Source organism: Xyrauchen texanus, chromosome 50 (assembly GCF_025860055.1).
Source record: "Xyrauchen texanus isolate HMW12.3.18 chromosome 50, RBS_HiC_50CHRs, whole genome shotgun sequence".
NCBI classification, from domain to species: Eukaryota; Metazoa; Chordata; class Actinopteri; order Cypriniformes; family Catostomidae; genus Xyrauchen; species Xyrauchen texanus.
Genome location: NC_068325.1, coordinates 14,068,008 through 14,140,096, shown reverse-complemented (window position 1 = coordinate 14,140,096; position 72,089 = coordinate 14,068,008). Strand labels below are relative to the sequence as shown.

Genomic DNA, 72,089 nt, shown 5'->3' with positions numbered 1-72,089 from the left:
AGTCCGAATTTTAATTTTTTTGTGAGAATTACTCCCTTTAAAGAGCAAAATAATGATCAGAACCTATTAAGCAACAATTATCTTGAAGGCAGATACAAATACAGTAAATCGGATATTTATACAGAATACATCCAGGCCTGCAGCATGAGGATTTCTGCCTAAGAAATCATAATTGGCAGATTTTCCCCATCAGGCTCTGTAAACTCAATTCCTTACCTTTAGGCTGAGACAATGTCAGGATCAAAGACTGTCCTTGGGCTGAGTTGTATTACACAGAGGGCAAAGCTTAATTCTGTCGCCTGAAACACACATACACACACTCATCTCATAGTGCTCTCATTGCAAGCAATCACACACATACAAATCATAGACATACAAATATAGGCCTACAGCTATTTGCAAGCAGCCACATAACCATGATAAAATCTCTCTTCCTTCATTACAATCTTTAGCTTGAGGGCTGAAATAAGCAAGGATGCCATATATTCTGTCTTTCAGACCAGAAATCTCTGTTTTCCCATAATCTACAAAAGAACATTAAATATAGACTCTTGTTATGTCTCCATGATGTAGACGTAACCAACTGTCCTTTTACTACCCACCGAAGGGGAAAACTGGTTATCTATAAAAAGCTGCAGATGCTGTTGATTACCATTATTAATAATTATGAAAAAGTGTTCACAGTGTTGCACATACAATAGAAGTCTTTGTGGCAAGTCATTCCGGGAAAATTATAGCCACAAGATATTAACATTATAAAGATAATTAAGTTATAAAGGTAATTAGTTAATAAAGATTATATTACATTATGTGTAAATATGAGACTATTGGAATAGAATAGCTTACTACAGTAGTGTTTGTGCAACGTTATATCCAATCTTTCAACTCTTGTTATGACTATGTAAAGACGATAAACACAGTAACTTTTGCAAGTTACACGTTAGGATACCAACAGAGGCCCTTAGAGGACAGGCAGTGAATTTATGTTAAAATTAGTCTACTGGTATAGAATAGCTTACTATAGTATATTGCCTGTGCAAGGTTATTTCCAATCTTCCAACTTCAAGTTACTGCATTTATCGTCTTTGCAGTTACGTGTAAGGATACCTACAGTGACCCTTAGAAGACAGGGAGGGAATTTATGTTAAAATGAGACTAGTGGGATAATAGCTTACTATAATGGGGCTTTTCCTACTGCACAGTACAGCTCAACTCCACTCTGCTTGCTTTTTGGGGGTTTTCCACTGTGGATAGTACCTGGTACTTTTTTTATAGTACCACATTGGTCGAGGTTCCAAGTGAGACTTTCAAATTGTAAAAAGAAATGGCTGTGCGCAAAACCACACCATGGTCAATAAACAAGGTGCAGACGTTCTTCTCGTTAGCAACGAATGAAATGACGAGAAACGATAAGTCTTTCAGTAAGTGTCTCAGCTGTAGGCTGCACACGGCCACCACTAGACTTACCAACAGTGTAGGGAAAAGTAAAAAATAAACTTAAGTGACTACAGAACCATCAAGGACCACAAAAGCCAGAGTGGTTCAAACAGAAGAAAGTGGAAGTGGTTTGACCAAATGGATGCTATCTATGGCAATGGGAGGGAGAGTGCCCTGGACTTGGCCACAGCGTTATTGGAGTCCACAATGGAGGATGGTACGTTTTGTTACGTTAACTCTATATTCTGCTTGAAAGCTTCACTTTATTTAGTTGACCAGCTACTGCTTGCTTCAAACACCAGGTCAATTTATCTGTTACACTTGTGTAAAATCACCATGCAACAACTGCTTTATGCAGCACAATGAGCTAGAAGCTAACAGCTAGCGGTCGTGTTATTGTTTATGGTCAGTAATATTTGTGTCGCGTTTAAGATGATGTCACGGCAGTAGAGGTGGTGCAACTATGACGATCAGCCTATAATCCCACCCACGTTGAGGCGGCACTAAACTGCAGTGGAAAAGCAAGCTCAGAAAAGTAAAGCGAGCAGAGTCAAGTCAAGTCAGGTCGAACCGTAACGTGCAGTGGAAAAGTGCCATAAGTGTCCGTGAAAAGATATATCTCAATCTTTCAACACTTGTCTTGACTATGTAAAGACAATAAACACAGTAACATTTGCATGATATGCATAAGGATATCTGCAGAGGCCCTTAGAGGACAGGGAGGTAATTTATGTTTCCAAAAGCTTTGCGATCCTTTGCATTAGTTTGAGTTCCCTTGAGTACCATAGTAACCACACATTTTACCATGGTTTTAAACAGTAACTATAGTTCAACAATGGTATTTTTAGTATAACCATAACCACACATTTTACCATGGATTTCCATATTATAACCATGATATTTATAATAAAAAGTAATAATACAGGAAAACCCAAACTATGGTAATAAAAATAATAGTTACTACAGGGTACTATGGTTTCATTATAGTTAAACTGCAGTAACCATAACTGTAGCTGTAAATATTTTGTGTGTGTGTTTAATCATGATTTTAAAAAGTAGCGTCACTTTACTGTACTGTATTGTTACTGTACTATCTTTCCTCTATTACTATGGTTTTACAACAAATATCATATTTAAAATATGGTTGCTGTAGTAAAAGCATGGTTAATTTTCACAAGGTATGGATAAAGCTGTTGCGATGGAACCCAAAATTCATTGTAAGGAAAAACTATTTCAGAAAACAAATTCCTTCCCTGTCCTCTAAGGAGCTGTGTGGATACTAGAAAGGGTCCTGCTTACATAGTGGTTTATGTAGAGGAACTGTATCCACCCAGAACTAGTCCCACTACTTAACACCTCACATAAAAATAAAAATAGAATAGCTTTAACAAAAATATGAACTGGACATTTCTACTGTTAAACCCAAGCCCCATTGAATCACTGTAAATGCATTTTTGTCTTTTACAAACTGTGGGTAGATTCTAAATTGGATGTGGTAATCGACAGCATGCCACAGATGCTGTAAATAGTGCTTAACGTGTTTTGAACTTGGAGTATTCCTTTAAGGGAAGCAAAGACCAGACAGATGCCTCGACATTTGAAATGACTGTGGTTTGGCAAATAAACAGGGATTGCAGTAAGCACTGATAGGACATCAGGATTACATTTCTGGAGGCAAAACACCATGTTGACAAGAGCGGCACCTGGGTGAAGGAGAATTTCAGTGTTGATGCTTTATCATAATGCACCTGTCTACTCCATTACTTATGGTGTGTCAATGTTTTTCTCTTGGTTTTGGACAGGCAATCCGATGACTGTGTGGCTGACATTTCACAAAAATTTTTAGGAAAAAAAAGCCTCTAAAAAGCCATTTTCACCAATTCACCCTATAATGTGTGAGTGAAAGCTCGGTGTTAATGAGAAACACTGTGTGACCATTACCTTTTCAGATGTGGAATGGACTTGGTAAGCCGTTTCCATGTGAGTGCTATTGCCAGTTAAGCCAGCGAGGCTAGAAACTGTGAAATCCAAGGGGATGGCCACAGCAATACATAATAGTCGTATCCGAGGAAACACTTCGGTCAGTTATGCTTGATCAGAGCTCAACAGAGAGACAAAAAACCCAAGTGCTCCATTCTCCAGGAGCCCCCTCCAATATATGGATATAATCATTAAGTCTGGCTTTTTTTGTGCAAATTTAAGACCTTGGAAATTATTCATGTCAAAGGCAACACTCATACTGCCACAACATCTTTGTTGTTGATAACAGCAAAATATTTATCACTACATTCATTCATTCATTCAACTCCATATGTTCTTGAAAGAATTTTAAAAACAAAGAAAGCACTCCAGGTATCAATGGCATAACAAAATAGCATATATAACATCATTTTATTTCTAATTACCATTAATGTTAAAGTCGCTGCCATATTGGTCACGATTTTCTAGATGAAGATTTCATAGAATTCTGATTTTACAACTTGTAATTTCAATTTCTACAAAATCGTGAACACTTTTTACAAGGCAGAATGTCATATTTAAGGAAATTCCGACATGACATGAATGCACCATTATATTGAAGGAGGGACCTGAGCCATGTCTAGGAACCAGGGGCCAGATTGTTTTTTCTTTCTAACTTAAGAAAAATCATTAGGAATACTTTGTTGAATACTTAATAATGTTCATGTCTTTTTTTCTTGAACCTTCAATGTTTATACAGTAGCTACTTCCAACAAACTTCCTATAATAGAACTTTTCCTGTAGAAGAAAAAATAAATTGTGAATCTAGCTCCAGAATATCATTAAGATTTGGGGGTTGGTCCTTTAGCCAGAAAACAACCACCTACAGCAGTAACCTCCCAGAACACCTTTGCATCATGTCTGTAAGTTTTGCAAGGGCAAGCACATATTTTTTTCATTAAAAGTAAAAGTCTAGTTTAATTTACATTATTATGTCAGACACAAGCTTTGGATGAGTCACTGTTGTGGTTGTTGTTCCCAAGTGCATCACACTGAAGTATTTTTCAAACATACATTTTGCTTCTATTTTTTGCTTTGAAAGTTGAAAGGCTAATGCTTAAGTACTCGTAAAGAGCATAAAAGGGCTGTTGTGGTTGGTTCCACTTCACACCAAGGTACTTTTGTCTTAAAGCATGTCCTTATGTGTTGAAATTATCTGAAAGGTTGAAGGTACCCCTGAGAGCACACACACTAGACAACTATTTGATGAGTGTGTTTACATTTGGAAGACATATTTAAGTTGTTTGCTCATCTGCAATATGTCTATAAGATGTATATCAATAAGTATGCCTCGGAGGTTAATAAGACGTTCAGCTGATGTCTTTTAGACTTTTCTGATTTAGAATGTTTGTAAATGTTATCTTTTTAAGATGTTTAGTAGATGTTAATTAGATTGCAATGCTTTCCAGATGAAAGATCTAAAACAGACATCTCATAGATGTAGATGTGCTATCTGGGACACAACTGTAAAACTTATCAGATTTCCTCATTTATATTAATAACATAGATTCATGTAATTCATATTCAATAGGCCCAATGGTCCTATCTAATTTGCTCAAGAGGTAGACGATGCTAAATAGGTGCTAGTCAGGGCTGGATTGGTGATTTGGGATACCGGGCATTTCCCCGTCGGGCCGACGCACTTTGGGGCAGATCAGGGGTGGACTGGCCATCAGGAAAACCAGGCCTGCTGCGAAAAGGGCCAGGATAATCTGAAATAAGCCACCGCGTTATGCAGAATGGGCCACAAAATGGCGCTGCAACATGCCGAAGGGGGCAGTGATATACAGAAAAGGACAGCACCACTGCCAGTTTTTGGGTCAGTTTCTATTTAAACTCCCAGGCAGATTTCTCTTCCCAGTCCACCCCTGGTGCTAGTCAAAATAGGATTGCTGACTTCCGCTTGCGCACAGCTGACGTAAACATTTAGCAGAGGCTTTGGATTGGTCTTAAAACTTGTTTTACGTGGCCGGCTACAAATTCTTTCTAGTTCTTCTTCTTCCATCCATCCAACCATCCATCCATCTTCGACAGCTTATCTGGGACTGGGTTGGAACAGACTAAGCAAAGTAGCCCATAAGTCATTTTTGCCAGCCACATCTTCCTGTGGGGTACCCGAGGCAACCCCACAGGAAGATGTCAGAGCCCCTCTCAGATGTCAGAGCTTCGCACCCTATCCCTTAAGATGAGCCCTGACACCCTATGAAGAAAGCACATTTCAGCCGCTTGTATTTGCAATCTTATTCTTTTGGTCACTACCCAAAGCTCATGACCATAGGTGAGGTTGGAACATTAACCGACTGGTAAATTGAGAGCTTTGCCTTCAGGCTCAGCTCCTACCACCACAGTCCAGTTCAGTGTACACATTACTGCAGATGCTACACCAATCCACCTGTCGATCTCATGCTTCAACTTTCCCTCACTCGTGAACAAGATCCCAAGATCCCAATATACTTGAACTCCTCCTTTTGGGGCAGCTCCTCGTTCCCTACCAGAAGAGAGCAATCTACCTTTTTCTGGCAGAGAACCATATTCTTACATCTGCTTAACAAAATAAAACTCAAAGCTATATTTCCGTTTTGGGCAAAGTGGCGAAGGTTCTTGTAACAGTATAAGGACGGGTGTGGCAGCGGAGGCGTTGTCAAGCGCCCGTCCGGGAGAGAAAAGCGGTAAGGGCGCTTACACCTGAGCTAAATTAAGCCTAACACCTGTGTTTAATTGCAGTAATGTGAGGAGAGCGGATTAAAAACAGCAGCCACAGAACATTGAGAGAGAGAGAATTACGGGCATATCTGCATGTGTGTTTGTTTATGTTGTGTGTTAAGTTTGTAAAATTATTATCTATATTGACAAGCCAGTTCTCTGATGTACCGTCGCGTGGTCCTCGAACACTCCTCCACACTCAGGCGGACGACAGCCGCTCCAACCCCGGGTGAACCGGAGTGAAACCTTCGACCCCCAGCTGGTAGAACACGCCTCCGCTTTTCTGGCGGCAAATGGGGACCCTCCTCCGCCCCTGGCAGCGGCTCTACCGCTCCGGGCGGTCGGAGAGTTTCTTTCCTCCTCCCCTCGTGGACGGCGGTCTTCCCTCGACCCCTCCGCGTCTCTGGGGACGGCAGGGCACTCCTCAGCCCCCGGCAGCGGCTCCCTCCCTCCAGGCAGTCGGGGTATCCCGTCCCCACTTGCCCCGCGGACGACGGCCGTACCCCGCATCCGGGCGGTCGGGCTACTCCGTCACCCGGCAGATGGCAGCGGCGCTCCCCTGGGTGGACGGCAGTGTCGAGGACTCTGCGACGGGCATCCCTCCTCCTTCCCAGGTTTCAGCACCAATGTAAAACAGTTAAAGGATGGGCAAGGAGGAGGCGAAAACCGGCTTGTCAATATAAATAATAATTTAATGAAAACTCAAAAACACATAAACAAACACACATGACGGATATGCCCGTAATTCTCTCTCTCTCAATGTTCTGTGGCTGCTGTTTTTATCCGCTCTCCTCACATTACTGCAATTAAACACAGGTGTTAGGCTTAATTTAGCTCAGGTGTAAGCGCCCTTACCGCTTTTCTCTCCCGGACGGGCGCTTGACCACGCCCCCGCTGCCACAACGGGCAAGGAGGAGGCGGGAACCGGCTGAACAATCAACATAAACTTTTAATGCATAAATTAACTTAAACAAACAGAAACAGAAATACATTCAACACGGCCATGTGCATCTCTCTCTCAAACAGGCATCTCCGGCTGCCCCTTATCTCGCTCTCTCACTGATCAGCTGATTCAGCGCTGGCCGTGCTCCATCACGGCCCGGCCACCCCCTCCTCCTCGTCACAGTTCTCTTTTCAAAATTTCTAAATGTTCCTACAGTATCTTGTGTTTTCATAGTTTACTTGGTAGAGCTTAGCATCATGGGTTCTATTCCCAGGTCATGCATGATAAAAAGCATACCTTGAATGCATGGTTAGTAGCTTTGGATAAAAGAATCTGCCAACTGCATGAAGGTAAAAAGTTAAAAAAAGAATAAATAAAAATAGGGCTGTGCCAAGACAATCAGAATTCAAAATATCTTGATTTATTACAATATTATATTAATACTCTAGGGCCCTGTATCAAACTTTGTATCTGCCCTCCAGATTGCCCCATATACTTCCATTGTAAGTGCATTACTGTAAATGCAGTTTTAGCTTTTACAAACTGAGAGTAGATTCGAAATTTTATGTGACGATCGACAGCTTGCCACAGATGCTGTGAATAATGCTGAATGTGTTTTGAAACTGGCATATTATTTTAAGGGAAACAAAGATCAGTCAGATGCATCTACAGCTGAAATGATTCACTCTAACACAATTTCGATAGGGATCTAATTATTATACAGTGCTGTATCGCAATATATTGAAACGTGACATGTGATGTGACATATATTGTATCGTGAGGTGGTTAAACAAAAAGGGTACCCAAAATTATGGCTTGGTACATCCCCTGAACTGTTCATGTTAAAGGAGACCTATTATGCCCCTTTTTACAAAATGTAATATTAGTCCCCAGATTGTGTCTGTGAAGTTTCAGCTCAAAATACCCCACTGATCATTTATTATACCATGTTGTAAATGCCTCTATTTGGGGGGAATCTAAACCACGCTGTTTTCATGTGTCTCTCTTTAAATGCAAATGAGCTGCTGCTCCCCGCCCCCGACATAGCTCTGGTCTCCATACAATCAGAGACAATGGTAACTTTAGCTGCATTAGCTGTGGAATCAGCTAACAAGCACATTCGGAAAGGCGATTTGTAAACATTCGCAAACTATAAAGTGCGATACTTACATCTTCAGGATATAAAGCTGGAACACGAACTGTTGGTACTGTCCATGCTTGAAATAAAACATTTTGAAAATCCTGCTTTACATTGACACTCATTCACAAAGCAGACCAGTGTAAAATTATTTGCTCAAACATATGCACATTTTTTTATGTTTTGGGGCACATTTCCTTCAAAAACAAAACTTGTCCACTGCGTCTTCAGTAGCTCTAATGCCGGGAGTACATGAAGACTCATATGTTCATTTTTTACAGCCAACAACAGAACTCTTATGACGCTGAGACATTATTCTTCTCACTGTATCTGCTCCAGCATGGAAAAAATGGTGGACTGTGTGTAGATCACTCAAGGGAGGATCTATGAAAATAGGGTGGAGTCCGTCACCAGTTGTGGGCGAGGCCTGCTCTAACGTGGCATCAATTTAGAGCAGAAATGAAAAACATTCATTTTGACACACTGTTTTTGATTAATAGAAATATAAGAAAGAGGAGTGGGTGGACTTTTAACATTGTAGGGTGGTTGTGTACACACACTGCAGACTCACATTTATGTGAATAATGTGAAAAGTGAATTTTGCATAATAGGTCCCCTTTAAGCAAAAACAAGGGAGCCATGTTTTGCAAAGCAAAAAGTGAGTGCTTTTCACAAGAAACAAAGCATAAACAGATGTATAACAGCCTGGTCAATATAGGCTCCAAGGATGCGTGAATGTTGTTATCTTCAGAGACAGAACCCTGACATCCAGAGGTACTCCAGGGCTGTTGATGGTGCAACAATAAGATCTGTCACGTCACATGCCCAAAAACGATTCTCTTTTCAAAGCAATGACAGTACGATTGTTCCTTCTCTTTCTGCTATTCATTTTGATGCCTTTGTTAACCTGACTGCTCATCTGAATCACCCTTTCATCAACAAAGCTGTAAGCTAATTGGCATTGTCCCTGCACACACCATTAGGACATTCATAAATTCATGTACAGAGTACAAAATTGATTGATAGACTAAGTCAGTCAGCATCATAGTTCAAAAAATGAACATGTAAAACTTTTTTACATATAAAAGAAAATATAAGTCGAAGGCTTAGGATATGGCCTAAAGCCTACACATTTGGAGAATTTTATATTAAGTGTAAACTACCCTACAATAAATGGCCCAGTGTATAACATGCAGTGGTAATTTAACCTTAGCTAACCTAGTAAATATTTTTGCAATAATCGTCAAGAATCTGTTGATAGTTGCCGATATTTTTTTTCATAATTGTATCATTTCAAAATAAGAGTTCCCATTGTGTTTCAGGCTTGTTAATACTTAAAAGTCCCACGTTATGCACTAAATATTAATTGTTTTTTCTTGTTATTATTGGGTTTTGGTTGAACAAAAAAACTGCATCTAGGATTTCATTCATTTTGGACTTCTCATCTTTTCCTGCCATAATGAAGAAGAATGAGACTTTTTTTTTACATTCTATGCATCAATTTTAAAAACTGTCATTCTTCGTTCCGGAGTAAAAAGAAGTTCGACACAGCTGAGCAACAGTATACTGTTTGCGAACATTCAAACACCGGCCACACCTGTGATTTGCCGCAAATGTTTCCCTGAAGTTCGCAACGCTTCACTGGCAGTGGTGAACCTGCAGCAAACCATTGGCAACAATGGACAATTTGCCACAAGTTTGCTGCAAAGATCATTTGTATGTGGAAATAATCAGTGGGGAATTTGTGGTAAATTTGCCATGAACTCTGCCATGACAACTTTTTGTAATGGTAATGTGACATTAAAATGTATTATCAATTCCTTTTTGCCTCGTTCTATTAGTAGAATTCACACTAGATCAGTTGTTTTAACCACTAGATGATGATTTACAGTTATATACACACACTATGTGGTAGATAATGTTTAATTTGTCTTGTTTACATTATTAATTTATGATGCTAATGCACTAACATGCTATACGTGGCCATACTATTCGCCCTTTACACTCTGTTATTGTAATATATGATGACACTGATACTACTGCAAAGATGGGTGTATAAAATTGTGTTAATGGGCAGAATACAGACAAAAGAATGATGACAGGCATATCTTACTATGGGCAGATGTGTGATTTGCTTTTGCTGCAGATAGCACATGAGTGAATGGGATCTTAAGAGTACTTGAGTTGATTTGATTATTTTTGTAGATTAATGAAACAAAACAAAAAAATGCATGACATGCTCTTTGAAAATGTCTCTACGTGAACGATAGTACAGATGTACGTAAGTTTGCATCAGCTCGCTAATAACTCTGCATGCCAGTGTGTTTATGTTGACAGGTCTTGACTGTCTGAACAACAGAAACAGAATTAGCTGTCGACCTCAAAGAAGGCAGAGCTTCAGGTCACACCTACTGATGATGTAGACCAATGGCAGTAAGGTGTTTAGCAGCCAGTAAAATGTTTTTCCTCAAAGTTTGCCCTTGCGAGCTTTAACGAACCACCAAAACAAACTCAAAAATGTTCGTCCAGATTTTGTTCTAAATGACGTCACATGACATATCGGGGCCTTAAGGTGCGTACACACTGCCAGCGACTTTATCGCTGCAGGTCGCCAGTGGCTGGCGGTGAAGTCGCTAGTGGGTGTTCCCACTACTGGTTGCCTAGTAACGTTTAAAAATGACATTCACGGATGCCATTCCATTGCTGTTGACAGCGAATCTCTTTTCTTGCCACTAAAAACAAACATTTTGGAGGGAAAAGACTAAATATAAATGGAATCAGTACATAAAATGCTTTATATCAAAGATGAATGAGAAACCAGGCGTGCTGTTTGCCAGAGCGGCTGTTTATCTGCGGCGAAAATGCAAATGCCGGTCTGTCTGGGTCCATAAAATCCCCGCGATCTCAGATACACCTTTCCACGCAGTATTTTTCTTAAAAAATGTCCTTGTACGTGGGAATATAATATGTCTCATATAGAGCACTGGAAAATTTCTAACAGCAAGAATTAGCCTTTCATCCATCTTTCCGTTACTGCAGGAGCTGAGAGAGAGAGAAAGGATCACGTGAGCTCTCCCGTCTTCTCTCCTATTGGCTGTCACTTCCGTTAGTCGCTCCAAAGTTGAACTTTTCTCAACTTTGTCGCGCCGCTGGACACGCCCACATCTAGCGCCAACGGTCGCGACAGCTCGTGTCGCCGGAAGTCGCTGTGCTCGCTTTGAAAATGAATGGCATTGAGTCGCTGTCGCGCGCGATGTCGCTGGCAGTGTGTACGCACCTTTAAGGCTGTGAAGTGTATTTAACTATAGAGGGGTGTTCACACTGACAGTAATTTTGATTCCTTACACACACAGTATCGTGGCAGTTCCGAGGTCAAATATTCACTAAGTGGCGCTAAAATTGAGCCCAAACAGGTAAGGTTTTTAAGGTTAATGATACTTTTGCCTAACATATCGACTCACATTCTCTTCAGGACTCATGGTGGTCCTTTGCATCGCAAGTGTAACACTCTAGCAACCACGCAAGTATTGCACTATAGTAAATGTATTTTGATGTCATAAGATAGCATTGTGTGCAGAACAAGGTGAAAAGTCTCCATTGAGACAAGGTGAAAAAATACCATTTTACTCATGGTTTGTGAAAGGGAATATAAGTCAGTGTTGTCGTAGTGCCTCTAGTGTTCATTTCACCCAGAAAGTGCCATGTTATGTACAATGAGCAACGTAAAAATTATTTTGCAAAAGTGTAGGTTCAGTACTGTGATTCTACAAGGCCAGGATGGACCCCCCCCCCCATCTCCCCTCTTTTTTTCTTCTCGATAACTTATAAAAAAAAATCAATATGTTTTGAAGTTGATTACTGTTAATTATTTATTATGTTGTGTATTTATTATAGTTTAATAATTAACCCCTTTTATGTTAACATCTCGCATGGCGCACGCTGCTTTGTTTGACGTTTCTGATGATGAGGTTTTAACATAGATGAGGCTATCTTCCACTCCTTAGCTAGTCAAGTGTGTAGTCTGCTTACACTTCTAATCAAATACATCCCTCTGAAAGTTTCCATGGCCTAAGGGGGGATTTATTTATTCTTTAATGGCTTCCGAGAGACATGCTCTGCATCTCAGTGGTTTGTTTGGGGTCTAAATTGTGTCTCTGAAGGACAACTCATTTCAAAGTCAAACAAATGAGTCTCATTCTTTAATGAGTACATGGGTTGAATCACTTTATCGCTATTCCAGTGGCAAGCGTATTTGTCCCATTCACTTAACAATTAAGCTTTCAACCCTGACCCACTCTCTTAGTAATAATTGAGTTAACCATAGAAGAAGCTTTTTCAGGTTTTACGTTAAAAAAATTTTTATTCTTAATTGCCACAAAAGCCCTTGAACATTTCTTTTTGAAACATTCCTACTTTTTGTGACTTTGGAATACCCAAATTCTATTACAGAGCTATTTATCCACTTTATCTCTACCTGCCTGATCCATGGACAATTACAGTATTCACATTGAACATTGCTGAGTCAGTTGGTTTGTCTGACTCAAAATCCTCCTCAAAAAGCTTGATTGAGGAGAAGTCGTTCAGTCAAAAGATAGCGGTTATGAAAAAAGCACACACACATAGAGAAATCCAATTTTCCTTCATAATCCAGTTCCAAGCCATCAGATTTGCAGAACCTGGATCATCACGCAGTAATCCTATTAAAATTCAGTCTGTCAAATTTAACGTAATTGGATGAAAATATTTTTACATAAACATAGCTACAATTTGATTCAGCGTCAGTTTCATGGATAATTCATGTCTCCTGTTATCTATTCATTAGAAAACATATTTCACACAAGTGTACTCTTGGGATCAGGGCCGTAGCAAGGTATTCTGGGCCCCCTGAATGTATACTGGTCAGGGCCCCTTTCCAATTAAAAAATTTAGTTTAGAATTTGTTGTGGGGCCCCCCTGGACCTGTGGGCCCTTAGAATCGTTACCATCTTTCACCCCACTAGCTACGGCCCTGCTTGGGATTCTGTATACATGGGATGCCACACTTGTCAGCATGCTGAAACCATCGATTTGGTCAAATGTGAAGCAAACACTCTTATAACTGCGCTTTAAAGTGTTTTCCTTTTTGTTAGCCATCTTGTATGAACATACAAGGAGCACTTAGACAAGCTAATTATACATCAACATTGGGATTTAATGTCTTTGTGCTTTGTAAATTAACCTGAAATGATGTTGACATATCTGCATGCAAAGACTTGATAGATGTTGAGTACGTTGCTAAGCTACAGGGAACAAATGGGCTGCACAGAGACACCACGAGGAAATCTGAAGCTTTCTTCTGGTCTTTGGTTGGACAGAAGGGGGTTGCCTTCCTATTGCCAAAACAACTCAGGATGACTCAGAAACTGAGAGTGTGAGACTCAGAGAATAACGGATGGACTTACTTATAATTTCTCCTGTCATAATACAGGCTTCCATCCAGTGACATTTTCAAAGCATTGATCCGTTGACTCTCCCCCAAATGCCAGGGCTACATTTAATGGCTGGGTTAACTCAGGGATGTGATATCAAAACCTGCAGTAAGACCAGTTGAATTCAACCATTCAACTCTTGCTGCATATGTTAACATGCATAATGATTCCATCTTGTGGCTATACATTCGAAACAGTGTGTAATATAAAAATGAGGGACGAGTCAAAATCATTTTGCTACAGTTATGCATTATCTTGCTATTGAAGTCAACATGACAGTTTACTTTCTTAATGCCTCAGGTCTTAGAGGCCATTTACACCAAACACATTCTTGCATTAAAAAAAGCTAGATGAAGCTCAACGAATGTTTGCATGTTTCTCGAGATGTGTTTTTAAAAGTTTTTTTTTTCATTTTTTATCCCCTTTTCGCCCCAATTTGACATGCCCAATTGCCACTACTTAATAGGCAATTGGGCATGCCAAAGTACTCAAGTTCCTGTAAATAACAACTTTTTCCCAATAATTATACTTTTATAAGTAATTTAAAAATGTTATACTTTTACTTTTAAATGTGTACATTTTAAGTGCTGTAACTGTCCTTTTACTGCTCTATTTTCCCACCGTCTGTGTTCGCTACTTCCCTGTCCTGAATTAATTTTATCCATCAACATGATTGGCTAGGAGAGTCGCCTGACTCCCGTCAAATCAAATCACACATAACAAATTTGAACAAAAGCTGCAGATTTGGTAGCATCTGTTATGGATGTGGAATGCCTCAAACACAGTTCAAAACCTGAACATCACGGCCGCACCCAAAATGGATTTTCGCAGTGAAAAAGACCAATTGCTTGACTGTGTCATGTGAGTTTATTTGAAGAATCATATTGGAGGTAAATTTCATATTTTTGCTTACTAAATTCTGTGTCTATAATGTAGCCTGTAATTTAACCATCACTGAGATTATTGGGCTGCTGTGAGAGATTAAAACGATCTAGATTTTTATCGGGAAAAAAGATAAATGTTCTCGATCAAACTTTTGAGTGGTGTTCTATATTTAGCCTATATGAAATATAGAAGATTGACTTTCTATTTCCTGACATCTGTTGCTGCACACTGTTTGATTGACAGGCAGTTAATGTTTGTACGCTGTACATGCACGTGCTCTCCGAGAGTGTGAATGCAGTTACATGCCTAAATGATCAAATACACTTTATAATTCCACCAATGCCTTTCTATCCCTAGGCAATGTATTCCATTAATTTCTATACTAGTGGACAGAGCTCTGAAAGCCCCAAAAATCGACATATGTGTCTCGTGGGGGTGTCCTCAGACAGTGTCCGGAGTTACGTGACCCTTTGATCTCTTTTGATACTAAACTTGACCCTTTAGGGAAGGTGACCAAAAACCAAGTACAAAAATTACATTGATTTTGTGGGACGTCTTGAAAACAGGGTAAAAATGTTGTAGAACCTTGAACATTAAGATCCTCGACCGTCAGGGGCCCCCAAATCACATCCTAGAATTTGGAGGCCCTGGGTGCTTGCTAAGTATTAAAGCCTGGTACAATCTTGTACACACAGGCCTACTGGGCTGGCTGTCTCATTGATTCCTATGGCAGACAGGGAGATCTAGGATCTATTGAAAATGAAAAATACTTTTTTTCATCCTTAGTCCCCATAGAATGTTGCTGAGGGGCACTGGACATGTCGCCGTGTGAAATTTGGGGTCTATTGGACCTACTGATGCGATGCCTTCGTCCACCTGCAATGTACACTATTCATTTCCATACTCATGGAAACCACTCCAAAACCTCCAAATGACTGCAATTTGAAATGTATATCTTCTCATGGGTTCCTTAGACAGAGTGAAAAGTTTGAAGTCTGAATGAGTTAGTGAAGCGCTAAATTGGCTGACTTTTGTGTGAAAAGTGAGTTATTTTTCCAAAATATTTTTCCAGAAGTACTTGCCCTGCACAGATCTAAATACATTTTCAATACGTTGTTCATGAGGGCTCAACGAATATGCAACCAAAGCCCTTATGTGTTTTCACCACATTTAAGGGTATTTTGACTCTGTCATGCAGAAAGGCCCAGCTGCAATGTTTGTAATGGCCACCAAATACATGCTTTATGGACAGCCATTTTTTAAGCAAATTATACAAAAATATGAAATGCTGGTTAGATTAATGGCTCTATGGAGCGCACTTAGTGCCATATACATGATATAATCAATCAAGTTTAATTTCAAGACTAATAAAGTGTATAAGTCAAATTTCCACCATCCATATATTTTTGACAATGTAAATACATTGTACGAGGGACCATCCAATTACAAATGTATTTACATTGACAAAAATACAATACAATTTTTACAAGATCCATACTCAATATTGACAAAAAACATATTTAAGTGACTATACGACTCCTTCTGAACAACATGCACCATTCAAAACATCAAAAATCTACTTTCAACCAACCATGTATATTTTTGTATTGCATAAATTATAGGCAGGATCCCCATATGTTGACACTGGGACCACTTGGAGAGCTGAAACCTGGACTCCTGTGCTTGTCTTGACCTTCTCTGTTCATGTTTTGAATATCAAGAAGATTGGAGAATATTGAAAAAGAAAATGAAACTGTCTGTGACTTTGCACTAAAAGAATATTTTAGCACATTTACACAGTGCTATTATCAATATGTGCACTATCTAACTATTTTGATTATTGTTCAAGCGAGACCGGAGGGTCCCACTCTATCCCGTCACTCACGGCTGCCCGGGAAAGCATGTCCGTCATTTCCGCGTCCGCCTGTGACTTGTGACCAAGAGCGCTCCATTAACGCTCCATCACGGGCAAAACACCTGTTAATGGACCTTAATGCAATAATTCACCACATGTTAAGCAGCGTTAAACACTATTGGAATGAAGGAAAAATGTAATTTCTGATATAACCAGAAAGAATGAGATAAAAATTAAATAATAATTAAAAATCTAGTGGCACTTGGTAATGTTCGACCTCCAGCACGGAGGTACTTTCGCTTAGTTTTCACGCTCACTATTATTGAGATAAGCTTGTGGTAAAGCTTGACTTAACTACATGCTTTTGTCTTGTCTTTTAATTCCTGCATCAACTGACGTTTATTGAAAACTAATCACGGGATGGAGAAGGAGAACACGAGTGGGGAGATCACTGCCATGATCAAAGGTTTGTTGTGAAATCCTAAAAGACGTGTCCAGAAAACACGATGATAATCCATTCATATGTGGAGAGAAAATCTAAACGTCATCAATGCATACATCTATATCTCTCCCCTATTAAATATTTTTAATAATCTGTAACACACCTCTCCACGGAGGGAAGGACGACACAGGAAACAGGGCTTCTACTTCAGCGGTAAGACTTTTTCATTAATAAACTTTTAGTCGTTACAGCTTCACAATCACAGTCGATTTTCAACTTCACAGTCAATAAATAGCTCACAGTCAATAATCATCCAGTACAGGCTTTCTTTGTCCCTGACTCTCACTCTCCACTGGAGGTTCTGTGGCTGCTTTTATACCACTCTCCCCATGCTCACTGAAATTAGAGACAGGTGTTAGACACAATTTAGCTCAGGTGCAAGCGCCCTTACTTCTCTCCCGGACGAGTGCTTGACCACGCCCCGCTGACACATAATCATATCATCATTCTAATCTAATGCATCACAATCTTAACTGTAGGCTATTATGTCCCGCATTAAATATAATTGAACTTTTAACGACGCAAAACACCAGCTGAACTAATCAACATGTTAATATTGCATAGTTTGACTAATCGTTTGCCATCTAAATTTATTTTAGTACCGTAGGCTCATTATATATTTGCAAATGAAGAAGCTCAGCAAATGCGAGAGGAAGATTTAAAAACGCTAGTATTTCTAAAAGTGAACACTGCATTAAACATATAGTTTTGACAGTCTTATCTAGTTGATAAAAATGAAGAACATTCTGAGAATGTATTTTTTTTTTTCCATTCACAGAATTATAGGGCAAGGTTAATTAAAAGTGCAATAATAGAAAATAATAGGCAATAATACATAGACCCAAACGTTTTTTTTTTGTGGTAATTTATTACATTTTATTTTATTTAATGTTTTGTTTTGGTAATTTATAATTACTGTCTATGTCATTTGTGAAAGTAACTAGTTAGTCACTACTTGAGTACTCTTAATTGGATACTTTCTTACTCAAGTAACCATTTACGTTAGTACTTTTACTTCTACTTGAGTAATCGTGTTTTTGAAGTAATTGTACTTTTACTTGAGTACAGTTTTTGGTTACTCTACCCACCTCTGGGAACATAGTTATTTTTAATAATAATTTAATTAATTTAAATGAAATGTCCATAAACCTAGTATTTGGCAGCCATTAAATATATTGCACATGGTATCTTCCTGTTTTTTGGGATGAAGTGTTATAATATACTTGGTAAGTGGACAAATACCCTGCCCACTCCTGTACACACCCATGGGGTCTGGGACCACCCAGGTATGAAATGGCATAATATAATTCATAAGAGGACAAATTCTCGGTTTATGGACAGGAATGTTGGGAGAAGTTACATACAGGTGAGTAAATCCAAATACAGTTGTGATGTAAACAGCAGGTGGGTAATATCCAGGCAGGGAAATAGTGCAATGAACAGATGAATGTTAACTCACAATAATCTTATGACCTTTGCAGGAAACTTAAACAACACTGGAGAGTCCAAGTGCTGGGGAATAAATGTAGGATGAACCAACACAAAACTCTAGGGAAGGGAAGGGAAGGGAAGGGAAGGGAAGGGAAGGGAAGGGAAGGGAAGGGAAGGGAAGGGAAGGGAAGGGAAGGGAAGGGAAGGGAAGGGAAGGGAAGGGAATATCGTAGTCTCTGGGAAAACAACAGACAATTAATGTGTGTGAGAGCAGGGTTTAAATTAAGTCCTTGATTAGACACGGATGATGTGCAGGTGTGAGTGATCAGATCTCAGGGGAGAGTGAGCGCTGTGTTGGCAGTGAAGGAGAGGGAGCGGAGTGTGGAGTGAGAGAAGGATGGACTCCGTGACACCACTTAGACTTTTGGAAACATTGAATGATACTTGAATTAGTGATGTTTAAGTGCATTTATCTCTTTATACTGTGGAAGGCTTTGTTTGGAAAATGTTAATTAAGCATTCTATTGTTACATATTGTTTTGTTTTCTTTCCTAAGAAGGAAATAAATGTATTTTGACAGGAAAAGAAGTATATTTAGTCAAATTTCAGCACTTTCAAATTATACAATTAATCAGGATTAAATATTTAAAAAGACTGACAGCACTAGTTATATAAGCAACCATTTTATGGTGTCAAATTAAAAGTTCCTCAAGAAATGTGTATGTGTCACAATTACCCTGGTGACCATTGGGGGTCGCCATGTATTTTTATTGTTCCCTGCCTGTCTTGTGTTTTGATTATGGGTTTTGTAGTTCTTGTTATTGTATTTGTTTGATTGGTTCTTGTGATTATAAGTCCCAGGTGCTCCTTGTTACCTTGTTTGCCCCTTGTGTATTTAATCCCTTGGTTTTCCTGTGTTCTTTGTCAATTGTTACCCTTCATGGATGTAACAGTTTGTTCTGATTTCATGTTTTAGTTTCCTGTGTTTATTTTCCTGAGTTATTTATTAAATAAGCCTGCATTTTGATCCTTTTTCTCTCGACTCCTTCCTGCAAACGTTACAGAACAACTGACCATCACTATGGATGAAGTGGCTTTACAATTACTATCTCTCAAACAAGGTGACCATCGAGCAGTATACTGAGCATTTCTGCAGTCTCGCCCAGATTTTCAATTGGCCAGACATTGCGTTAAAGGACTGTTATCGTTTTTGACTCAACAAGCCTGAGAAATCCTGTCTGCCTGGAGGCCTATTTGAACTTTCCTTGATGGAATTAATTAATTATGCTTTGAGGCTCACATTCTCCTCTTAAACTGTGGGGTATGGTGGGAACGAGCACCTGAGGCATCGACCGTCCCAGAGCCAGCGTCTGAAGCCTCGACCGTCCCAGAGCCAGCGTCTGAAGCCTCGAATGTCACAGAGCCAGCGTCTGAAGCCACTGAGGCCATTCCTACAGCAGTGGTCATGGCGCTCCGGAAGAGAAGGAGAAGGGCTACTACAGAGGAAAGACCGCCATGGAGGTCATTCCCCTGGAGAAGCATTTGTTTATTTAGAATTGTTCTCTTAAAAACCCCTCCCAATTCTCTTGAATTTACACATTATAATGCACCAATTGAATCATCAGCAGTGCTTGTAAGAGGAGTGCTGTGAACTTGACAAAACAAGCTCTTGTTAAGCATTTATAATGCTATGATTTCCCTTGTAAAAGAGATATATTTTCCCCAGGTGAACCAAAAGTCACTATGCACTGTAATGACTCATTGTAACTGTAAATATGAAGTCGGATGTGAAAAATGTGCCTTCCTTAAACAAGCAGGCCTAGTTTCATTTTGAAAAGAATTAGCTTTCCTACATTGTTTCCCATTCGTCCAAGATTGGTTCCATGTTGAAGGTGTATAGCTGTTTTATCAGAATTTAGTATAATGAAAAAAGTTTTTCGTTTTCTCAACCTGGAGAAATGGAGCATCTGAAACATCAAATAGTTTACAGTGAAAATGTGTGTACAGACTATTTCATGCACAGAGGTGGTATAAATATATTCAGACTGGAATTAAAATCACGGGAAACACTTCATCTGATGCTTGATGATTTAAGATACGCCTTTGTTGTGCGCTCCTGATAATGGCAGCATATAGAAATGCATTTACAGTCAGCTACTTTTGTTTGCCCAGTCACATGTTCACTTATAATGCAGAAGCCTGTCAATGGGATCGTTAACGATCATGTTAAAGAACACGCTATAGTAATCTAATATTATGCTATTGCCTCTTTATTAAGAGAGACAGTTTACATAATTAATCTAGCAAGTTTCCCCAACTAATAATTTTTGGTTTCCAGAAGGTCCATTATTTTTTTTTCCCCATTCTGATGGTTTATGTGAACATTAACTGAAGCTTCTGACTAGTATCTGCATGATTTTATGCACTGCACTGCTGCCACACAATTGGCTGATTAGATAATCGCATGGCATGATTGTTGCCAGATGGGCTGGTTTGAGTATTTCTGTAACTGCTGATCTCCTGGGATTTTCACACACAACAGTCTCAATCAAAACGGCTCCTCAAGAAAGTGTGCCAGACGTGTTTTAGGAGGCTTGAATGTTGCCTTTATGTGCTATTGTAATTATCGTACTTACCACTTCTAAAGTTGTAATTATAAATATGTTGCATTCAAGTGCTTTGTTGTTTAAAATAACAGAAAAAAATGGACGATGCAGTTTTATTTTGACACCATGTTTCGTATTATTCAGCTTGTTGACGATGCTGGTATTTTGGGCAAATACATGCTATTTTCTTTTTCTGTAATAAAACCTGTCATTCTCTACAGAAACTGTACTCTCTTCCGTCATGTTGAACGTTTACATCTCCTCCCAACTGGGAAACTCGGATACCAAAATTATCTCAGAGTTTCCCAGTCGTAATTACGACTTAAGAGGTCAATCATGTGCAACTTCCGATTGGGGAAACTCGAAACGATGATAATTCCGATAGTATGTGAAGGCACCAGTAGTCCTCCACAATCCACTGTAAACTCACATTCGGGTATTGAAACTCCAGTGTTTACGATCCAATCAATTCCTGATGTATCACATCACATCAAATCAAATTCCACCCTACAGTCTTCAATAAATATCCTTTTTCACTCTGAAATATGAAACGTTCCGAAAGTAAAATATCCCATAGCACTGCCTATATAACTGCAGAAGCACAGTAGACCAACTAAAGGTGTAATCATTACTTGCACACAAGTAACCCTGTGATATTGCATGGCGATGACCAACAATATCACTGGGTTATCACAAAGCAGTAGGTCTACACAGGGGCTTATGCACGTCTTAGAGACTTCACATATCCATCCGAAATGTACTTACAGACCAGGTCCAAGTGTCTGGAGGGTTCATCATTCTTATTTGTGAAGCTTCAATGAGAGTATGGAGGCATCTATTATGTGGGGATGAGTCGAAGAAATTGGATATAAAGTGAAAGAGTTTGAATAGAGTTTGCATGGAAATTGGATCATTTATGTTGTGGAATTGGTGCCATTGAGAGTGAAATCAACTGGATTGGACATTATTGAACCTTAAATTGAATTAGCAGCAACTGAATTGACCCAGACATGATGAAGTCCCTTTTAGGGCTCCAGACTGCAACTAAATGCCCGCCGGTGCGACAATATTTTTTGCACTGGTATGACTGCAGAATTGGCCAAATATCTCTTTATGATTATGCACTGCCATTTTATGCAACATCAAATGAAAAATGCATTAGTGATGGGTCGTTCATTAGCTATTCATTAGTTTGAAACAAACTCTGTATTTGAAGCAGAAATTAGTTCTCCTCCCAACCTTTCTTTAAAAACAGGCATTTAGTTGGGATTTATTTTTGCATTTGCTGTTACACAAAGCATTTCTGGACTCAAATTTTAGCTTAATTATTTTTTGACATTTTTAACTTTGTGAGTATTATTTCCATAACACTGAATCTGGTTTGAAATTAGTTAGTTAATGTTATAAACTGTATCAGTATAATGGGGAAAATAATATAATGGATTTACAACTTTTATCTTCTCTTCGAGAAATCATGTATTTGTTACAACTATGGCAGTTTCTAAATGATCATATTTGGTATTTATAGTTTTTAAATGTGTTTAGGGTCCTGTTATTTTTTAATTATTATTACAAATGCACCATAGTTTGTTTATAGAAACCATGTTAGGCCTACACTGAAAAAAATAAAAGAAAATTGAGAAGTAAATGTAGCAGAAAAGATTAAGTACTGAAAGTACTGTTCTAATAAAAAGTATATTAGAGTACCACATGCATACATCAGATCTGTAAGTTAACATTTCTGTATTAACTAAAATGTTTCTCACTCACTTTAAATCAATATTAAGTCATTAAGTAGATTTTACTTATTTTATACCATTAAATATTACCAGTCATTTTTTTCAGTGTACATAGCCATGCAAGATCCATGCTTTGTTTTACCAGTGGTTACCATATTCTTGTTACAAATACTACTGTTAAAACTGTAAAAAGGAAAAAAATATATATATATATATATATATATATATATATATATATATATATATGGTCAACTTTCATAAGGGCAAATCCTAAATAAAATCAAGGGGTTTAAAGTCTTTGTGAATTGTGGACAATGCTTGTTTTCCTTCTGTGTAAAATCGGTTCTCTTCTAATACTCTCTGATTGTAGGAAAATATAACTGGTTTTGTTTGCCTCCAGAAATTCCAAGAGATGACTGACCTTTTATTAATAAAAGCATGATTAAAGGAATCTGTTCCAACTCAGTCACACTTACAGAATAATTTAGCCCTTTATTAATTAGGTGTTATCTTTTTACCTTTTTCTATTGAAATTCTAGTATTTACTCACCTTCATGATGTTCCAAACTCATTACTTTCTTTCTTCCATGGAACTAAAAAGAGGTTGTTAGGCCGAAAGTTAGCCTCAGTTACCATTTTTCTTTCATTGCATCTTTTTTTTTTTTTTATATATAAAATGAATTAATATGGCCAAAAGAGGCTCGAACACCTTGTCCTAACCAGACACCAATGATAATGCAACATGCGATAAGACGAATCTCTTTCATAATAAACAGAGTTTGTGTCCTAAACAGCCACTACAAGCATCAAATCAACAAGTCATTGGCTTGGTTTCTCTTCACATGGTGCCGGGTAAGTGTAAGAGAAAGGGGTAGAAGAGATAGTCTATATTTTTTTTTTTGTTGATTTTTAACTCTAAATTATAAATAATTTTCATTACCTCAACTGTCTTATGATTACTGTAACATGTAACAATAGCTTAAGAATTTAGACATATAAGAACATTTTAATAATGAATAAATGCCAAATCTAAACATTTATCCATATGTCAACAATTAAACATATAGTTGTTAAAAAAACTTTTTGGATTAATATAAAACATTTATAAACACAAAGTGCAAATTTGGCTGGTGTGTTTCAGTAATGAGATTTTTTTTTTTGGAGCCTCTACTAAATGTTGACAATGAAGCATAAATCAATTTGTACAAATCATTATATAACTTACTTAGACTTTTCTTTTCATGTTTCAAAATAAGAGAAAGAAATAAAATCATTAATTGAGTGTGATCTGAATGAAATAAGTATTTTGAGAGAATTACCCATATACAGTGGCAAAAAAAAATATGTGAACCCTTTGGAATTAGCTGGTTTCCTGTATTAATTGTACATAAAATGTGATCTCATCTTTATCAAATTCAGAGGGATAGACAGACACACAAACAATTATAATCTTTCATGTCTTTATTGAACACATCCCATTAAACATTCACAGTGCTGTGGAAAAAGTAAGTGAACACTTGGATTTAATAACTGGTCGATCCTCCTTAGCAGCAATAACCTCAAACAAGTGTTTCCGGTAGCTGTGGATTAGACCAGCACAACGTTCATAAGGAATTTCTGACCATTCTTCCTTACAGAACAGCTTCAGCTCGGCCATGTTCTTAGGATGTCTGGTGTGAAAGCCTCTTCCACACAGTCATTCCACAGCATCTCTATTGGGTTAAGGTCTGTGCTCTGGCTGGGCCACTCCAAAAAAAGGATTTTCTTTTTTTATCCATTCTATAGTGGATTTAATTTGATGTTTAGGGTCATTATCCTGCTGCATCACCCAACTTCTACTGAGCTTCAGCTGGCGCACAGCCACCCTGACATTATCTTTTAGGATATCTTGAAAAACTTGGGAATTCAACGCAGTCCCAAATCATGATGATTCCTCCACTTCACTATAGGGATGATATTTTCATGTTGGCATGCAGTGCCCTTTTTACGCCATACGTAGTGCTGCAGGTTCTTCCCAAACAATTCAACCTTAGTTTCATCAGTCCACAAAACATGTTCCCAGTAGCATTATGGAGTGTCAAGGTGGTCTTTGTACAGCAATGTTTTTGTTCCGGGTCAAAAGACTACTCGTTGTTCTGGCAGCCATACGTATCATCATACAAAATCCTAAGAAAGATAGGCGGGCAATGGTGTATGCCTGCGTATGCCCTAGACTGCACTACTGCTTTCCAGCTTTATGCAAAGCAACCATTTTTGGTCGTAAGTCTTCTGAGATCTCTTTTTTGCAAGGCATTGTTCACGTCAGCAGATGCTTCTTGTGAATAGCAAACTCAATGTTCGAGTGCTTTTTTTACATCAAAGTAGGTCTAACCCACACCTCCAATCTCGTTTCATTAACTGGATGTCAGGTTTGCCAACTCCTGACTCTAACTAGCTTTTGTTGACGTCATTAGCCTAGGGGTTCATATACTTTTTCCGAACTACACTGTGAAAGTTTGAATTATTTATTCTTCATGTACAAGAACAATACAATAATGTGTGTTATTAGTTCAAACAGATTGTTTGTTCGTTATTGTAACTAAGATGAAGATTAAACCAGATTTGAAGACAAACAAATAGAGGGTTCACATACTTTTTCTTGCAACTGTATGTTCTGATTGGCTATGATATATAACGTCATTTTCGTTCGCATTCAGTGTGGACAAATTGCTTGTCGCTGGAATCTTTTCGCAATGCGCCTACTTATCGCCACAGTTTGACCTCTTGCCTAAACTCAAAGAACACAAAAATCTAACATTTTGAATTTATTATACTTTATGATTAATTATTTTTGAAATCCAGAAGTCCTAGAGCATGATATGATATCCTGTTACCTATATTCGTTGTGTGGTCCAAAGTAATGTTGCATTCTTAAAGCTTAGAATGATGCACCTTTAGCAGTGCACTCCAATTTGCATGAGTCCAATTATTGTATTATCTTGCTAATTGAAAATAGGTAGAGTTTAATGCTCAGGCACTCAAAGGTTCCTCCACACAAACACATCACACAAAGAACATGTCGAGCCACCCAAGTGTTCACAGCTGCCACGGTATGTGTGCACCAGGGTTAATGATATTCCTTTTAATTCAAGGTGCTGCTCTGCGACAATCTTAGTAAAAGCAATTTGCAGGGTTACACGGAAGTGCACATGAAGGCATCCAGCCAGCGAAAAACTAGCAAGCATTTACACCTTTGTGTCTCGCGAAGTAGGCGGCCATGAAAGCAGCTGTTTCCATTCAAGCCTTAAAGGAAGAAAATGTTTTGGGAGAGACTAGTAATCGAATAAAAGACACAGGCTGAGAAGAACACAAAGGACCTTCGAAAAGAACACAGCGGTCCATTTGTTTATATAGTGTGTCCATATAAGTATTCAGTCCATTCAGCAAATTATCCATCTATTATCTGCGAAGGCCTTTGAGTAAAATAGTCTTGATGAGGGCTGTTTTAAACAATGCTTTGAAACAGCACTCATATTAATTTTATTTGCACTCTAGATGTTTATTTTCCATTTGACCCAGAACACATACAGGTGAAACTCGAAAAATTAGAATATCGTGCAAAAGTTCATTAATTTCAGTAATTCAACTTAAAAGGTGAAACTAATATATTATATAGACTCATTACAAGCAAAGTAAGATATTTCAAGCCTTTATTTGATATAATTTTTATGATTATGGCTTACAGCTTATGAAAACCCCAAATTCAGAATCTCAGAAAATTAGAATATTGTGAAAAGGTTCAGTATTGTAGGCTCAAAGTGTCACACTCTAATCAGCTAAACACCTGCAAAGGGTTCCTGAGCCTTTAAATGGTCTCTCAGTCTGGTTCAGTTGAATTCACAATCATGGGGAAGACTGCTGACTTTTAGGTCCTGCACCAGTGGAGTAATTAAACCACAGAGGGTACACTTCTCACAAATAGACATAAACCCTACTGATGCAAGTCATTATTTTTTCTTCCCTTATTTTTTTATATACATTTTTATTTATTTTTTACAGTAGACGCAATAGCCAGAGGGATTGACTACTCTGCACAAGGTATCATGACAAAGTGCAATGGCCTGACAATGGTGCTGAGGTCTGTCATTTGCCAATAGGTGATTGTAAGCCCTGCAGTTATGCTACAGAGATAAATCTAGCTCGAAGACATTGCTGTCTAGCCGTTTATATGTTCTAACCAAGAGGACAATTTAATTTCTCAGATGTTGTATAGATGTCTGTAAAGGGATCAATGGAAAGGAGGAGGCGAGAACCGGCTTGATAATATAAATAATGGTTTAATGATAAACTTAAAAGAAGACACAAACACACACATGACGGACATGTCCGTAAACGATCTCTCTCTCCCACACGATACTCTGCAGTCGACCTTTAAACCTCAGAGGCTTGATTAGCCTAATACGAGACCGGGTGTGTATGATCACGACCCGACCCCGCCCTCCGCCCTGCCACATTCCTCCCTCGTTCTCTCAGGCTGGGGAGCCCCCGGCCTGACGTACACCCCCCTTCCCTGGGGGAGGGTGCGCTTTCTGCACTGTCTGGCAGTTCATCCCCATCTACCTGGACGAGGGAGGGGACAAGGGGAGGGAAACAGAAATAATTAAAATGGGGGGTACTTCCTGTAACAGTGTAGTACCCCCCAAAAACTGTAAAATTTCAAAGAGGGAAAAGGCCAATGCAGAGCGACAGTGAGAGAGAGAGGAGAGAGAGATGAAAAAAAAAAACTCTTACTCGCCAGTTCTCCGATACGCTGCAGCTTGTTCCTCGGCCACTCCTCCACCCTCTATCGGACAACAGCCGCGCCTCTCCGGGCGGATCAGAGGCAGTCCTCCAGCCCCTGGTGGACGGAACACCCCGCCGCGTTCTCGGGGAACAGAAGGAGTCTCCCCCGCCCCTGGCAGCGGTTCTCTCGCTCCAGGCGGTCGGCAGTGAGCCCCTCCCCACTCGCGGTCGGCGGTCTTAAACCCTGCCGTGTTTCAGCGGCGGTAGGCGACTCCTGTGCCCCTGGCAGCGGCCCTGACCGCACCAGGCGGTCGGCTAGGAGCCCCTTCTCCCCTCGTGGTCGGCGGCCATCGTCCTCTTTCAGGCGGCTAGGCTCCTCGTCCCCCAGCAGATGGCTACGGCTGCTCCATTGGGGCGAGAACTCTACTACGGCATATCCCTCCTCCTTCCCGGGCTTCGGCAGTATAAAGGGATCAATGGAAAGGAGGAGGCGAGAACCGGCTTGATAATATAAATAATGGTTTAATGATAAACTTAAAAGAAGACACGAACACATACATGACGGACATGTCCGCTAACGATCTCTCTCTCCCGCACAATCCCCTGCAGTCGACCTTTATACCTCAGAGGCTTGATTAGCCTAATACGGGACCGGGTGTGTATGATCACGACCCGGCCCCGCCCTCCGCCCTGCCACAATGTCTTTCATAGCTCAGGAAGCTTGGAAATGTAGTTTTTACCAAGTTGATCACATCTTAAATCTGTTAATGACATCACAATTTTATAGACAAAATCCTCCCCTAGAGTGACTGAAAAAGCGATTTTAACACACTAAAATCATGTTAACACACACATTGTTTATGTCTTGTTGCAATACATTTATGAATTGGCCCCATTGTAAGTACCTCACTGTAACCATGATTTTTGCTTCTTTTAAAGAAAAGAAAGGACGAAATCAACATTATGCCACAGATGCTGACAACTGAGATTAACTTGTAATGAAACCTGAATATTAGGCAATTACAGCACAAGGTGAATATTTGCTTTTCTCATCAATCTTCTTTTCCTTATCCATCAATCTTTCTTCTAATTTAGTGCTGGAAGTAGCATGTATGTTCACCTTGAATAATGACTGCCAACTTTTGTGTGAGCAGAGGCAGAAATCCTTTGCTTGTAGTTGTAAGTGAATAAATGACACACGACTGCATTTTCACTTTATAACGGAAGCAGCTGAGCATATTGTGCAAATGTTTTGCTCCTAAATGGTTTAATTACGAGTCCTGTTAATATTGATGCAGGAAATTCTGGTGCGGAGGCTTGCCCAAAACAGGGAACGGTGCAGACACATCACTAATAGCTCCAGAGCAAGCCTTGTGGCACATCAAATGGCATTCGGAATAATTGATTGGCTGTGAATACCGTATCAGCCAACAACATGCAAAAAGGAATCCCATCCATAAATGATCCTTTGTGCAATGATTTTCAACACAAAACAATAACTGAAAAAAGGCTTCTTCATGCTTGGTGTATTACACAAGGGCCACATACACACTGCAGCTAAATACGGTTGTCATTCTAACTGTGCTTTATTGTGTTCTGTACACACAGAGTTTGGCTATTTACCAGTATAACACCTACAACCGAATTAACTCCAGACAACCTCTGCACGCCAAATAAAATCTCATTGCATTTGCTCAAATAAGGCCATAATAATAAGGCAAATAAGAATTTAAATTTTAAATTCTAGTTTAAACCAATTGCATCAAATTTGTAGAAATTGTAATCATTGTGTCTATGTTGGTTTAACAAATATTTTGTGAAAAATGTTGCATAGTGAGGATGTCTTCAAAAATAATGCCATAAATCGTTTTCATTTATCACTTAATGTCATACAAAGTCCAGTAAACATAAAAAAGCTAAATCAATATTCTGTGTGACCACTTTTGCCTTCAAAACAGCACCAATTCTCCTAGGTACACCTGGAAACAGTTTTTCTTGGTTGTTGGCAGATGGGATTTTCCAAGCTTCTTGGAGAACTCACCACAGTTCTTCTGTCTATTTCGGCTGTCTCAGTTGTTTCTGTCTCTTTATGTAATCTCAGACTGATATGATATTCAGTGTGGGGTTTTGTGGGGGCCATGACATCTTTACAGGGCTCCCTGTTCTTCTATTCTAATCTTTTATATTCGCAAAATTAATGTTTGGGAGTCTAACATTTATATGACCTATTTACACACTAAAGCTGAAGATATAAATAACCATCTTAAGACAAATGATTTTGTGAAACATCTTATGTGCCTAAGAATTTTGCACAGTACTGTACATCTTCCAGATGTAAACACATACATCAACTTGTGCTATCAAGGAATAGTTTGAACAGGTCTAAACTTTATTCATTTGTTTCTATATTAGCTTCAAATTAAGGATGGTTTATAAGAAATGGACAGGATGAGAGTCTAAATAGCTGATAACACGTTACCTGGAATGTAGCCTTGTTCTTTATGAATTGAGGACGAAATGGGCCAAATTCAGTACATTTTGGTGTGTTTATTTCTGTACTCTTCACAAACTAGCCTTGCGTTCCACGCAGAAGCAGAGGAGTGACACGGACATCTAGCGGTATAAAAGGCAGTTGCGCATGTCACTACTCGATCCGTACAGGAAACACGATTAGTACTGCGCATGTGCGAAAACTCATGACAGCGCACATTGAATCCGACATGCCTCCATGTTGCCCACAGTTCAAAGGTCGACGAAAAGATGGCAGCGTCATTGATTTGTAACCAGACGCAAAGCAGGTAGGGGAAGCGTGGGTTAACAACATATAAACACGTGCCTCGTTTCATATTACATATATTTGTTATGTAATGCGCATTATTAGCTGTATTATTTTAGTGGGTTCCACAAATGTATATGTCGTTTTTGTCATACAGGGTGAGCTCTGTGCTGAACAGAGATGTCAAGCAATTCGGTAAAAAGTTTATGTTCGATTCCAATGAGGAGACGTGCTGGAATTCTGACCAGGTAATACTGCACAGCCGGATGCGTGCTTTAACGTTGCCTTAAAAATACTTGTCGTTTTCCACTGTATTTATTATGTTTATGTGCTCTACTAGGGAGAATCCCAGTGGGTTATCGTGGAGTTCCCACAGGCTGTGAAAGTATCAGAACTCAGACTACAATTCCAAGGAGGATTTTCAGGGAAATCTTGCAGATTAAAAGGTCTTTGTCAACACAAACAAAATTTCTTATGACTGTTATCATAACCTTTTCAACACATACTGTACCATGAACTTCGAGGTTGTTCACCAAGACGTCTATTTGATGTGTATGTGTTTACATCTGTAAAACTTATTTTTTTTTTATGTTGTTTGCTCATCTGCAATACGTCTAATAATATCCCAGATGCAGACATACATCTACGAGATGTCTGTATTAGATCTTTTCATCTGGAAAGCATCACAATCTAACAAACATCTTAAAGATCAGATTTACAAATATTCTTAATCATAAACATCTCCAAGACATCATCTGTATGTCTTATTGACATCCGAGAGGAAACAACTTACAGATGTATTGCAGAGGAGCAAACCAAAAAAAAAAAGTCTTGCAAGAGTCTTCCAGGTGTAAACGCCCTCATAAAATAGACGTCTGGGTGATGTATGTCTTGGATGTCAATAAGATGTTCAGCAGATGTTAAGTAGATTCTGATGCTTTCCAGATGAAAATCTCTGTGACATCTGGAAGATTTTTTTCCCATCTGCAGATGTTTCCGCTCCGATGTCAATAAGACATTCAGCAGTTGTCTGAGGCCTTCTTGTAAATCTGCTCTTTAAGATGACTATCAGTAGTTAAATGCCCTCTCCCACGCAGCATTGCGAAGTAGTGGAGTCAGACATTTTATTCAAAATATTTATTCATTATATTAATGTACGTTTATTACTAATAATAACTTTTTTTTTTTACTTGGCTGTTTATTAAATAATGTAAACTTTATTTTTCTTAACTATATGGAGATTTAATGTTCTTTATATTTGTCATTGCTGATTCGATCGCCATTCATGATGTTTTATGGAATTGGTTAATTCCTTCATAAAAGTAGCACACAGTCTTGTACCTTTTTTAATTATTTGTATTTATTATTTTGCTTCAAATTACATATGTATGATTCATCTCTGGGCTGAAGGGCTTGTCTTACAACTCCAAAGATAGGACACGTACAACTCCGATGTCTGTTTTTGATTTTTTTCATCTGGAAAGCATCACAATATAATTAAAATCTGCTTAACATTTTAAAAAGATCAGATTTACAAACATTATAAATCATAAACATCTCAAAGACATCTGTGGAATGTCTTATTGACATCTGAGAGGAAACATCTTTTAGACCTATTGCAGAGGAGCAAACAATACGTCTTCCAGGTGTAAACACGCACAAAATAGACGTCTGAGTGATGTACATGTGCTATCATCAACTTCATCTAAATATTCTTCTACAGGAGGTGATAAAGAGGATTTTAAACCTATTTTAGATTTCTATCCAGAGGACAACAACTGTCTACAAATATCCTTCTACGTGTTTCTACTGAAATATACAATATTTAGCTTTACAAATTGCTACTGCCATTATGTAATATGGAATTATCTGCAATGACTGTCAGCTGAACAAAGTCAGTGAGCATTTTCAGTTCAATGTCTTTTTAAAATTAGCTTTCCTCTCCATTCCAGGCCAAAGTCTTGTATCTATCCCAAGCTTATCAAATCCTTGATTCTTCACCCACAGTTTTCCCATTCAAGATGCCCCTTTGGTGCAGAGACTTAAAATAGTGTTTGAGAACAGTGCTGACTTTTTTGGAAGAATAATTGTTTACACTTTGGATATCCTGGGGGAAAAGGTTTTGTAATGTTTTGAGAAAAGGATTAAAAAGGAAGAAGAGGAGGGAATGCCAACCACTTTTTTCCGCTTGGTGATGGAGAGATTGTGTTCACCTCTGGACCTGGAATTTATTCCCACCTACTGATGATACATTTTCTCATCACATCCATTGTACTACAGAGGTTTTGAATATATTCACATGCCTTTTCAGGTCAACACAGATTGTGGTCTGGAATTTGTATTTCTTTTATCTTTCTCTCATTTTAAATTACACTGATCAATTTTTTAAGATTAGAGTTGAAACCAGGGCCTTTAAAGAGCAGTCTTGTGCTTCTGATACGGAAACTGGTCCCCAAAACCGTTTAAGAATGTGTTCCTCAAGAAGTTTTTGCACTGCAAAAGAATTGGTAGATTCAACAATCCAGTACTGATGTATTTTCTTATCTTCAACACATAAATCAAAGTGGTTAATTTGTTTTCAGTGTGATGATTGATACTTGCCTTTTTTGTGGCCCAGTGCAACAGCAAGAGCTACAGGGCTATATCAAGAGTGCTTCAAATGTGATATCTGTCCCACATCCTATATATAGTTACTTTAATTTCTCATCAAAGGCACAATCAATGAATGACAAATTTAAAATAATTACTTAAGAGAGCTTCAATGCATTTCATGTGATTACCCCAAACTGCGTAGAGAAGGTGTCCCAACATTCTGTTTTAGAAAGCCAGGATGATTGTGAATCTTTAAGACTGTTTCATTTTTATTTATTTTTTGGTTTATTTTTATTATTAATATTTACATAATGTAAAACAATGAAATTATACATACCCAATCATAGGAGTCAACGTCCTGTTTTAAGAGAACATTGACAATATCTGCAAACCCCCCCCCCAGCACTGGCCAAAGAAAAGGCACTTTCTCGTTCCCAAGCTATTGTTTTTGGATTGGCTCCCTGATTGAATAAAACAATAAAACACTTTTTCAACTCATTAAACTGCTATAATATCAGTGTCTTCCTCACTTTCTGTAGAAGAAACTCCACCATCATTATTTCTCCAAATGCAGCAGCACACATCAGTGGTGTGAAACCCCACTTGTCTTGATGGTTTAACACGGAGTCATCTACGAGAGCAACCATACACCTATACATTCACTGATCACTTTATTAGGTACACTTATAAACTTACTCATGCGATTATCTAATCAGCGAATCATGTGGCAGCAATGCATAAAATCATGCCTATACGGGTCAGGAACTTCAGTTAATGTTCACCAAAAAAAAATTATCTCGATGATTGAGCATGGCATGATTGTTGTTGCCAGATGGGCTGGTTTTAGTATTTCTGTAACTGCTGATCTCCTGGGATTTTCACAAACATCTTGAGAGATTACTCCAAATGGTCCCAAAAACATCCAGTGAGCGGCCATTCAGTGGATGGAAACACCTTGCTGATGAAAGCGGTCAACTGAGAATGCCCAGATTGGTTCGAGTTGACAGAAATGCTATGGTAACTCAGATAACCACTCTGTACAATTGTAGCGCAGAATAGCATCTCAGAATGCATAACACTTTGAACCTTGAGGCAGATGGTTTACAATAGCAGAAGACCACGCCGGGCCATAGCGTTCCTATTAAAGTGCTCAGTGAATGTATTTCATCTATTGTGTAAGCAACATTTAAACAGTGGTTTCTTCAGTTTAATGGAAAGTGCCATCGGTACCTTTGACTAGATGTGTCTCTACTTGTGCAATCTCTCATTATACATTTTTGTCATATGAAATCCGCAATTACAAAAATGACGTACTGATACTCTAATATACACTAATTGGCCACTTTATTAGGCACACCTGTAGATCTACTTATTCATGCTATTTTCTAATGAGCCAATTATGTGGCATAGGGGTCAGGAGGATCTTCAGTTAATGTTCACATCAATCATCAGAATGGGAGAAAACACTATGGTACCAAACTATGGTATTCGGCCAGTTATGGTTAATAGGCTATGTACATTTTCTGTAGGAACTGAACAAAAGTTCTGCTGTGCTGGAGATGGCGGACTCATTATCAAAGTTGCGGGTTGGACTGTGACCTCATTCCCACAATGTTTATTAATCAGAGTGGTCGAGAATGCAGTCTCGTCAAGTCTTTTTCCATATCTGACCATTTCACCTGCATTAAAAAGCACACAATGAGAAAATATAGAGTTTAAGTAAAACTAGTCAAGGTAATCTCAAACTATAATGTATAATTCTGGATACTGAATGTCAATATCAAATCAAATGGGTAACTTGCCTGCGATTCTTTTCAATTTATGCACCCAGATATCTTAAGAGTAGGCTATTGTCGGGTTTTTTTTATCACACTTAATGGCTTGTAAGATCGTTTACTGCTTTTATTTCCTGATTCGTTTGTAAAAGTTAAATGGGATACACGAATGTGTCAACACGCGCATGACACATATGTTTCATGGGTCATATATCATAGTATGAAACCGTACAGTACTTTTATGACAATATTTATTCGACTTTTGCCAGCAATATTTAATTTCATCCCGGTTGAAAAAAATATTTTTAAGTGGCTAGGCACGATTTATGAGGCCCCTGTTTCATTCCGGAGGATATTTTGGTTGCACGTGCCAAGGGAAACAGCACGGCGGCGCTTTGATAATACCGGAGGAAAATTATATCGAGCATTTGTTTTTTATATATATTTTGATCAAATGGACGATCAAGAAATGCAATTGAAAGTAAAACGAGGTACAATGGTTAGATTTAAATTTCTGATGTGTGTTGGCACATACACATTTTGTAAATATAATGTGATTGCATCATATTTGATCAATAATCGTTATCCTTTTTCTTAATATTTAAAATTTGCATTGATCAGACAGTTAATCAAATAATACCAAAGTGGTACAATATTTAAATGTTTATTTGTAATAACATGATTTGTGATCACAGTCGAATCAGTGTAATGATCCTAAAGAAAATGTATTGATTATCGTTTTATTTATCTGTCCTTCAGTGACTGATAAATTCACAGAGAGTATGTATGTGTTGGCCAATGAACCGTCTATAGCGTTGTATAGATTACAAGAGCATGTCAGGAGGTCCTTACCAGAGCTGGTGCAACACAAGGTATATTAACTGGTACTTCAATGTTATTCAGTAATGTTGTTTTGCCTACTAATTACAGAGAAAGACATTTTGACCCTCTTAAAATTGTTTTTATTGTTTATTATGAAATATATTTGTAATGATTTATATTAAATGTACTAAATATTGAAGTTGAACCTCCAAGTATGGTTGTGGTATAGGAAATGTGACACTTTAAAAATGATATGATATAGTGTGCAAATTATTTCCCTTTTGTTTGTAGACTGACATGCAGAGTTGGGAGGAACAAAGCCAAGGAGCGATATACTCTGTTGAATATGCATGCAGGTAAGATTGGCCTTAAATAAACCGTGACTTTAGTATTTATAAATACTGTGGTAGCTTATTTATTTTAAATGTTTTCTACTTATTTGCATTAAACAGGGACTTTAAGTATAAATACTTTTGTTTTAAATATGTTTTCTTGTTGCATTCAATAAACAAATATTTTAGTATTTATACATTTTTCTCTTATGATTTAGCATTAAATAAACAGTGACTTTAGTGCTTATGGATATTTTAGTATTTCTATTTATAAATACTTTACTAAAATAGTTATACAAATACTATAAATATTATTTATATGTATACATACTTAAATATTTAGATATATCATGTAAATATATTTACTTCTTGCATTGAATAAACTGGGACTTCTGTATTTTTAAATACTTTAATATTTATAGTATTATCAATATTTTAGTATTTATATTTGTAAATACTTTGTGTAAACTATAAATCTGTTTACTTGTGATTTGCATTGAATAAGCAGGGATTTCAGTATTTATAAATGCTTTAGTGTTATTTTTGCAGTGTGCTTTCTTATGAGTTGTATTAAATAAACCGGGTCTTGTATTTATAAATATATATTTTAACATGGTTTCTTATGTGTCATGTCTTTCTCTGTGTTGTCAGTGCCGTTAAAAGTATGACAAATAGTAGCCAGTATTTCAAGAACATAGACGGACTGCTCCGGCAAGCAATCTCACTAAAGGAACAGATCAGCAACTCACAGGGACGCAGGTAGAGGACATGAGTTCATATTACTGTACTGGCCATAACAACATTAGAGTCACCATCCATGAACATTGATTGGCCTGTTTCGATATTTCAAAACTGTTGTATCAGTTACTAGTCTGCATAAATGGACCCATTAAACACATATTGTTTTCAAAAAGGCATGTTTTAAACATTGTGATGCATTCTCATTCTTGCTTTTCTCATATGTACTTCACATCAAATAGTTTTGCTACTTCACTGCTTTCACTTTTTCAGTAGCTTGATGTATCAATTTTATTGCTAAATTTCAGTGTGACATTATTTTGGAATTCTTTCATTTTTCTTTGATTGTTTGCTTCATTTCTTTCTGTTTCTAAACATGCATGCTGCTTCAGTGGTGTGAAATCTGCAATTAATCCAAATGAGACACCCACACATGCTTCAGTCACTCCACCTTGACTCATGGAAATCTTTTGCCAAGGTTGGTGTTTCTTTAGGCATTTTTCTAGGTTAAGCATGCAATAAACAAAATTGCCAGTCCATCTGTTCTTCAGATTTAAAAAAAAACTTGACATGCTATTTAAGTATGTAATAGACATATAAGAGACATTACAATTGCCAGTTTGTACTCAGCCTCATGTTTAATTGAATTACTATGTGGTATGTGGAATTTAAGTGTCATGTTTCAACTCCTATTAATTTGTATACTTTAATTTGTCTGTAGAAATCACAGGTACTACATTGCATTGAATATAAAAAACTCCTTCATCTTGCGTCTTTTTAGTAAATAAAAAGAACTGTATCTTGTAACAAATCTACAATAATAATTCAACAGTAGTTTGAAAATATTATCTTGTATTTTAACAGTTAGTGTACGTGGTTTGCAAACACTTGTTTTATATTAGCTGTACAAAAAAATATAGTCAGATTTTCACATTTTGCTTTCAATTTCAATTGGCTGTCAGAATCTAAGGCAATTCACTTAAGATATATTTTACAAAATGTTTGTGGTGCCTGTTTTTGAATGGGCACGTTCAACCTGGTCTCATAGCAACATGTTACTATACATTTTTTCTAAATACATTTTACATGGCTTGTACGTATCACAGCAGTTTCTTGGTGAAATGAACACTAGAGCTGCTACAACAGCAATGACTGTTTTTGACGAGTGTAACGGCAGATTACCAGTTTAAGCACACTCTCTTTTAACCCTGTCCCTCACAAAATACTAACTTATGACATCAAAACACTTTTACAAATATATTTTAATGTTTGGAATACATTAACAAGCTTGTTTAGTGCAATCAAATTGTAGTGTTACACTTGCACAGGACTGAGTACGTAGTCCTGTAGAGCATGCAAGTGTGCATGTGAGCCGAATTTAGTCATAGAAGCACCACAAAATGTGGTTTTTCTTATCACATTTGCATTTTAAGACACTATCTTTTAGGGTAGGGAGGTAGGATCTGTTGAAAGTCAATTGAGCATTAACCTTAAATCCTCATCGCTTTAAGCCCCACTCAGCGGACATTTATCTAGGAACTTTCGCAATACATCTAAGGAACCTATTTAATATCATTTTGCAAAACTATCGCCACAGATCAGGGTCTACGTGATCTATATATATATATGTATATATACCCACATGTCGTATAATGTCCATCTTGACACCATTCATACTAATGTGGAATCCTTGACCGTGGCCTTGCATGCTAGTACAGATCTCATCTCGCTGTTGACCCCGTTCCAGGGATTCACCTGGGCATGAAACAGGCCCGATTCAGTTGAAAGGGTCCGGTGCGTTTGGCCACTCCCGTCACCGCTATAACTAGAGTGAATGTGAGGCCCATTGGATGGTGGATACTCTGTTTTCTGTTTAGTGTTCTGCTCAATGTTGCTGAAATGCCTGTGCAGACTGGCTAAGCCGTGCTGCCTCCACGGACTGTCTGTAAGGCTTAAGTTCGACGTACGAATTCCAGCACTGCTTTCAGGGTAATTTTGGTACATGGTGTGGGCCTGTTCATCTCTGAAGTGTTTGGCTGTGTGTGCGGCCTGTATTAAGCAGTGAATAATGACAAGTAGCAGGATGAGCACACCGGAAGAGAGAACGCACATGCTGGCTATTCCAGTCTCAACTTCAAACACCAGCAACATGTAAATGGACATGGCTGTGAAAGAAAAAGACAAATCAGAGTCAATAAATGGAGATTGTGTATGATTCAATCATAATATGTTTTTGAATATACACTGCTATATTTTGTTTCAACAGGAAAAGAGCTTTGGATCCTTGCACAGTTAAGGATGGAGGAGAAAAGCACAGCTCTGGGATATAAACCGATGCACTCGCTTGCACAATGAAGTAATTTTAGTGTACCCTCCTCATATTGATGACTGTGAGGCCAGAAACATACTTTGCAAGTACGCAAATGCAAGCACTTTGCTGACGCTTTGCTAACGTGTGGTTCAGTTGAACGAACATAACGTGCGTTTTTGCGTTACTGGCGCTACACAAACCTCAGTACTCAAGGGGGCGATAGTTACCTTTAAAAGTTTTATATTAGTCAGATAAGTTGTTATTAATATATTGATTTCACCAGCTCAGTAATGTTGTCCTCAAACTGTTGCTACATAGAAGTTCCAGCTAATTTCCACTATAGCGCCCCTTGTGGCAACGTTTAGATTGCAATGCACAATTGTGTTTGTGTTATGAATTGCGGTCTGACTTAATTTGGAATGCAACGACACAAGAAATCCAGCTTGCGTTGCTAGAAGCGTCTGCCTTCACGTAGTTGCGTAGAGTTTGTTTCAGCCTTATGAAGCCTTGGTTAAAAACAAGGTCTTTTTTTTTTTTTATCATGTTTCCCATTTAGGCATAAAAGACATCAGGATGGATAAATATATTTATAAGCTGTTTTGAAATGCAAGGTTTTTTGGTTACACATTGTGCACACAATGAATCATGTACAGTTTAATGTAACTATGCTCCACAAATATCTGTAATCATTAAACCTTTTTTATTACATTATGTATGTGGTTGGTCATCATTTAATTACCCTCACAACTGTATTTAAAAAAAAAAAAATTATGTACAGTAGGTCTACATACTTACCAGCTAAATAAACTGACACTCCAAGGCAAAAAAGCCCAATGGCCACGTGCCGGACAGCCCTGCTATCCAAAAGAAACCAATCAGCCCTTGGAGTACAAACAAAGAAGTGAAATTGTGATTTCAAACTTTTATCCACTTGAATAAAACAAGTTTAAAGGGATAGTTCACACAAAAATGAAAATTCTCATCATTTACTCAACCTTATTTCTTCTGCTGAGTACAAATTAAGATTTTTTTAGAAGAGTATTATAGCTCTGTATTTCCATACAATGCAAGTGAATGTTGGCCAGATCTTTGAATGTCCAAAAAGCACAAAGGCATCATAATCTACAAGACTCCAGAGGTTTAATCCATGTCTTTCGAAGCGATCCATTCTGTTTTGGGTGAGAACAGACCAAAATTTAACTCAATTTGCTCTATAAATCTTGACATCAGCTTTCTCCTGGTGATTATGATTTCAACATTGATTACTCTTCCTAGCTCCATCTAGTGCTCTGCACATACATGAAGCGCAAGAAAATGTAATCAAGCTTGAAATGTAAAGTGAAAAGGAGTTATATTTTGGTCTCTTCTCACCCAAAAGCAATAAGATTTCTTCAGAAAACATTGATTTTAAACCACTGGAGTAGTATGGAATCCGTTAATGCTGCCTCAGTGTTTTTTGGACCTTCAACATTTTGGACCCCATTAACTTGCATTTTATGGACCTACAGCGCCGAGATATTCTTCTAAAAATCTTTGTGTTCTGCAGAAGAAAGTCAAGCATATCTGGGATGGCATGATAATTTTCATTTTTGGGTGAACTATCCCTTCAAGGAGCAAGATACTGTCTACACTTTTAATTTGTGGGGAATAATTGGTTGTTTATACATTTACATTTATGCATTTGACAGACGCTTTTATCCAAAGCCTCTTACAGTGCACTTATTACAGGGACAATCCCCTCGGAGCAACCTGGAGTTAAGTGCCTTGCTCAAGTACACAATGGTGGTGGCTGTGGGTATCGAACCAACAACCTTCTGCTTACCAGATCAGTGCTTTAGCCCACTACACCATACTATACCTAAATAGATAGAAGAACTGTGGTGAATTCTCCAAGAAGCTTGGAAAATCCTATCTAGGTGTATTTATAAGAGAATTGGTGCTGTTTTAAAGGCAAAGGTGGCCACACCAAATATTCATTTAGCATTTTTTTTATATATTTACTGGATTTGGATGATAATTAATAAAGGAAAACTAATAATGGCATTATTTTTTGTAAGACATCCTCACTATCCAACATTTTTCACAAGTGCTTGCACCGTATCGTACAGTGGCCCCATATTTTTTTAATGTATGAATGTCATTGCATCCAACTTTTGTTTGGCTATTTGTGCCAAGACCAAATGATCCCACGGTAATTTTTAATGGATAAAGTTCCCCTCAAATTCACACAGCAGCTCTTGTTTTGTCATTTAAAACCTAACAAACTTCTTTTAGTGAAATGTTTTGCTTAAAATGTGCTTTTGCTATCTTTAACATCAAGGCACTTGAATCAATTTAAGATCTAAAGCAATGACCAAGTGTCCAAACAGTTTTTGGGGTACACTGTACACAGATTTTTAATTGGTTGATGCACAACATAGTCAGCTTCTCCATTTACCTTTGTGTATCTTGTTCCTCTCTGCACATTTCAGAAGTGAAATAACTGTTGAGCAGACACACGACAACAGAGCTCAAGTTGAGCGTCAGAGACAAGACTGAGAGGACTGGAGAAACAGGCATCAACACCGCCGTAATCTCACTCGACATGAAAGAAAGCGACTTCTTAATTACAGCCTGTTGCGTTTGCAGCTGAAAAATCAAAATGACCGATAATATGGACATAATAGCGGATAAAATTCCTAAAACGGCGAGCACCATGAGAGAACTCTGACTGTAGGAATGCGTCATCACCAATTGCGAATGTTTGTCCCATAAAAGTGTTGCTGTAAAAGAAGAGTTGGTACACAAACACAGCACAAACGTTTCCCGCTTTACCTCTCCGTTTGGTCTATTTACTGCTTTTTAGATATATTATTGAATTTTTTTGCCACGTAAACGATGCACGAGAGGCTTGCTTTGGAATGCGCGTGCGCTCGCGCTGTGTTGTTGTTCAGACTGGGCATGTGATCTACTTTAAATCCCCCAGATTTAAAACTTCTCATGCAACAAAATACTTTTTATTTGGATTAATTTGCCTAAACAATGCCCGCAACATAATGGGAAGGAGCATAATAAAATGGGATCCTTTTTTTCCTCTGTCCAGAACATTCAACAGGTGTAAACACGAGGAAAAATCTAAAACTGACACCCCTTTTGGTAGTACATGACAAAATCATCATAAATGAGGATGCAAATGCATAGTTTTAGTAAATGTAGTAGCAATTCATATTGTAGTAGCAATCAATATTGCTTTTTACAATAGCCATTAATATTACATTTTAAAAGTGAGTTTGCACTTGTAATCAATGAAAATGACCAGATTTTCCAATTATTCTCTTTAAATGTCACATATTCTGATCTTGATTGATTCTGTTTTAAACCAAACAATAGCACAGCTCAAGCTGTAAAGATCATAGCTGATTCTAGGCCAGACATTAAATCAAGTTAATTCTCCAAAGAAATGCATAATGCACTTTAAATGCATATGCACAAAGAGAATTATTCAACAGGGTCCATCTTGACCAAATGACACAGATCACCCTAATGGTGACTTCACACAAAACAGCTATTTGCAACAAAGCAGCATGAAAAAAAAAATATTACAAAAATGCTAAAACCTAAAACCTTAATTGCAACTATTATTAATATTAAATTGAAACTTCCCTTTAACTAAGGAAACATGATGTGTTTAATCACAAAGCAAATTTTGTACTCAAAAGTGATTAACACTTAAAATCATAAGTCTGTGTATTTTGTAAGATAAATATGTTCAATGAACCCAAAACCTGAAATTTCAAGTAATGACAACTTTAGGGTTTACAGTGTACAAACATAAAAGTAAAATCTTTGTAGCATCTGTTGTAGCCACATATGTTGTGCTTAATCAAATATTATATGTAACTGTACAGTGTATAGCCACATAATAACACCCATCTTGATACCATAATATAGTGGATTTAAAACCCCCATTTTAAAAACTTTTTCATGCAACAATGGACATAATTAGCCCTAAACAAAGTGATTTATTACTCTTCCAATACTTATTTGGCAATCCAAAAGACATATATTAACTTCTCCCTAATGTAATGAGCATGTAAATCACTAAAAAGTTTAAAAGTGGCCCAGATTGTAGTAGAGATAATTATAAAAATGTAAATGAATGTATATTAAAAAAATAAGGATGCTTAAAATATTAACCTGAAGCAATGTTCAGGAACAATGTTACATTATTTTGATATTGATTTGACTTTTTTACTATCAATCTCCACTTTCACTTTCACATTCTACATAGTAGAATGTATTTGATGAGTCACATTCATCGTGCATATCGCCGCCTACTTGGCAGGGAGGATAATTGATAGTAAATAGGATTAAATATTTAACTGTTTCTCACCAACTCTTATCATTTCACGTCTGAAGATATAGATTTAACCACTGGCATCATATGGATTACTTTTATGCTGCCTTTATGTGCATTTTGAAGCTTCAGCATTTTTCTCTCCATTCACTTGCATTGTGAGGACCTACAGAGCTGAAATATTGTTCTAAAAATCTTTGTTTGTGCACATCTGGGATGGCATGAGGGTGCGTAAATGATGAGAGAATTTTAATTTTGGGGTGAACTATCCCTTTAATAGATTGTTTCTCCAAACCATTGCATTTTGGCTTGGTTGCATGGTTTTGAAGCATTGACGCTTACCTTAACCCCGAGTGAGCAGGTGGGCTATTCTTGGTCAGAATGGGCTGATGAGAACTCAAGGTCTGTGTTTAACGCGATAAGCCTGACTCTTTAAAAAAAAGATCACCTAAAGAATTGCCTAAAAATGAACGCTGACCAGAAAGGCTATTTCTAAATCCGAGGGACTCACCACATGCACAAAACTTCAACCCACTGTTGTTGTCAAAAGCAGAAGTGAGAAGTTTCAGGAAAGCAAAAAACAAAAGAAGTTGTGTAGGCTAACTCGACACTTTCCAGAGTTTCCTTCATTTAACATGAGGCCTAGACAGTTACGTAGAGTTGTAATTAATTTACATTCGTTAACCCCCTCACTTTTTTTTATTACTTTTTAAAATTTTCTAGTTAATTTTAAATTAATTGCGATGTGACAAATGGATTTTTAAAAAGTATAAATATTAAATGAAGTCTCTATATCAATATGAGGTCATAAAAGCAGCATGCAATTGCAAAATGCTGTTTAAAACAGGATGTATACATATACCAGTCATGGAACAAACACTGGCCTGAATAAAGTATTAGTATTAGCCATATTACCAAGTGACAGGTGAATTTGCTCCAAAGTACTGTAGGATGCACAGCCTTTGGCATCAACAACAAAAGGTAGAGTATGTACAGGTCTTTCTCTCCACAACCCTATCAAGACCTGTGACATATTTTTGAGAAGAGAGACCCACTGATTTTGGCTATATGCATCCATTTTGCACAGATCAAGGCCTTTGTCTATTCTTTTGGGACTCCCAAAAGCACCGAGCTTCCTGCAGGAGGGATGCTGCACAGCAGAGGGTCTATCGGGAACATGGCAGGAGGTTGCTAATTCTTGCATCAGATGACATGCAGATTAAGGTCTCAGGAGGAAACTAAAGCCACTGTGTTCATGAGTAAATGATAGCGGTAACTACTTTATGGCATGTACAGTACACTTTATGTAAAATGGGTCACAGACTCTAGCTTTGATAAATAGTATGACAATATCAAAACAATTTATGCTTTAAATGGCAACTAGGTAGATGAACCCTCGTATACCTGTTGAGATTAAATTATGCAAGTGTTGTCCTCTGATGAGTGAACAATGGTAAAGACACTGTTTACAGAGATCTGAAGACATCCTTTACATCTAGCCTACTAAATGCAAGCATTTTACCAAGCAAACAACTCTCAGAAGACCAAAATGTATTAATTATTTAAAGCATGCAGCAATTTGTTGGTAAATGTATGAAATTATGAAGCAGATCCGATGGGCCAAAAATAATTTCATCATAGCCGATTAAGTCAAGTCCTTTTTATTTGTGCAATACACATTGTTTTAAAGCAGCTTTACAGGAAATCATGCATTAAAAAATGAAAATCAAACTGTAATATCAATAATGTCTTAAAGTGATCATTGTGTAGTTTCATTCAATATGATTGCAAAATGTGTATAGAAGTTAAATTAAATAATAATTGTATTTAGAACCCCTGTGAGCAAGCTGAACTCCATAAGATGTTGGTTAATAACCTTGGGAGAAACCAGGCTCACTGTGGGGGCCAGTTCCCCTCTGACTAACATCATGAATATAATGCCAATATTACTTACGTAAAGTACAAGTCATGGTTTTAAATTTGTAAATTAAGCATCCAGTGTTTTAAAAACTAATTTTTTTATATTTTACATTTTACGACAAATGTCTTTGAATTCCATCCTGGATTAACTGCAGAAGTTCACATAGATGCAACTGTCCTTTGTTAGTTGGCTGATGAAGTCTTTTGTTGGCAATTAAATGATAGTCTATGTATTCCATTTCAAGATTGCAGTCCATCAGTAGACAAAGGTGATGCAGGCAGAGATAAACATGATTATTTTAGACTAATTAAAGTCAGCAGTTATAGCACAACAATTTAAAAATGAGGGATCAAAATAAGTTTAATTTGTACATTTTATATCCCCAACACACATTCAGAAAAAAATATATAGCTCTTTGGATGAACTTGAATGAAATGTGGACAGTAGTTTCACATGTTTGAAATTAGTTTTCTTAACTTAAAATTATTATGTACTTTCAACACAAACACTGTGTAGAACGAACCTATTTTAATTGAGTAAACTCAACAAGATTAGCCGTATCAATGTTACTCAAATAAATCTCTTTTTTTTATTCTTCTCCCATTTTCTCCTTAATTTGGCATGCCCAATTCCCAATGTGCTCTAAATCCTCATGGTGGCGTAGTGACTCGCCTCAATCTGCATGGCGGAGGTCAAATCTCAGTTGCCTCTGCATCTGAGAACATCAATCCGCGCAATTTATCACGTGGCTTGTTAAGTGCGTTACTAGCTTCACGCTATTCTCCACGGCATCTACGCACAACTCACCACATGCCCCACCGAGAGCGAGAACCACAATGTAGTGACCACAAGGAGTTTAACGTGACTCTACCGTTTCTAGCAACCAGGCCAATTGGTCGCTTAGGAAGCCTGATTGGAGTCACTCAACACGCCCTGGATTTGAACTTGCGACACCAGCTTCTTTACTTGCTGTGCTACCCAGGCCCCCTCAAATAAATATTTTATTTTTTATGCACTAACTAGTGAAAGTGAACGTTAGCATGCTAATTACATGCTGGTTGGAAGCACTACAACTACAGAGTGTAGTTTAACAACTATGCTATGGCTAGCACAGAATTTGCTTAATGAAGCGAGCAATCAATTTAATGTGTGTCATCTACCTGTCCTCATCATTAGCTTAGGCTCCACTATTCCCCATAATTGAAACCCCCAAACCTCTAACATAACAGATACTCTTCTAAATCTCAACATGACAAAACATTAAACACTAGCATCAAAATCCAAATTTTGAGCTGCAATATTGTCATGGAAGTGACAAACATAAATGCCTTTTCTCTTTTATGACAGTTTCAATATTATTATGCTCCCCTTGGCTATTGCCTTCATTCATTTATCAAAGTGGCTAAAAATGGCCTCATTATGTTTGAATATGCTAAATGTTTTAAGCTGCTTCTTCGCGATGAGAATATGTAGTATAACTGCATCATTAAACTGAAACCCTTGAGCTTGATCTGCCTATTTATGGTGTGGTCTGTCGAGTTTCTAATTCAGTGAATGACCGAAAATAAGAGGCAGTTTCTCCGCGACGAATAAAAACAGAACGCATGTGTCTCGAGACACGTTTTTAACAGTTGACGTTCTTTTTTTAACTTAACACTGCGTTTAAAAAACGCGGCGCTCTCGCGGGAAACGATAAAAAGGCGGCAAGACGCGGCGCAACCGTCAAAGACGACCGTCTAACACATGTACAAACATAGAAAAACAATTGAAAAACAGCATGGACGGACGTGCAAACAGTTGTGGCCTGAACGGCCATTTAAGCAAGAAAATTATTGGCGTTATTTTCAGCGAATAGAGCTTTAAAGGGGGCGGGTTTATGGTAACTTTCTTCCGTTTCTGACGCCGCTAATGTATGAACAGCTGGAGATGATCGGCGTATTTGTAAGCCAATGGAATCGCCGACTGGGCGTGGTTATTTCGGCATGTTTCTGCTACTGTATGAACAGCTGGAGATGCGCTGCTGTTAAAAGCACTCGACGATCATCAGGTGACGTGCACTGAATCAACACGACCGTTCAGTCATTGCTTTGCAGACTGGTGACTTTGTTAACAAAAGCAGGTAAGATTAATGTTTTTTTGTTCTTTTGGAAAATGAAGATACTACTTGTAAAAATGTTACGTTTTTATACCGAGTCGACCTTGTATAGTTATAGCAAACTTTAACACTAAAACAACAAGGACGTTTTTTTATAACTCTATAATGGATACTGTATAGTGTATACTGTAGTGTATACTGTATAATTTATAGTGTATATGGATTGCATTTTAGGTGTCAAAATACAAGTTTTGATGGCTTGGTATTTAATATCTCATAGTAAATATAATTTGTAATGGACTGTAAAAAAAAGTCTGTAAATTAACTGGTAAAATCTTGTAAAAAATAGCCACTACAATAATAATAATAATAATAATAATACATTTTTTACAATTACGGTGAAAACCCATAATCATCCTTTCCTAGAAGTCCCTGCGTGACCCATCACATTTCATTATATTTTATGGGAATAGTTATGTTTCTTCTTATTTTTTAAATCAGTTATGTATGTTATGGTGTTCTGTGTTGTAGTATGTAGTTTAGTTCATGCTTATTGCATTATTTTAGTGTCACATTTGTTACCCTGATGGTGTTTTGTGTTTGTGTGATTAACACTGTGCACTGTCTCATCCATGTATATTTATTATTGCTACAGGATGGGCCATTCTTGAACCTTAAGTCATCAGGTGGCCTTTTGTAGTTACTATGATAAATAACAATACTTATTAAAGTAAAAAAAACAAAACACAGACTTATATAGTTCCAAAAGGTTAGTATATCAAGTTTATAATTTAATAATATAAACGGTAGTGGACTGTAAAATATATCACTGAAAAAAATTATGTATTAGAGGTACACAAATGTATACGTTTGTTTAACTTTAAGTTCAAATTAACTTTAATATTATTGTTTCTACCTCATTTAATTGTCTCAAAAGACAATAATGATTGAGGTCAGTCATGAAACATAAATCTCCAAAGAAATGCAGATACTACTGCATTTCAGCTGACACATTCACATGGGCTAGGAAACAGCACATGTATTCAACAGGATTCACCAAAGGAAACACTAATGACCCTAATGGTGACTTTACACAAAACAACTAATTACAGTAAAACAACATCAATAATACTAAAAAGTGCTGAAATCTCTATGATTTCTTAATAACAACTAATAAGTTCCTTTTGACAAAACAAATGTGCTTAAGACAGAGGGGAACTGGCCCCCCAGATGTGCGTTGTGACAAGCGCTAGACAAATAAAAATGACTTGACTTGCTTAAATTATTCAAGGGCATATTGGTATGCCCATCAACCTCAGTCCTGTACTTGAACGTTTGAGTTAGTAGTACTTAACATTTTTTTAAAAGTTCACCTTATAATTAATATTTTGCACTTTAATGCAAATTAAGCAAAGCTAAAAATTTTATAAATATGCAAGTTTCTAGATGCTATTTATTTTCTTACATTGTGGCTGAGCCAACAAACCGTTTTTTCTGGCATCAAAATTACAACCCGTAAAGCCAGAAACACGGTCACCGTATTTTTTATGGTTTATTTCTGACAACCACAGCTGCTGGTATTTTACCATAAATTTACTGTAATTTCTTTTTCACAGTGTGTATTTTATGGTTTGGGGCAACAAAGAATATCTATCTTTGTCCAGTTGTCATTGAACAATATGGAATCCTAAGAAATAGCAATCAACAACCAATGGGATTTGTCCATTTAACTCATAACTGTTTTTAAAATAAATAAATAATACTTAAAGGAATATTCTGGGTTCAATTCAAGTTAAGCTCAATCAACAGCATTTGTGGCATAATATTGATTACTACAAAAGTTATTTCCACTCGTCCCTCCTTTTCTTTAAAAAAAGCACAAATCTGTGTTCCTGTGATACACTTACAATGGAAGTGAATGGGGGCCAATCCGTAAACGATAAAATACTCAAGGCCACAAAACGTAAACAATATGTGTGTTAATATGATTTATTGTGATAAAATCGCTTACTAAGCTTTTCTGTGTAAAGCTATAGCCAATTTTACCATGATAATGCAATGCCGTAAACACTAAAGACATAAAACGACCGTAAATCAGCAATTTAATCCACTTTACGGCTCAAATAATCCATTAGTTTAAACAGAAGAATTAATTAGTGCTTTAATAAAATTATAAGCTTCACATTTCTGCTTTTAAACCCTCCAAAAATTGGCCCCATTCACTTCCATTGTAAGTGCATCACTGTAACCTCAATTTTTGTATTATTAAAGGAGGGACGAGTCAAAATTATTTTTTGAGGTAATCAATATTATGCCACAAATGCTGTCGATTGAGCTTAACTTGTGTTGAACCCGGAATATTCCTTTAAAGCATAGATGATTAGGACGAATGACAAGAAGTAGGCCTCACTTGTTGTTCTAATCAAGCTACCATTAGTGTATAACCTTTCTTTGTTACACAAAGCAGTGTTAACACCTTCTTCTCAGCAGAGCCACACAACTATGTATTGAATTAACTGTTTTGTCACTTAAGTTAACAGATTCCAGGAGTACTGATTGACAAGTGGTTTCAGATCCATCATTGGCGAAATCATCACAATATTCATTATAGTACAAATAATAGTATAGCATGGAATGCTTTTGTTCAATTGATGCAAAGAGAAGATATACAGTTTTTTCTTTTTCAAAGTTGCTTCATATTAAATTTGATATGTTTAATAATACTGTACGTCTTGGATAAATCGATACTTACTGTTTTAATAACCATCAATGAGCTACTGAATTATTGTCCTTTTTTATATGAATGCACACTTGCAGCTAAGCTTGCGCAGTGAAACAGTCTACAAAGGTCAACTAGGTAAAATACTTTCAGGTCTTACTAAATTCTTTGCATTTGATTAATTAGACATACGTTTAAATCTAAAGAATATGCATTTTACAGAACATGGCAACCCATTAACCTATCCGATCTCTTATAGTTTTGTCTTCCTCTTGTTTCCTGAGGTTCTCAGCCGTGCACTTGCAGGTTTGCTCTATTCATTTGGTATGCAAATACAAGTCTTACTTGCTATTTTTGGCAAACATATGTTTCCATCCATCAATACTGTACAGAAACGTAACAACCATAAGCTTCAGCCACCAACAGCTGAAGTGTCTGTATGCTACAGGTGGCAGTTGCATATGGTTTTGAAACAGTTTTGACCACTATTAACAAATCAATACTTGCTTGCAATATTTTCTAGAGCTAGTTTATTTATGTTCCCATGCTCCAACAGCTTTGACTTGTCTTGAAAAAGTGTTGTCGGTGCACTGATAGTGTTGCCCCCACAGACTGATCTCACAGTGAGATCGGAAAGAGTAGGTCGACTTATCTTTATCTAAAATTGCTGTATACTTACCGAAATTTGGAACACTGCCCCATGTGGCCAAAGCGGTAAGTGTTCTTGGGCGTATGGTCACATGGGAGCACCATCTTCTGGTTGTTATGTCCGCAAAGCGAGTTGTTTTCTGCTGTACAGGCACATATGAGGAATGCCTGTTTTAAGTCTACAGTCCATCCCAAACCTATACCTTACCTTAACCATTAGTGTATGAAAAATGTAATGTTAGATGTGAAAATGCAACATATGCAACATGGCCGTCACTGATTATGTGATTGCGCTTACTCCCTGGTCACAACAGGATTTGGGATCCATGGTGTTCCCCGCTGACAAGATGCGCATCCAGATGCGACACGCCTCTGGGTGCGCCACTGGGGAAAGCAATTGAGCTGGAGCCGTTGCAGACATGTCTGTGAGGACATGACGGTGGTCCGTGAGTCGACATTATGTCGACGATCCTAGTGCATCAGAACTATCGGAAACAACATGCTGACTTCCCATGTGATCATGTTGGCCCCCATGAGGGACTCAGCAATTAGTCCCCTCTTGCCCCAGTGTAAGTGCTCCTCTGTGGGAGACTGTGTCAGCATAGCAGGTCGCCACAGTTTGTCTGTATTCTTTTCCACTGTCAGGCCTCTGGGAGAGACCCAGAGATCCAGAGGTGCAAGAGTTGCACTATTATGCAATAAAACCATTGTTTTGTCATTTTGTATTTTTTTTATTTAATCCATGTAAAATCCATTTTACTCAGTAACTAGACATTTTGTAGAGCCAAAATTATTAACTATTAATTGTATCTTATTTTCTAACTTAAAGGAATATTCCAGGTTCGATAAAAGTTAAGCTCAAATAATAAATACATTTTAACAGAAGAATTAAGTGCTTTTATAAAAATTATAAGCTTCAGATTTCTGCCTTTAAACTCTCCAAAAAGTGGCTCATTCTCTTCCATTGTAAGTGCCTCACTGTAACTTCGATTTTGGCTTTTTTTTTTTAAGAAAAGGAGGGACGAGTCAAAATATATTTTTGTAGTAATCATCGTTATGCCACAAATGCTGTCGATTGAGCCTACTTTGTATTGAACCCAAAATATTCCTTTAAGCAAAAACGTGAGAATATTTTGCATTCCCCTAAGACTTCTTAAGATTGTGATTATATTTTTTCTTAAATGGTCAACGTTTATATCTAGAAACCTTCTTACAAAATTGCATTATTTATCCTACTAAACCTTCTTGATTTTTGTGTATCCGGCCCCAGGTCTTAGACTGGAGTTTTACTTTTTTTTTTATACCAAGTGTATGTGCGTTCTTTCCAAAAAATATAAAAAGACTTATATATTTTAATGTATAAAAACCCATTTATATTATGTCTGGAAAATAGCAGGCATGCTACTGTATAATAAAGACAACATGCTGTTAAATTAAGTAATTTGCTAAATAAAAAATAAAAAAATAATCTTAATACTGTAGTTAAACTAAAGCCAAAATTAAGGATTAATATAATATATAGAATATTTTTACTTTGTATTAGGTTAACACTGTATCTGTTTTCTACCCACTCAACTTTAAAAAAAAAACAAATGTATTATATACCATATATTATACATTTTTTTTTACATTTTCTTTCTTTTCTTTTAACTTTTAACTACAAAATCCACTCTAAAACCAAGTAAACGTACAGGCATTTTTCTCAGTTATAGTGTTAGTGTAGTTACTGCATTTGGCCTTTGTGAAGTTGTTTAACATAGAAAATATTCTAATTCATTATTATTATCTGGATGCTTTTTGTTCACCTTAAAATTAAAATTCCGCCTTAATTTTCAGAAACTTACGTTGTTCCAAAACTTTTGAATTTTGAACGACATGAGGGTGAGTATATGATGATGGGTGGGTGAGCTACTATTTGTGTTTTTACAAACATGATTAGAGATTAAAGGTAAAGTGTGTATTTTTTTGTGCCATAAGTGTCATCAAACGAAATTGCAAAGATAATGACAGGTTTTCTGAACATCATTGAAAAGTGTACTCATACCACTTTTAAATTGAATTCAACTCGCATCTGACTATTGCAGACACTGCTGCTGTTTCTGTGGTTACGTCTACCAAAGTATCACAACTTTAGTTGGGATAACTGATTCTTGAAAGCTCAAGAACTAAGTTAAGTTTCAAACCAACAACAAAACATATCAGTGCTTATATGTGCATTACTTTGAGAGCATTTTCATGTTCTTTTTGATTCAGTTAAGGCTGTGTGCTTCATATCAGCTTTCAAATTTAAGGAACTTTAAACTTAGCGACCAACACGTTGTTTGGTGATAGAGATCTCGTCAAAAATTCTTCTCACTTCCTTGCGACACATTTATCTCATGACAAACTGCCCGGCCCTGATACAAGCCACCTGTCAAAGCTTTTAGGTGTGTGTGTGTGTGTGTGTGCAATATTGCTTACATATGCTCATTTCAGTATTCTCTTTATATGGTTATAATAGCAGAAAACAAGGATTTCTCAAGATCACTTTTCCGCCTGTGTGCCAATGGGTGGGTGTGATGGCAATGGACACTCATGGACCGTGGGACTGCCGTTGCACTATCCGCAAATCATTGGCTTTGAGATTTTAAAAATAGATGAGGTCACACATGTCTAATATGAGAGAAAAAAGAATGGCCGAACTCCCTGGGGCATTTACATCAGCAGTTAGTCACTTTACTTATAGCAGTAGTAAGGAAAATGCCCATATGGAATCATGGGCACAGAATTATGCAGAAAACTCAGAATATAGCGGACTGATCTCACTGGAAATTTGGTGACAGTAGGTCGAAAGTTGTTTGCTGAAATCGGTCAGTGGCTGAAGCTGCAGTTTCTAGGTGAAATGTCCACAGAGGGGCGCCAAAAGTTAGTTTTTTTTGTTGGGATGTCATAAAATATTTTGACTTTTGATCAGCACGTTATGTTATCTATATATTTTGTGGAATCAATATATGAAAATTAGCCGACATTTAAATTAAAAGCCTAATTTACATGCTTTCCAACACTCTCAGTTGGCCTCTGATTAACGGTCTGGTGTAATAGCATTGGGAGACCACAAGAGGGTGATATGACATTTACTGAAGCCGGTTTCAGGTGGGAAAGCACCGGTATCACACACGCAGGGCAGCTGATGTAGTGCAGAAGTTTTAGTACTTCTTCAAGAATGAGCAAAGTGATGTCGATGAGTTTGCAGGTTAGTGTATGAAACTGTTGTAACTGCGGAAACTGAACAATTACAAATGGCGACATTTATTATGCAATTTCTCTATATGTAGCATTGAACATGTCTTTCATTAAAGCTGTCAAACCACAAAACAACACACTTGTAACCGAAAATACATTGTGTTGGCACTATGAAAGATACTTATACACAATAGATAATCCAATGGTGGCTAGAGTAAATAATCTTTGTCCTTTAATAATGATTTGGGTCAAATTTAATTGAAAACTATGTGAGAATTTTAACGCTGAGTGTTGGCGTTGTGTGTGTACCTTCACAGAAAATTATTATTCTGAATTTTAGAACACACCATGTTGTTTATGTCCGGTGTGCGACCCCCTTTAATTTACCCTGTCATTGAAAAGACAAAGACATTTGTGCAACAAGCAGCCCTATTTATATATTAAAAAAAATCTATCTAAAATCTAATAAAAAAATATCCCGATATATAGCGATAATCATCGGGGAAATTATGCAAAATATTCAACATGCATATTTTATTAACCCTACACCCAAATCCAAACCCCAACCATAAAACCTACAGGCAGTAAAGTGTAATTTTAGAGTGAAAATGCAACCTCCAAATCACTCTCATCATTGTTTATGTCACATTATGAATCGGCACAATTTGCTCCACTTTTGCGTGTTTTTTTATTTTTTATTAAACATTTTAGCTAGCAGCCATTAAGACTGTATTACTCGCAACTCAGTTTAACCTATTTTCCTATGTTTAAATCCATTCCACAGACTTTCCAACAAAATCAGTACTGAAAATGCCAAAAACTTTGGCAGATTCCGTCTGGGCTTGTCAAAGGGCCAATCTGGGCATTGAAAAACACACAACTATCTTATTTCCCAGAGGGATTGATGGCCAATGCATTATTGTAAATTATATTTTTCATTGGATTTAATTGATGTAAGCGCAAAGTTGCAAAACTTGTCAAAAGAGTCAAGCTTAGCTTCATAATTCAAGCTACAAGATGTTTCCTTACCAAATTTTACTATACTTACATAAAATAAATTGTGATTGAATGCATTATTATAAAGTAATTTTCTGATTGGACTTAACTGACTGATGTATGTGCGAAGTTGCAAAACTCCAACTCATCAAAATATTCAAGCTTAGCTTCCGAATTCTAGCTACAAGACTTTTACTTACCAAATTTTACTATACTTTCATAAAAAAAAAAATGTATTCTTATTGACAGAAAAAAAAAATTGCAATTGTGCAGAAATGTAAAGATACTTTCTTCTACATGTGTTTGTCAGGTACTAGCAATCTAGCTTGAAGTAGTTATTTTTGTCCAACTTTGGTTGACCATCAAACAAGGTGCATTGAAGTAGCAAACTACTAGTAGAGCAGGTAAACCAACATCACTTGTTGATTGGAGAAATTACACCTTATTTAAAACCAGATTAAATTAGTTTACAAGTTTAAGAGTGATTCTCCATTCTCATTATAATATGCAGAGTCAGCTGTAAGCAAGCCACAATATGTTAGTTTGAATTAAAATGGGTTACATGTTTACTCTTTGGTTGTTTGAGCATCCAGACCAGCAACATTGGGTCTACCAATGGTGTGAGTTTGAGTCTGTTTGTCCGACCAGTAGAAACCATGGGAGTTGGAAACCTGCTTGACAACAGCCATTATTTTTGCAAGACCATTTGGGTGACTACACAGTAATGCAGAAAATACACACTTCACCTTTAAATTCTCCAATGAACGAGAAGGTAGTACCTTCTCTACTAGCTAATAGCATTCTACCATGCTCCTTCAAGGACTCTAAAATCTCTCATTCTCTGGCTAAACCATTTAACATCTTTCAATGACTGATGATGCTCCATTTCACTCGTTTGTTTCCATTTCACTCATGGGAGAACAGGGGGTGGATGAAAATGTTCATTTTATTGAAACTATTATTCTAAGTGTGGTTGTAACACATGCTAACTTTACTTTACCTTTAAATGGAGATTACATATTTTTATCCCATTCCCTGTGGAAATGCTCAATGTTTGCTGGGATTATTCAGACTGTGGGGGTGTTAGCATGTGCCCATGCTAACTTTACTCCCAACTGACTCTCTATGGGGCATAAGTAAACACCCTGCTGTGATCCATAGTTGGGAAGTTTGCTTGGTAGTCGGTATTGGCTAAACAACACACAGATATTATTTTTCATACAGTAAATGGCATCAAAACAAAAAAATAGTTCTTGAAAGGCACTACAGAAACTTTTCACTTAATGTCTTTTTGCAAATTACAGACAAACCTGCTCCAAACACAGAATATAATGGGGAGGAAGAAAATACAGATTTCTCGGATTCTTGACCAGCGAAATCGACAGGTTTGTACTTGTTTTTACTTTGAAACGGTTTAAAGACATATTTCACTTCTATAATATGAAACATTTCAGAGTGAAGCAGAATATTAAAGAAATAATGTAGGGTGGGACTTGGATTGAATTGTGGATGTTAGGCTATTAGATCATTGCTTACCATAATTTTCTCCCACCCTTGCAGCCTAGCTTTAAAAGCTAAAATCATATCAGTGGCTGATTATGAAAACAAGCATTTTATTTTACTTCGAATTTTGATTCTGTTGTATGTCAATTAAGGCTGTCGATTTAACATGTAAATTCAGTGTGAATAACTGTATAAAAATAATGGGGTTAAAAATAAACACAATTAATCATGGCCAAAGACAAGTCTTGTTACATTCCGTAACAAGAAATTTTCCAATCCAAGCCTGCAGTGCCACCTTAAATTTTTTGCAAGTCACAATCAGCAGGGAGCAGTCAGGGCAACTCCAGCTGTACAGACAAGAAAACCGACAATTGTTCAAAGCTGGCCCCATTGGCCCGGTCGGTAATCCGTCCCTGCTCCAGCCAGGTCTCCTAATCAGCCAAATTGGCCCGGTTGGTACGGAGGGTAGAGTCACATGGGATAACTTCCTCGTGGTCGTGATTAGTGGTTCTTCGCATGTGAGTTTGTTTGGGATTACCCGACGGCCGCGCTACATCCATCAATCTTCTTGTCACTACCTCTCATCTCACTGCTTGTCCTCTTCTGCTATCAAATCATATGGATACTATGTTGCCTGCTGCTCATCATGGGAGAAATTATAGTTCACCAACACCGATCTACGTGTTGTGACTGTCAAGTCAAGTCAAGTCAATTTTATTTGTATAGTGCCTTTTCACAACACACATCGTTTCAAAGCAGCTTTACAGAAGATCAGAATTAACAGACGATAAAACTGTAATGTCTATAATGTCGATGAATCATCATTGTGTAATTAAATAAAATACGATTGTTAATCATGTTTAAAAATAAGTCATTAAATACTAATTGTATTAATAACCCCAGTGAGCAAGCTGAAGGCGACTGTGGCAAGGAACACAAAACTACATAAGAAAAATAACCTTGGGAGAAACCAGACTCACTGTGGGGGCCAGTTCCCCTCTGGCTAACATCATGAATATAATGCCATTATTACTTATGTATAGTTAAAGTCATGGTTTAAAATTATTAAACTAAGTAAGTGTTAAGGGTCAGTGTTTAAACATCGATTTTGTTTGAACTGTAAGATTAATGACCAAGTCCATCCTGGATTAATTTTAACCGGTAATTTCGGTGAGGTTCAGTGTGGTCCATCCTAAATCCAAGGTTCAGACAATGGCATATGAAGTATCCCATGTCTTATGGTTGGAGGTGGCATCAGTTCATCCTCTGAAGTCCATCATAATAGTCTGAAGTGATGTTTGGCTGGCACTGACTGCATTTAGTGACACGTAGCAGTGGAGTCCAACACGAAGCAGGAATGGTGCTGGTTCCAGCTGGTTCTGGTGACCTCAGTATAGGAGTCCCGAGGTTGAGACAGGGAAACAAATAAAATAATATAAGCATAGATGTCATTCAATTTATTGCAGAGGTATAAATCATGATCAATGTTTCTGGTTCCGGCAGACCCAACTAAAGCGGCCTAATTGTGGGTTGGAGGATAAATTAGGTGTATGCCTGGCTAAATAGATGAGTCTTTAGTCTAGACTTAAAATGAGGGAGTGTGTCTGCATCTCGAACAGTGTTAGGGAGACTATTCCATAGTTTAGGAGCCAAATATGAAAAGGATCTTCCTCCTTTTGTGCATTTTGATATTCTAGGAACTATTAACAGGCCAGAATTTTGCGATCGTAATGAACGTGATGTAATATAGCATGGTAGAAGGTCACTTAAGTACTGCGGAGCTAAACCATTCAAAGCTTTGTACATAGTTAACAGAATTTTTAAATTAATATGGAATTGAACAGGTAGTCAATGTAACGATGATAAAATGGGGCTAATATGATCATATATCTTGGTTCTCGTTAGCACTCTGGCTGCTGCATTTTGAACCAATTGAAGTTTATTTATTGATCTTGCTGGACATCCTCCCAGTAATGCATTACAATAATCTAGTCTTGAGGTCATGAATACATTAATTAGTTTTTCGGCATCAGCAACAGAGAGCATGTGTCTTAATTTAGCAATATTTCTTAGGTGGAAGAATGCTCTTCTACAAACATTTACGTTTACATTTATTCATTTGGCAGACGCTTTTATCCAAAGAAACTTACAAAAGAGGAAAACATAAGCGAATCATCTTAAGGAGACAGTGGTACGAACATACGTAGAGTGGCCATACTACAAAGTTTCACTATCATCAGAATAGTATACAAAACAGATTTAAGTGCAACAACAATTGTACATTTCTTTCTTTTTTTGTGACTGGTTAAGTGCTCTTGGAAAAGATGTGTTTTTAGCCGTTTTTTGAAGATAGAGAGTGAGTCTGCTTCACGGATTGAGTTGGGAAGGTCATTCCACCAACGTGGTATGATGAAACTGAAAGTCCAGGAAAGTGTTTTGGTGCCTCTTTGTTTTGGTACGACAAGGCGACATTCCTTAGCCGACTGCAGGCTTCTGGTGGGAACGTAGCTCTGCATAAATGTTTTTAGGTATGCTGGAGCAGACCCAGTAAATGTTTTGTATGCCAGCATCAGGGCCTTGAATTTAGTACGTGCATGAACCGGCAGCCAGTGGAGAGAGACAAAGAGTGGTGTATCATGTGCTCTCTTTGGTTCATTAAAGACCGGACATGCTTCTGCATTCTGGATCATTTGGAGAGGTCTAATTGCACATGCAGGAAGGCCTGCAATGAGAGCGTTACAGTAGTCCAGTCTAGTTAAGACAAGTGACTGAACGAGCAGTTGTGTGGCATGTACAGAGAGGAAAGGTCTTATCTTCCTGATATTGTAGAGTGTAAATCTACATGATCTTGCAGTCTTTGAGATGTGGTTTGTGAAATTTAGCTCATCATCAGTGGTTACCCCTAGATTTCTGACCGTTTTGGAAGGCGAAACTGTAGTTGGACCCAGCTGCACGGTGATGTTGTGTTCAACAGCAGGGTTGGCTGGAAAGGCAAGGAGTTCGGTCTTTGCTGGGTTGAGTTGCAGGTGGTGTTCCTTCATCCAGGCTGAGATGTCTGCCAGACAGGCAGCGATTCGAGCAGTCACTGTGGTGTCGTTGGGCTGGAAAGACAAGTAGAGTCCCAGTGATGTTGTGTATATAGAGAAGAGAAGTGGCCCAAGCACTGATCCCTGAGGTACCCCAGTAAGTAACTGATGTGGCTTGGATACCTCCCCTCTCCAGGCTACCTCAAAGGACCTTTCTGAGAGATAGGAGTTGAACCCGCCAAGCACAGTTCCAGTGATGCCCAGTTTAGAGAGGGTGGAGAGTAGGATCTGATGGCAAAGATATCTGCTGTCAGTGATGTGTCAGGTGGTGGAGGGGGAGGGCAGAGAAGTTTGTTGGATGTTCTAAACAAGCTACGAGTGTCTGTGGGGCTGTTGATCTTGGTCTGGTAATATGAAGTTTTTGCAGCTTTAACGTTATCTGAAAAAGTTGCAAGCAGAAGCTGATATTTACCTAGATCGGCTGGATCCCTTATCAACAATGCCTCTTCCAGACCCAAAACACTCTTTTCCACTGTTAACAAACTACTTACCAGCCCTCCTGTGTCTTTTATTTCTGATTCTGCTGAGCTCTGTCAGTCATTTCTTCACTTCTGTTAAAAATAAATTTAATTCACTATTACATTTTTTTCCTCCTATTGTATCTCCAGATGCACCACAGAATTTCCTCACTTCCTTTCATGATTGGCACATTTTCTGACTTTGCCCCTACTGGCCATCAAGCAATTACTGAGTTAATCAAGAAATCTAATTCTACTTCCTATCATTTAGACCCGGCCCCCACTGCCCTGTCTGCCATTTCGAACTCCCTTTCGAACTAAAAACTGCACAGTCGGGTCCTGGGTAGCTCAGAAAAAGGGGAGGGGGAAAAAATGACAAAGCCTGGCCTAGACCCTTCTGAACATAAAAATTACCAAACTATTTAAAATGTCACTTTTCTGTCCAAATTGATGGAAAATGGAATTGATGCCTCTCTGCTACAATCCTATCTGGCCTCACACAATCTCTTTGAGTCTTTTCAATCTGGTTTCCACCCACTCCATAGCACAGAGACTGCTCTCATTAGAGTCGTTAATGATCTTCTAATGGCCGCAGACTTTGGTGCCCTCACTATTCTTGTTCTCTTAGATCTCAGTTCTGCATTTGACACTATCTCACACAGGATACTAATTTCTCACCTCTCTGTTATTGACATTTAAGGTACTGTACTATCCTGGTTCGATTCTTATCTCTCTGACCGTCAACACTACATCTCTAAGGCATCCTTCAGGGTTCTGTTCTTGGTTCACTGTTCTTCATCACTTATTTGGTTTCCCTGGGTCACATCATCCACCGGACTCAACTTTCACTGTTATGCTAATGACTCACAGCTTTATATCTTTTCAAAATCCACTGCCCCCTTATCCACAAGCTCTTTATCTGCATGTATCAATGACATCAATACCTAGATGTCCAATAATTTTCCCAAACTAAACACTGACATAACTGATGTACTTTTAATTGGTTCCACAAATCTTACATCTTGCCACTATGATCAGCCTGTTGATATTGATGGTGTTCTTGTCAGACCCTCCTCTACAGCCAGAAACGTTGGCATTACTTTTTATTCTTCACTCTGCTTCCTCCCTCAGGCTCTACATGGTCTTTCACCTCATTACATCACAGATCTTATTCATCTCAACACACCATCTCATTCACACAGGTCTTCTGACTCCTGTTTACTACTCATCCCACTTTACAAGCTGATATCACTGGGTGGCAGGGCTTTTAGCTCTACTGCTCCAACATTATGGAACACCATACCACACTCCCTCCACGACCTCAACACCATACATGAGTTCAACACCCACCTGAAAACATATATCTTTGCCCTATCTCATTCTGACTCTTAATGAATTAATTTGTATTGTTTTGTTTTTTTTTGCTTGCTACTTGTAAAGCAACCTTTAGTTTGTAGAAAGTCTCTATATAAAATAAACTTGTAATTTTTTTTTAGAAGATTTTAAAGTAAAATAACACTATGAAAATTATAAATGTACTTAAAAGCGGTTTAAATTTTTTTTTCTATACAAAGTGTGCTAGATTTACAGTGTTAAACTAAGACGGAAATGCTTCTACATGCTCTTCACAGTTTGTGAAAAGGGTAATTTGGGCCTCTCTTTGCCTTCAGGCCATTTTGTACCAGAGCAGAACTAGGGTTTTTTCCCCACACCTGATTTGATAGAAATCTACATCCAATAAACACTACTTCAAGCTCTACATTAGAATGTGATATTTTCATCCAGGGCAAATCATCTTAAGGTGTTAAACCAAGGTAAATATGTGTCCAAAAAAAGATTCCCAAAAGACGCAGAGTGAGAATTTAAACCATCATAGCATTGTATCTTTCAGAGGTTTCTGTAGCAATACTCCTGTGGTTTTTTTTCTGTTTTTCAAGGTGACATTTACCAAGCGCAAATTTGGTCTGATGAAAAAAGCCTACGAGCTGAGCGTGTTGTGTGACTGCGAGATTGCTCTCATCATCTTCAACAGCACGAACCGTCTCTTCCAGTACGCCAGCACTGATATGGATAAAGTGCTGCTGAAGTACACCGAATACAGTGAACCTCACGAGAGCCGTACAAATACTGACATACAAGAGGTACAAGTCAAAAATCTCCATTCTGAAGCTCTTCTATTAATAATATATCATCAAATCAGATACTGCTATCAGGTACTCTTAATGTTTCTGTTGATGTTATTTAATTGCAATGGTACAATGGAACTGTTATTAGGAGTAGATATACGATGAATTTTATCGACTAATCTGTAGATTTTTACATACTCTATAGTATGTAGAAGTGTTCGTCTGCAGATTTGAAAGTATGCTTGAAGTATACAGTGGAGTCCAAAAGTATACTTGAAATATATGAAAATGTATAAAAGTATATTTCAAGTATACAGTGGATTCTAAAATTATACTCAAACTATATAAAAGTATACTTTTGAAGTATACAAAGGAGTTTAACAATATACTTGAAGTATATAAAAGTATATAGTGGATTCAAAAATGTAATTGAAGTAAATAAAAGTATATTTGAAGTATACAGTGGAGTCCAAAAGTATAATTGAAGTATATAAAAGTATACTTGAAATATACAGAGGAGTTTAAGAATCACGCAATCATAGAGCTCTCATTTCAGCAGGACTTTTTAAGTTCTTCCAGTTTGTGAAGAGTTCGTTATATCAAGCTTCCTGTTGAAATCTCCAAGCTGCAATGGAGAATGAGTTAATTTGAGAGTTCACAGCCATTTATACACTTTATACACACTGATCTGTGGCTCTGCAGATGTATAATATTGGACACACTGCATGAAAATCAAGCATTTGTAGGGTGTGTTGTGTGTGTTTGTGTTTGTGTCTGTGTGTGTGTTGTGTGCTATGTGCGTGTGTGTGTGTGAAGGAAATGACAGCAGAGAGGCGCCTCTTATTCATAATGTGGCTGTATATTATTTCATTAAATGCATCCTTCTGCTGTTAAATGATCACACTTGGCCTTATAGAGGCTTTTTTTTTATAATTATTTTCAAATGGGCTTTGATTTAAGCTCAAAACTCTCATATTACATTACTGTAAAGCAGTTAATGAAAAGGAGGAGTCGAGAACTGGCTTGACAATATAAATAATAGTTTTAATGACAAACTTAAAAGACAAACACACACGTCGGACATGTCCGTAAACTATCTCTCTCTCCTGCACAATCCTCAGCATTTGGCCTTTATCCCTCTCAGAGGCTTGATTAACCTGATAAGGGACCGGGTGTGTATAATCACGACCCCGGCCCCGCCCTCTGCCCTGCCACAATTACATTTTGCTAATGGCAGCATACTTTAATAATGTACCGAAATTAACAACAAGATGATATCGTACCATTTTACATTTTGGGATAAACTCCTTATGGTTGCTATAATATGTGGTTCTCGCCCTCTGTGTGGCGCGTGGTGAGTGTGCATGGATGCTGCAGAGAATAGCGTGAAGCCTCCACACGCGCTACGTGATACAAACCATATGATAAGATGCACGGATTGACGTCTCAGACGCAGAGGCAACTGAGATTCGTCCTCCACCACTCGGATTGAGGAGAGTCGCAACTCCACCATGAGCACTTAGAGCACATTGGGAATTAGGCATTCCAAATTGGGGTGAAAAGGGTAGGAAAAAAAAGTCTGAGACCACTAGCGAATGCATTTTGCGTTTTAATTTTTCATTTCGAACTATATTGCCAGAATTACAATTTTAATTTCACAATGAACTCACTCTCTCTCTCTCTCTCTCTCTCTCTCTCTCTCTCTCTCTTTCTCTCTTTCTGAGTGCTCCAGACTTTAAAAAGGAAAGGACTGGGAATGGATAGTTCTGAGCTCGAAGACAGCATGGTGATGGGGACAGAGAAATATCAGCTCAGCGAAGGCATGGACCTCTCAATCTCTCGCCAGCGCTATTACGTTAGTACTGTATTTCTGATAACAGTGAATTAACCAGTGGTCAGATTGTTTCTTTGTGTTATTGTTACATCGTAGTGCATTGTAAACATAAATAGAAACCATTCATGTTCACAAATATACATGCATGTGTATACATTCATGGATCCTGTATTTATGCACTTCTTAAATGCACATTATGTTGAATATTTTTAAATCTATTATCAGGATCCTTCACTCCGCACAGAAGCTCAGATGATGGGTGCGAGTAGTGAGAATGGCTACACCAACTCCTTGAATCCAAACCAAGGGGCCCAACGGACTCAATCCTACAAACCTCTGTGCACCAGGCCTTGGTCAGCTGGTTCTGCTGGATCAAACTCCCATACAGCTCTTGTGGGACCACATGCAGGTATGACCCATGTCCTTAAAAATGGGCAAAAGATTTCCAAATATTAGTTAACTTTATACTATACTCTTAAAAATATAGTTCCCAAAAAGGGTTTTACAGTCTGATGCCATAAGAGAACCTTCTTTTTTGTATCCCCTTTTCTCCCAATTTGGAATGCCCAATTCCCACTACTTAGAAGGGCCTCGTGGTGGTGCAGTTACTCACCTCAATCTGGGTGGTGGAGGACAAGTCTCAGATACCTCTGCTTCTGAGACAGTCAATCCGTGCATCTTATCATGTGGCTCGTTGTGCATGACTCTGTGGAGACTCCCAGCATGTGGAGGCCCATGCTACTCTCTGTGATTTCACGCACAACTTACCACATAGGTAAGAGAGCGAGAGCCACTAATCGCGACCACGAGGAGGTTACCCCATGTGACTCTACCCTCCTTAGCAACCGGGCCAATTTGGTTGCTTAGGAGACTTGGTTGGAGTCACTCAGCACACCCTGGATTCGAACTCGCAACTGCAAGGGTGGTAGTCAGCATCAATACTTGCTGAGCCACCCAGGCCCAGAGAACCTTCTTAAGGTCCACAGTCCTTTACAAAAACCACCTAAGGTGGCCCTAAGTAATGTATTTGGACCCTTATGTAAACCCTTATGCATATGTAAAAATGGATGAATATCATTGCATTAGATTAGACAGGTATCCTAACTGTTGGAAAGGCAGAGCTTAGAGCGCCTGTCAGTCAACGGCATTATACAGCGGAGCAAGGCAGATGAAATACATGCCTGTGATATGTGCTAAGATAACTTGCTGTGGGTGCTAAAGTGTGCGTCCATGAGTGACTAACCACACACACATAGACACATACACACAAGTATAAACCTGTTCAAATACACTCCTATACCCTCATATCAACCTGACTACCTGAATATGCAACCTGTCATGTGCCTGTGACTTGTGGCTTCTTCAATGTAAATAAACCCCTTTTGAATGGAACCTGGCTGTTTGGATCCTATCCTGTGTTCTGACCGACATGCCAGGAGGCGAATGGATAATTAGGAAACTCCTTAGTATACCGCCTTTGTTCCTGCCCCAAACTATCAAACACTAACAAAGCACCGTAGTTCATCGCATTAATTATGGGCATGTTCCACTGATATTTGACAACCAGAAAGTTCAAAAATGTTGAACGGTATATCTATTGTTTTACGATTTAAAGCTTGCTTGTGAAATGTTTTGCATGAAAACTGTGCTTGATATTGTGTTAAATTGCACAATGGGGTATTTTTAAGGGTTCAAATAGACCACATTTTTAAACATAATCACACAGGAAATCGACATATAGCATCCAAATGTGTACTCCATTTTCTGATATTCCATATATGGACCACATCCTGCCAAATTACTGGAGTGCCATCTCCATCATAAATTTTTGCATTAATTCAATCATCTTAAAAGTTCTACTGCAAACTCCAAGATGCAGGTTCTGGTCCCATGAAAACTAGGAAGTAATTGCATTCACATAAATAGTTGTCAGCATGATTTGGAAGTTACATTTCCGATCTAAAATTACGTTTTACTCAGTTTTAGGGTTGGGGTTAGGGATAGAGGGTAGAGTTAATAAAATACTCATTTCTGTTGACTGTGTTATATCATTTACAACTAAAAATGCAACTCACTTTTGGCACCACCCTGTGCAAATTTCACCTCACAACACTTCCAGTTTCAGTCAGTGGGGTAATAATTAGAAAATTCCATAATCATAGACCAACTTCAGCAACAGAACTTGATCCCTATGTAACGGCAAAAACATCAATAATCTCCAAAGAAACATGATGTCAACTTGTGGACCATGTACAATGGGAAATGCTTCTTGATAAGAAGAGGGAAGTAAAGAACCATTGAAAAAACTTTATTAATAAAAGTAGAGACATTTGGACATTTGTTGGAGACATTTACTATATAGAACTATTTAAACCACTGCATATAAAATATACTAGTCAATATAACTGTGGTTCTGTTGCACTGTATCTTCACTCGTAGAGCCACTTAAACAGTTTAACTTATTATACCTTTTACTTATTATAGTAATTTTCTGATAGTGTTACACAGAAAGAGAGTGGGGAATGCTGCCCGAGTGGAGTATTTTAGTACTTTGCACACAGGAAGTTCTCATATGTGAAACAGCTCACCCTCTCAGCCACACACACACATACAAAACAGTATTTAAAGACAGAACTGTGGTTTCTAGGCAGAATGTCTCACACCTGCTGGACTTCGTAAAGCAGCATCTCTTCATCTTCATATGACTATTAGTTGCACCGCATGGGAATTTTCTACTTAAAGCAACTTGACTGAATACCTACCAAACGCTGTTGTCAGAATCTAGCATTTTAACTTAGCTGCACAGTGGCGTACAAAAGTCCTGGTCCACAATTGAAAATATTTCTAATGTGCATTCTTTTCTAATTTAAAAAGAAAATTTTAATGTTAAAAATCTTTTTACGTTTAATTAGTGGTCTAGACATTGAGCAGAACTTTTTTTTTTTTCTTTGTTTCAACTCTTCCTTGGCCTTGCGGAACTTTTGGACCCATTTAGAACAACTAAAAAAATGGATCAAAATGTCCCGCAAAACCAAGGAAGGGTTAAAATGGTAAAAATTCTAAAACATTTAGTTTTTATTTCCATGAATAAATGGTCTGTGACGTTTGGACCATATTATATATCAAAATACTCCAAAATAATTGCCAAATATAACGCATGATCAGTTCCTGTAGTTCAGCTGGTAAAGCCAGAAACGTACTTTACGCAAGTACATGTACGCAAATGCGAGCACTTGACCAATGCATGTGTGGTCTGGTTGAACTGTGGTGGTAACAAACCTCAGTACTCAAGGGGGTGATAGAGTTACCTTCAAAAGATTGTGCCATTAAACAATGTTATTATTCAGATAAGTTGCAATACATATATTGATTTTAACTTGCTCAAAAATATTTTCTTCAAAATGCAGCTCTACCATGGCAGTAGCTTAGCTTACTCTTAAAAGATTTAAATTGACTTTAAAATCAACTTGTAGCCACATTGAGAATGCAACACGTACTTGCGTTGTGCTATGATTTTCAGTCTGACACATTTTGGAATGCCTGAAATCGTGCTTGCGTAGCTGTAAGTGCACATGTGCAAAGTATTTTTCGACCTTAAGGTTGTGGGTTCAATTTTCAGGGAGTACTGATAAATGTATACCTTGAAAACACTGTATTCACTGGAATTCACGAGTGGTGGTGGCGTAGTGGCTAAAGCACAGGGCTGTTAATCAGAAGGTCACAGGTTCAAACCCCATGGCCACCACCATTGTGTCCTTGAGCAAGGCACTTAACTCCAGGTTGCTCCGGGGGGATTGTCCCTGTAATAATTGCACTGTAAGTCGCTTTGTCTGCCAAATGCATAAATGTAAATTCAGAGTTTTCAGTTCAAGGCAGGTTCACACTTATCAGTGAAATCTGTTCATCTAACAGTTTAGATAGTGAATAAAAAAAGTAATCTGGGAAGGAGAACTTCTGTTTTCAGTGAGCGGACAGAGAAGGAGGTAAAAAGAACCAGAGAGAGGTATTATATTTCACTATATATTTCGAAATATTAATTTCACCCACATCTTGTTTTTCACTTCCCATATGACTGTGAAGGTCTGGGCTACTCGATGTTCTCCCATGGCAACCTGAGCAGGGCGTTGGAGATTAAGACACCGCCTCCTCTGAGTATGACCGGTGATGGACGGCGCCTTGATGCGCAGGCCGGACTGTGTGGAACCCACAACAATTTGGCAAATGCTGTGAGAGAGTCTACCAAAGTACTCTCTTACACATACATAAAAAATAAATTTTTGTCTCTTTTGTTCTAGTGTCACTGAACATAAATTTAGCACATAGAGGAAGATGCAATGTTATCTTGCAAATCACATACATTTCCTGCTAACTCATTATAATAACTTTCATGAATGAGTCACTCATTGAATTATATAATGCAGATCAGATCGGCTCAGTAGCTTTGAAATTATATTTCATTCATCATTATGATTTCAAAATTGGTTTCATGACATTTCTATTTGAATATTCAGTGACTTTGAATACAATATTATATTATATGATCACATTCATAATTGTGCTGTTGTCCTGTAAATTATATGGAACAACAGCATGATTACAAGTGTGATATTGGTTTATACTGCAGTTTAACAATCAAGTCAATCATTTTAAATAAAATGCATTTAAGACTAAAATTGGCCAGTAAGTTCTTAAGTAACATTTCTTCTGTGAAAGCGAAAATGGTTTCAAACAAAGTCAAAGCATCAAGCACGACTCTGCTCTCTGCACTGCACTCAGAATTAGTAGCGTTTTGTTCATAAATGAGTCATCTTTGAAGTGAATGAATCATTCTCATTCAGCTTCATTGTTTTCAGTGTTTTTTTGTTTCACAAATCTGTTGATTTAATGATTGAATGACTCTCTTATAACATAAAAGACGCTCATTTGTTGTCACCTACTGGAATAAATATGCAATTTCCAAAAAATGGTCACTTAATGAATCAGTGAATTAAATTAAAATCCCCATCGTGAAAACCGCAAACATGTAAACGGAGTGATACAAATAATGAAGCATTCCAATGCTGTTGGACTGTATATCGGCACTCTTGGAATGCCTCTTGTCCAATCAGATTTGAGGACTGGAATTAACTGTTGTTTAATATATCATAACTAGATAGAGTAGGTGACTTTAATGTTGGCTTGACAAAGCCTTGTCTGAAAGTTGGATGGATGGATGGATGGATGGAAGATGGATGTTGGATGGATGGATGGATGGATGGAAGATGGATGATGGATGGATGGATGGATGGATGGAAGATGGATGTTGGATGGATGGATGGATGGATGGATGGATGGAAGATGGATGTTGGATGGATGGATGGATGGATGGAAGATGGATGATGGATGGATGGATTGATGGATGGTTATATTTGGTTATACTTTGTGGAACGAAATGAGCTGCATTACAAAATTTCACAGATTAGAGTGCAACAAGAATTTATTTTTATGACTGAATGGTTAAGTGCTCATGGAAAAGATGTTTTTAGCAATTTTTTAAAGACAGAGATTCTGACTCACTGATGGAGTTGGGAAGGTCATTCCACGAACGTGGTACAGTGAAACTGAAAGTCCAGGAATGTGTTTTGGTGCCTCTTTGTGTTGGTACAACAAGGCACCGCTCATTAGCTGACCGCAGGCTTCTGGTGGGAGCATAGCTCTGCAGAAATTATTTTAGGTACTCTTGAGCAGACTCAGTGACTGTTCTGTATGCAGCATCAGAGCTTTGAATTTGATACCTGCATCAACTGGCAGCCAGTGAAGAGAGACAAGGAGTTGTGTATCATGTGCACTTTTTGTTTCATTAAAGACCAGCCATCCTGCTGCATTCTGGATCATTTGCATGGGCCTAATTGTGCATGCTGGGAGGCCTGCAATGAGAGCGTTACAGTAGTCCAGTCTAGTTATGACAAGTGACTGAAGTCACTCAGCTGAATGCTGATGTTGTGTTCAACAGCAGGGTTGGCTGGAAAGCTAAGGAGCTCCGTCTTCACTGGGTTGAGTTGCAGGTGGTGTTCCTTCATCCAGGCCGAGATGTTTGCCAAACAGGCTGAGATTAGAGCAGTCACCATGGTGTCGTTGGGCTGGAAAGACAAGTAGAGCTGTGAGTCATTGGCATAGAAGTGGATAGATAGAAAGATAGATAGACAAATAGATTATGTATTGTAATGAGATATGACAAGCCATGCTTAGCTAAAACATGTGTTTTGCATGTGTTTGTTTGAATTCTTTGACAATTGGAGAGTGAATAGTCTTGGCCCATTTGAGCATTTCATTTTGGATTTATGATCATCCACTCTGTCAAAAACAAAATTCTGATCAGTTAGAAAAGATATAGCAAGACAAGTCAGAACAGTCTGAAGGTCTTTGTCAAGTTTAGTGAATGTAGCTTGAAAGGTTTAGGGGAAGTTACAATTGATAATTTTGGTCTTGGTTAGGGACTTTGGAAAAACCCAAAACAAAGTCTTTTAGAATCACAGTTTGTTGGCTTTGTCACGCCAACATAATTACATATATTATTAAAGTTATTATATTTGTATAAAACAAATACTATATGGCTTGTTGAGCATGTTACTGCAGAAACATAGCGCACTGGAGGCTTCACGTATTCTCTGCGGCATCCACGCACAACTCACCATGCGCCCCACCGAGAGCGAGAACCTCATTATAGCAACCACGAGGAGGTCTCCCCATGTGACTCTACCCTCCCTAGCAACCGGGCCAATTTGGTTGCTTAGGAGACTTGGCTGGAGTCACTCAGCATGTACTGGATTCTAACTCGTGACTCCAGGGGTGGTAGTCAGCGTCTTTACTCTCTGAGCTGCCCATGCCCCCTCCCTTACGTGTTTGTAAATATTATGGCTAATTAGATAATGTTTCCAGCCACCAATAGTAGTGTAGCACCATTCTACAAATTTGACCATGTTTAAATCCCTTACACATAATTCTGCATATTTTCACCCAGTGCTGAAAAGTGTAAAAGTCTAAATCTAGCGTTTTTTTTAATTGTGCTTTCTTTGTTCATATCTAGAGAGCGCTGTATCATAGTATGCATGCCGGTGGACACATGATGACGATGGGGAAGACAGGCTTACTGGGCCACAGTCTAGGGAACTACGGGGCCTCAGGTGAGGGCCAATTTAACTTCTGTATGTATTTAGATTATGAATGAAATACCAGTGCTTGCAAGGACACACAAGTAGATTTACAGTAATTATTTGAAGCAAATGAATGTGCGAGTATGAAGTTATCAAATGAAGTATTTATGGGCGGTTTTTCTCTTAGACTATAGCCACCCAGGTTACACTGTGGGTTTCCATCGTAATTCAATGAATACTTGGCAACCTGTGCCTCATCAGGATGCCCAACAGTCAATGGTTAGCCCTGGGTGAGATGTCTTCTCTTTATATATATATTAATATTATATAGCCTATATTAATACATTAATGGGCAGTGATTCAAAACATAGTAAGTTACATACCTAGACAACATTTTTAGGTATTTTCAATTTGAATGTTACCTCTGATATGTGGTCTAATGCCCAAAAACCTGTCTAGTTAGGTACTGTGGATCCCTAGGCTTTAAAACACAACTATTGTGTGCTTATTGTCATTTCATATTGTAATGCTTTATTTTAGGATTGCCTCAGGAGGAAACTGCTCATATACTTCCCAGTGCTCTTCTACCTCCTCACCGCCACACCGCTCCCGCAACATGACCATCAAATCAGAGCGCACCTCTCCTGAGCACATGCTCTCTGCCTCGCCCCCCGGCCATCACATTGTACAGCATTCACCAATGGAAGAGCCCAAAGTGACGAACCTCACAACTGCAGAAGAATATACGGCTATGGAGAGACAGCATGGTCCACCTGGAGACCCTGGAGAAGAGAAAAGCAACCAGCCTCTGAAACAAACCAGGATCAGTAATGGATGGATAAGATAACTAGTTGCCCAAGCCTCTTCAGCACAAATTTATGGCTCTCTACACTGTAGTTTTTACTTAAAGGGATAGTTCACCCAAAAATGAAAACTCTCTCATTATTTACTCACCCTCATGCCAACCCAGATGTGTATAACATTCTTTCTAATGCTGAACACATACAAGTGAAGGGGTCCAAAACTTTGATGGTCCAAAAAGCACATAAAGGCAGCATAAAAGAAATCCATACGACTCCAGTGGTTAAATCCATGTCACAAATCACTATTTAAGTCCTTTTTTACTATCAATGTCCACTTTCACTTCTACATTCTTTTTTGTTTTTGGTGATCCTCATT

At 37.9% G+C, this 72,089-nt stretch overlaps 4 protein-coding genes and 1 pseudogene across 6 annotated transcripts; 3 read left to right on the top strand and 2 right to left on the bottom strand.

Annotated features, from left to right (window-relative positions):
* The first annotated feature begins 30,196 nt into the window (after nucleotides 1–30,196).
* On the top strand, nucleotides 30,197–33,342 carry nr2c2ap (nuclear receptor 2C2-associated protein). Its single transcript, XM_052124483.1, has 5 exons — nucleotides 30,197–30,285; nucleotides 30,421–30,511; nucleotides 30,604–30,709; nucleotides 31,987–32,052; nucleotides 32,270–33,342. The coding sequence occupies exons 1-5, from the start codon at nucleotides 30,248–30,250 to the stop codon at nucleotides 32,389–32,391; spliced, it is 423 nt and encodes a 140-aa protein (XP_051980443.1). The 5' UTR covers nucleotides 30,197–30,247; the 3' UTR covers nucleotides 32,392–33,342.
* Nucleotides 32,641–33,502, bottom strand: LOC127640997 (DNA-binding protein RFXANK-like; annotated as a pseudogene).
* Nucleotides 33,503–35,004: 1,502 nt separating this feature from the next.
* Nucleotides 35,005–39,503, top strand: borcs8 (BLOC-1 related complex subunit 8). Of its 2 annotated transcripts, XM_052124484.1 has the most exons (6): nucleotides 35,005–35,121; nucleotides 35,390–35,502; nucleotides 35,744–35,808; nucleotides 36,436–36,543; nucleotides 36,915–37,000; nucleotides 38,789–39,503. In XM_052124484.1, the coding sequence occupies exons 1-5, from the start codon at nucleotides 35,085–35,087 to the stop codon at nucleotides 36,976–36,978; spliced, it is 387 nt and encodes a 128-aa protein (XP_051980444.1). In that variant the 5' UTR covers nucleotides 35,005–35,084; the 3' UTR covers nucleotides 36,979–37,000; nucleotides 38,789–39,503. The 2 variants fall into 2 exon arrangements, with proteins under 2 accessions (XP_051980444.1, XP_051980445.1); XM_052124485.1 differs by lacking the exon at nucleotides 36,915–37,000.
* On the bottom strand, nucleotides 37,010–41,716 carry tmem221 (transmembrane protein 221). The gene is made up of 3 exons (XM_052124478.1): nucleotides 41,271–41,716; nucleotides 39,629–39,714; nucleotides 37,010–38,687 (listed from the first exon to the last, which is right to left on the bottom strand). Exons 1-3 carry the CDS (start codon nucleotides 41,558–41,560, stop codon nucleotides 38,194–38,196), a joined length of 870 nt encoding a protein of 289 aa, XP_051980438.1. The 5' UTR covers nucleotides 41,561–41,716; the 3' UTR covers nucleotides 37,010–38,193.
* A 5,418-nt stretch (nucleotides 41,717–47,134) lies between these two features.
* mef2b (myocyte enhancer factor 2b) lies at nucleotides 47,135–71,870 on the top strand. Of its 2 annotated transcripts, none has more exons than XM_052124477.1 (9): nucleotides 47,135–47,209; nucleotides 56,075–56,155; nucleotides 61,755–61,958; nucleotides 63,676–63,798; nucleotides 64,003–64,186; nucleotides 67,858–68,003; nucleotides 70,844–70,940; nucleotides 71,098–71,200; nucleotides 71,451–71,870. In XM_052124477.1, the coding sequence occupies exons 2-9, from the start codon at nucleotides 56,102–56,104 to the stop codon at nucleotides 71,755–71,757; spliced, it is 1,218 nt and encodes a 405-aa protein (XP_051980437.1). In that variant the 5' UTR covers nucleotides 47,135–47,209; nucleotides 56,075–56,101; the 3' UTR covers nucleotides 71,758–71,870. The 2 variants fall into 2 exon arrangements, with proteins under 2 accessions (XP_051980437.1, XP_051980436.1); XM_052124476.1 differs by having other exon boundaries at nucleotides 67,858–68,021.
* The last annotated feature ends 219 nt before the right edge of the window (nucleotides 71,871–72,089 follow it).

Excerpts from the sequence above, each read along its gene's own strand:
- mef2b (XM_052124476.1), top strand. The coding sequence starts at position 56,102 with ATGGGGAGGAAGAAAATACAGATTTCTCGGATTCTTGACCAGCGAAAT. Across the intron at positions 56,156-61,754 it reads TTGACCAGCGAAATCGACAG|GTGACATTTACCAAGCGCAA; the intron begins GTTTGTACTTGT and ends CTGTTTTTCAAG. Across the intron at positions 71,201-71,450 it reads CAGTCAATGGTTAGCCCTGG|GATTGCCTCAGGAGGAAACT; the intron begins GTGAGATGTCTT and ends GCTTTATTTTAG.
- borcs8 (XM_052124485.1), top strand. The coding sequence starts at position 35,085 with ATGGACGATCAAGAAATGCAATTGAAAGTAAAACGAG. Across the intron at positions 35,503-35,743 it reads CAGAGCTGGTGCAACACAAG|ACTGACATGCAGAGTTGGGA; the intron begins GTATATTAACTG and ends TTTTGTTTGTAG. Across the intron at positions 35,809-36,435 it reads TCTGTTGAATATGCATGCAG|TGCCGTTAAAAGTATGACAA; the intron begins GTAAGATTGGCC and ends CTGTGTTGTCAG.
- nr2c2ap (XM_052124483.1), top strand. The coding sequence starts at position 30,248 with ATGGCAGCGTCATTGATTTGTAACCAGACGCAAAGCAG. Across the intron at positions 30,286-30,420 it reads TGTAACCAGACGCAAAGCAG|GGTGAGCTCTGTGCTGAACA; the intron begins GTAGGGGAAGCG and ends TTTGTCATACAG. Across the intron at positions 30,512-30,603 it reads CGTGCTGGAATTCTGACCAG|GGAGAATCCCAGTGGGTTAT; the intron begins GTAATACTGCAC and ends GTGCTCTACTAG.
- tmem221 (XM_052124478.1), bottom strand. The coding sequence starts at position 41,560 with ATGACGCATTCCTACAGTCAGAGTTCTCTCATGGTGCTCGCCGTTTTA. Across the intron at positions 39,715-41,270 it reads GAGGAACAAGATACACAAAG|GGCTGATTGGTTTCTTTTGG; the intron begins GTAAATGGAGAA and ends TTGTACTCCAAG. Across the intron at positions 38,688-39,628 it reads AGTGTCAGTTTATTTAGCTG|CCATGTCCATTTACATGTTG; the intron begins GTAAGTATGTAG and ends TTTCTTTCACAG.